The sequence below is a fragment of the Phalacrocorax aristotelis genome, chromosome 4 (assembly GCF_949628215.1).
Source record: "Phalacrocorax aristotelis chromosome 4, bGulAri2.1, whole genome shotgun sequence".
NCBI classification, from domain to species: domain Eukaryota; kingdom Metazoa; phylum Chordata; class Aves; order Suliformes; family Phalacrocoracidae; genus Phalacrocorax; species Phalacrocorax aristotelis.
The window spans coordinates 4060038-4132126 of record NC_134279.1 but is presented as its reverse complement, the minus strand read 5'-3'; the positions used below and the strand labels follow the sequence as shown (position 1 = coordinate 4132126).

General features: G+C 41.9%; 1 protein-coding gene and 1 long non-coding RNA gene across 2 annotated transcripts; one reads left to right on the top strand and one right to left on the bottom strand.

Annotated features, from left to right (window-relative positions):
* Positions 1 to 17433: 17433 nt before the first annotated feature.
* Positions 17434 to 28156, bottom strand: LOC142055998 (uncharacterized). The gene is made up of 3 exons (XR_012660159.1): positions 26413 to 28156; positions 24211 to 24302; positions 17434 to 18408 (listed from the first exon to the last, which is right to left on the bottom strand). It is a non-coding gene; the product is annotated as an uncharacterized LOC142055998 (long non-coding RNA).
* ARSJ (arylsulfatase family member J) lies at positions 24865 to 71514 on the top strand. Its single transcript, XM_075090118.1, has 3 exons — positions 24865 to 25082; positions 26002 to 26387; positions 68919 to 71514. The coding sequence occupies exons 2-3, from the start codon at positions 26011 to 26013 to the stop codon at positions 70318 to 70320; spliced, it is 1779 nt and encodes a 592-aa protein (XP_074946219.1). The 5' UTR covers positions 24865 to 25082; positions 26002 to 26010; the 3' UTR covers positions 70321 to 71514.
* The last annotated feature ends 575 nt before the right edge of the window (positions 71515 to 72089 follow it).

Genomic DNA, 72089 nt, shown 5'->3' with positions numbered 1-72089 from the left:
CACCTTTTCCCCTCAAATGTGAGCTAATGTGCATTTCAGTAGAAGATTTCATGAGCTAAAAAGATAAGGTGGATTTGAGTAATAATTCCTTCGGTTGCTAATCACTTGTTTTTTGTTTTTTTTTTTAAGAGTAATAATAACTAAGTTAAATGTTTGCGGGTCTTTTGCCTGCATTGACTATTCACTTTTGTTTACAGAAATGTAAAAACAGGATCTCTTCTAATGAGAGAAAAGAAATCATTTAAGGTATGTTGTTAGTGGATTAGTCTACTATCCTTTTACCCTTTTCTTAATCAGAATAACTTCATCTTTGTTGATAGTCTCTTTTTGCTTGCCAGTTCTAGTTCCAATCCAATCTTTGTAAGTAGTGCTTGCACGAAAACCTGTTTCTTATGGTTCTTTGTTCCCTGTACGCAATGCCTGGTGGTTTTGGTACAGCTGGGATTCGTCACAAAGCATATGCCAGTACAATCACTGTTAATACGCAATTCCATCATCAGTAGATCATATAGGCCAACCTATGTTCTTATTTGAGAATAGCCTATCCAAAGCAAGGCTTACATGATGTATGGCTGAGAAACCTGTGCTGGTGTTTTTTTTTTTTTTATTGTTGGGGGATGCACTTAATTTTTAAACTGAATTCCTGCAATACTACCTTAATACTTCCTTCCAGAAAGAGCTGCCTGAATTTTCTCAACACTAGGAATAACTGGACTATAGTAAGTCGTCTTATACTCTTATAAAAATGACTCCTGAAAACACCCACAAAACTCCAAATATGTTGGCAGCTCAAGGGGTGAAATGAATCCAAAACATAGCAAAAAGCAGTTACAAAACAGCATTTTGGCTAGAATCCAATAAATCTGTTAGCTATTCTGCAGTGACATGGCTATCCTCCCAGCGCTGACCTAAAAAAGAAAAATGAGAAGATATGAAGGACTGGGAAAGTGATAATTTTACCTGGAATGTCACAGCCAAATTCTGAGGACAGCATGTAAATATCTGTAGAGGGAGAAAAAAGACCTCGCTTCAGAATGACCTCATCCAGAAGAAATCTGACTGCCATATGTTGGGTTGGCCTGCATGTGATACCAGCAAGATTGTAAGATACATGCAAGGAGGCAAGGGGGGTGGTTTCTCTTTTTGAGAGGAAGAAACATATAATGAAGTAGCTGTAAAACCTGCATCTTGATTTGTTCACGCTAATTTTTAATCTGCTCCGGAGGCTTGCTGAGATGCAAAACACAACAATTTCAACCAGAAAAAATGGCCCTATCCTATAGCAACAGTTTACTGTTCTCCCTCTGCCAACCGGAGACCATCCAGTATGTAGTGAGCAAAGACCAAGGCACATTTGCCCTTCTATAAACTTGGAAAGCAGAGGCAAAACAAATTAATGATCCCACAATATTGGGAGGTTTGGTAATAGTTTTTCCACCAATTTTGCGGTCACCCTATATGAGTTATAGGGATATAATTTGCGATGTGATTTGAGTTTAAATCCAACTACTATGAAAACAATGATAAGTGGAATGCAAATTCAGTTCCAAAATATTTCTCTATATGGGAGAGGCCTCTGTTCCCGTACCCTTTTTAAAATGAAATGGCTTATTCAGAAGCAGTGCTGCTGAGGGCCTTCCACACAAAACACATCAACACTTAATTAAATTACAGTGCTATCTGAGAAAAGAGGTGCAGCAATTTCAGTGGCTGACAGTGGAATCTACACGCATTGATTTCTGTTAGCTGAGGCCCTGGTTTCACGATGCCCAGAGTTCGGCGGCAACTGGATTTGGTGGCACTGTGCCCTCGGCACTGTAGCCCGCTGCTCCTAACTTGTGCCGACACAGTCTCATTGGTCTGCAGGGCTGATGTGACTTAGAAATCTGTATTTTCTTTCCTCAAAAACTTCTTTAAGACAATTCACAGCGCAACTTCTCGACCGGTCACAGGAAAGGTGCCCTGGAACCTGAAGTCAAGAACAAGTGCCAGGAGGAAAGCTGGGGATTGTAGCCAAACCCTTTCTAAAGTGAAAATGCAGCCTAGGGCCGCATATACTGGTTTGCCCTGTAAATGGGATTGTCCCCGAAGCTGCCTTGCCCGTTCATCAGGGGAGTTTTTATACCATGTTCTATCATTGAACTTAGTTGTCATTGTTCCTTTAAAACAAACAAACAAAACAACAGAACAACCCAAAATAAAAACACCAATCTTATCTTAGATTGTGCCAAGGCTTGTCTTAGTGTACTACCTAAATATTTTCTTTGAATTTACTGTTTCACTTCCAGGGCTCCTTGTTGGTAGATACTAGAATGATGATAAAATATTGGGCTTTTCCCCCAAAGGTTTTAAGTTTGGGTGGAGGGGGCTGTAAGTGGAGATTTAATAATCCAAGGTTTTCAACTTCATGTGATCAAAGGTAACTCACAAACAAAATCCACAGATATGTCCAGTTTAGACTTCTGGGCAGCTGGTGTTGGACGTTATCATCTCACACCATACTTCCAGCACTGAAGCTAGTTTGGACGTCAGGAAAATATAGAGCAGTAACAGATCCCAGCAGAATTCCTCATGACTGAAACAGCCTCCTCAGGGTGCTCCAACAGCCAGGGGTTTATAAAATGGCAATGAGCTACTGTCCTACGAAATGAAGGACAATAAGGAGAGACAGTAGTTCTGTTGTACCACGTTTATGCCGTCCTAGTTGGGGGGAGCTTCAGAGTCTGTTAATAAATCATATTTTCATATTTTACCTTTTTTTAAAGCAGAACAGAAGCAGTAAGAGGACAAATTACCTCTTCATGTCCACACTGATCATTTCAAAAAAAGGATTACACAAGTGTTTGGGAAGTTACTAAAAGGTTTTCCTATAAAGTGAAAGAAATGTCAGTGTATTTGCTACACAGACTGCCAAGGACTGGTGGAGAAAAGGACATAGGCACCTCTGTTGTGGTAGTCTTGGAATAGGTTGTCACAACAATGCTGCAAAGTAAATCCAGTAGGTTAGGCGTAATGGCAGCTGCGATGCACCTGGAAGAAGAGAGGTGTTTATCCTATCCAGGAGCTATGGGCCTGGAACAAGACTTGGGCTGCCCAGATCACATTCCCTCCTCTGCATGAGTAGTGAAGCCCCTGTGTAATCTAAAGGCAAGTGACAGAGGAAAGTGAGCACAGGAAGAGGGAAGGGTCTCTTGCCCTCGCCACAAAGCCAGCTGTCTTCTGCAGATCCTTTCTACGTGCCTGAGTCTGGCCGCTTTGCAAAGGAATCATAGGCATCTCGGCGACCTGAACTTAAATAAGGTCTGAGAGCTGCAAAGCTAAGTAACTGTACTTGAGCTTAAAGCTTCTTTAACTTTCTTATCCCTCCCCCCTCCATGTTAATGTCTCATTTGGGGAATTAATTTGTTAATTAGTTTGATAATATTCTCATTTGGGGAAGAGGTTGGTCTTTTTTTTTTTCATGGCTGTGCTATTGCATTGAAAAAAATTCATAACATACAGAGTTTTCTGTATCCTATTTTGAATATTGTTTTGGAATAGGAGAGATGCAATGAAAACCTAATTCATTCATTTTAAAAATAATAGTGTCTGATTTTTTTTTAAATAGGATTTCTACATTCATTTTCTCCTTATAGAGTAAAAAATATTCAAAACTCTTGTCATTTGTTGTATTTGTTGCATAAGAGATTTCTCTAAAACACTGAATCAAGTTGGATAAGCAACCAGATACGCCCTTTGGGTTCTCTTCTTGCTGTCGATTCTCTTCTCAGTCTTAGTAAAAAATACCACCATATTTCCTTAGCAATTGCAAATCACATTAATTGCAGATCGTGTTAAAGCAGTGTAGTAATACGGTATCTGCACATGTGTTCTCACCCCTGCACTGTCTCACCCACATTAACCGGGTGGTCTGGAATGAAAAAAGTCCAGGGAGGAGCTCCTCAAATGCTGCTTTGCAAAGTGAGTAAGACCCTTCACATATTCAATTTTCATCTGTTTATGCATTCACTTTCTTTTTAAATTAAGAGAACAGGTGGAGGCCCCAAATTCCTCATTGTTCACAGGGAAATTAAATGCACTGATATTAAGTGACGGCTTTAAAGAGAAAAATGATCAAAGAGTCGGTTCTTGTGGTTTTCTGCTCACACAGTTAATTGCCAGAAAACCAGAAGACCCTTTTTTACCCAGCCTTACTTTCAGGGCAATGTGAGACTGAGAATAGGTACCCCAGTAAGCAAGGAGCTCTCAGGAGCAAGGGGAGACTTGTGATTTATCTCCTACAGAGAAATACGGCTTGCTAAAGTTACATAGAAGCAGAGAGGCTTTTGACAGCTTGGTGATGGAGTTGTTACGTATGAGGGCCTGTGCGCAGTGAGGTAAGTAAGAAGGAAATTTGAAGTCTATGGGAAGAAATTATGTCAGGAGGCCTAGCCCCACAAACTACATGGGAGTTATTGCAGTTGAAAGGAGAATTTGCTGTTTCTGGATGGTGCCCAATGAACCTTTCAGTTCCTCTCTCTGCATGTTTCTGGAGATCTCATCGTTCCTGTTCTGAGACTCCCTTTCCAGCAGTTACCTCGGCCTCCATCCTTACACATCCTTTGAAACTTTAATTTGAGCCCAGTTGTAGTTTTAAATGTACGGAATGCGACTGGCAGAACCACCTCATCTTTTTTCTGTTGTTTTTTTCCCCTCAAAAAAAAAAAAAAAAAAAAAGGCAATCACTAGTAAGCTCGTTAAGGAAAGGGCAATTGGGTCCTAAGTGCCCGAGACCCCTCTTCCCAGATGGAAGAGAGGGTTCAGGAAACGCTGCTGAGGAAGTAGCTGTACATTCAGCATGATGCCACGATTCTGTGGTTGTTCCAGAGTACTACGGCAACTCTAATAAAACAAGGAATGAGCCGCCTTGGAAAAATCTGCTCTAAGCCAGTGATCCCCATGCTGTAGCCCACCCATGGCAAATCACGAGTTTGTGAGGCTCATCGTAACCTGCTGGGTCTCACACAGCATATTAAATGTACATTAGAAGTGTCATACGGTGGAGGTAATGCTCGACATCCGTGAATTCAGTCTATTCTGCTGTCTTTTGCTTACCCTTGAAAATGGAAAGCAATTACTTGTGTTTCTAGCAGACTCCCCAAACAGTTTTTAACAAATGGCAGTACCAACCAGTACCACTAATTTTTCTCTAGAGGCCCGGAAAACTCTGCAACTCTATATTCATTTACTAAGTCATTTGGCAAGCTACAAAACCCTGATTGTTGCCAGAAATTGAACTGTATCAACTCAAAACTTCCTTTCCTTTATAATTTATCTGCTTTTTCTCCTTACGTAGTCGTTAAGCTTGCGGGTTTTTTTATCGTTGCCATAAACCTTTCTTAGCATCTGAACATTCTCTTTTTCTCTCGTTAGGCACATATTTTCCATAAATTTTGTCTGGTTCCCAAGTTGTTCTTTTAGGCCACGAATACAACACCTGACTAGAAAAGCTCCGCGGTTTTTTTCCCTGCTTTTGGTTTGCGCACCTGTTCGCCTTGCATTCCGTTTGAGCACCAGAATGTGTGGCAAATTTGCTCTTTCTGCTTACGTGATGCTCCTAATTACTTGCAATCATTATTTCATTCTTAACATATTTTAAAGCTAGGAAATACCTAAGATTTCTTCCACATATTTGTTTGTGATTTGTTTTTTTTATACAGTGTCTGTGTGAACAAAATTATTCACGTGGTGACACTTACTAGCTTGTACCGTTGAAATATCTAATGGCTCACCATCATATATGAAATCTGTGCCAGAGCTCAGAAGCGAACCCCTAAAACCCCAGCCCAGTTTTTCAGCCACATCCTTTCTTTCAGTAGCATGGGCCGGAAAACTGTAAAAGGAAAAAAGAAAGGGGGAGAAACATGCCTGCTATGTAAAGTAAACGACTCCCTTTGCACTGTTTTTTACATTCCTTCCTTTCTCACCTTTGCCAAATATGGTCTCCAAACCCATGGTTGTGTTTGGAAAAGCAGAAAGAGGTCGTGCTGAAGTGATTTGGGTCTGCCAGAAGAGAGAATTAAGAACAAGGCCAATGATTATCCAGTATTTACTTCTGCCTGTGTTATGCAGCTTAGCATCCATAAAGAAGCAGAGGAAAGCGTGACCTGATCTGTTTTAATTAGGCAGTACTAGTGGGACTTTTCTCCCATTACTTGCTTTCCTTTTTATTAAACCTTTTTCTGAGAGATCCTTATAGCTTAGTGAGGGCTTTGTGGCTGGTATTAATTGTCGTGATTCAGATATAGATTCTGCAGTTTGTTTTTACCTCATATTCTTCTGCATAGCACAACGTCAAAGGACCTGACCCGTTTCGAACCCATCAGCAATTAGGTGGTAACCCTAAAGAGGCACGATTTCCACTTCTGCCAAAAACCGCGTGCGTGTTTTGCTTGCCTCACACGAGTAGTGGGACTGTTTACGGTAGAAGTTTTGAGCATGTATGTAAACATTTGCAGGACCAGGGTCACAGTCAGCGTACGGCAAAGGAGATCGTGCAGGACACGGGTTCTGTTTCATTACCCTCCCAGGTACTGTTAGCAACTAGCAGGGAGGTGTTTCCAAACGCCTCGAGGCAGTGCTCCTGCATTGTGAAAATCCTTATTATGCTGAAAAACTCACCCTCGGGTTACATATGTACCGAATTACATGGACTTGCTACAGTTCTGCAAACCAGAAACGTGTTTTCTGATTGCATCTGTGTTTGTGCATTTCTGCTGCCCTCTTTGTAAACGGTACACTGAAGAGGTTGCATTTGTGTATTGTATTCCACCTATGCTCTAACGGGTTTTCTTCCATGCTGGTAAGAATTTCTACAGAAACGCATGTACGGCACTTACAGCCTATGTAAATGATGACTATAAAGTTGTTTGTCTTCACAGAATTAGACATAATACATTTGCCAGCTCAAATATGCTAAGGCAATAAAGCAAAACCTGCTCACATTACTCACTGCAGTAATTCCCAGATAATTAGTTTGTCATACTAGGTAATAGATCTGTGATGTGTCTCAATCATAAACCACATAATGTGTGGTACGGCCATAAAACACTGCTGCTGCTTGAGGAATGCAAAAACAGAAATCACTTAAGTTCAAGAAGAAGCCAGCTTCAAACTTGCCTGTTTTCATGTCCTGTGGTGGAGGTTTTCTCCCACTTCTAGTGTAAGGAAAATCTAGGTCTTTTCGTAAAACTTCCGCTGGGCGTGCTAGAACGACCCTCTCTCGTGCCTCCCCAGCATTTGACATTGCACAGGTCAGTCAAAAAAACATATTAGCAAAATCGCGCCTTTTTTGTGTACAATTTTACTTATCATACGGTCTAGTCACTCTAGGGAGAGCGTCAGAAACTACATGACTGTTGTTAGCTGTGCTGTTCTGCAAGCAGAGTTCTCTTAGATCTTGCTTAAGTGGATTTCCTAGTTTTTCACTTCGCAATGCTTATTTGTTACCAATAAGCAGTTATCTATAGGTATGCTTGATTTATTTTCCCCTGTCTACAAAGAGGAGTATCAATGCTTAAAAGCAGGAATGTGGGTAGGGTTTTTTCACCCAATTTTATCTTTTGGCTGACTTTCTTCTATCCTGACTTTAAAAACTTCCCAGGGTATAGTTCAGCCTGTAAAGCATTGTACATCATGCTCACAGTGTTTAGCGAATGTTACACGCGTAGGAAATTTACTGTTGGAAAATAAATCACCCTGAATTGATTCCAAAAGCATTCAGCAAGTGCGTCTGCGTATGTGTATATGTTTGTGCTTGGGTTTTGCCGATGTGAATTTAAGTTTTCATCTCCAGAAACCGGTGCTCAGTCACCATAGAAACAGCAACGTTCATACGTACACTAAAATCAGTTCAGTACATGATATTACAGCAATTTGCATCAGTGTTCAGTTACAGTTTCTTCCCAAAGAATGTCTAAAGCAAATAAATATGCCCTTAAGCAAGTCTCCACGATCGCTGCAATAACAAAAAAGGAGACATGGCTTGAAGCACAATGTGTCATGCAGTAATTTCCAAAGGGCTAATCATATTAACAGAGAAAATACTGGTGCCGGTTTTTCTTTAACTAGTTAAGTTTTATTGAGTGCTACTGTCCCTAGCTGCTGCCCTTAGCTTTGTATGATTACAAAACCATCCACGGTTTGAAACTGGTTTTATAGTTCACCCTTCTTACAGGCAAGCAGATGGCAAAAAGAAATCATTAAATAACAACAGTTAAAATGCAAAATGTGGAAAAAAGATCATAAATATAAAACATATTTGGTTTTCTTAAATCTGTGGTAATGACATCACTGGGTTCTCCAAAACGCAAAATAACCTGGATCTGTGAGACTATCCAGAGCTTTATGAAAGTCAGTGGAATAATCTCCGTCTCGGTAAAGTCCCACTGGGAAAGTCATCTTTCTAGTTGATACTGTTCTAGAGCCAATGATAAATTGGCTTAAGGGGGTGTCCCCCAAAATAGGCATTTTCTGCTTTTCCTGTGCATTGGGACAGAAACATTCACAAGGCGTAGGTCGCCGGGACCCAGATGGACACTGTGAGAAAACACTTTGGAACCTCAGTTTTACGCTATTGTCGGACAAAACCTTTAGAGGGCCCTTCCAGCCCAGAGCGTTTGTCAAAAGCAAGCACTCCGTGCCCCTACTACACAGCTTTCTGTATCGTAGCGAGTTTGGATTTGCATTTCTTAATTGAGTTAGGCAAATTACAGGGTTCCAGGAGCCTAATTGGTGACTAAATGCCCTTTACAAGGTATAGAAATGACTCAAAGAGAATTTGTGGCAGAAAATGTTTGGGGTCCCGTCACTTCTAATTACAAAATACAAACCCCAACACCTACCCTACCTATAATTGTTTTCTTGCTAAACTAGTCCAACTTGCCAAGTCAGCATAATCTACTTGAATGATGTTAACTGACTACACAGGAGAAAAAGCAGAGACTGGCCCTCTAGTACAATTACAAGTGAGTTACACCAGGGTATCTTGGCAGTTCTCAGATGTCAGTGAACATCTAAACAGTCTTGGAGCAATCTAAATCAAATTAAGGTCATTTTAATTTGACTGCAAGTGACCTCACGGGGAGTTTAATCCATTCTAACATTCCCAGCTGCAGCTAACCGGGATGGAATTTTCTTGCGTATCCCTAAGCAGACGGCTCTCCCTGTGTGCTGTGTCGGAATTGTGTGGTTCAACAGTCTGTGGCAACCAACAGGTGAAGGGAAAGTCTCGGAGTTCGGAAATCATCCAGTTACACATGCAAACCTTTGCAACTATCTGTTAAGTGACATAAGAATTTCCACTGACAGTATATTACTTGTTACTATGAGTTTAGGTGCAACTTTTCACACTTAAATCTTTTTACCCCCAAAATTTTGACCAAGGGACTCTGGTCAAAAGGGACACGCTGTACATTGGAAACAGTAGGCTTGGATCAAGGCTCCGGATCAAAGTCTGATCAGCGCAATGCCTTCCACTTGAGAGTTAATACGTCCGCAGTATTAGTCATAAAATATGGAAAGTAACCAAGTTTCCTCTTTCACGCCACCAAGCAAATCCAAGTTACTGTATCCGTGGAATTAGGGCCTGCAACCATGGGAAATTTGTTTGGTGTGTTTGAAATGAGCCATCTAAGAACAGAACTGAGGATTTGATATTTATTGTTAATAATTGTGAGAAGTCTGCTCTAACCAAGAGATTAGTCTGGTTTACTGTAAACCAAGAAAGTGAAATGAATGTCTTCATCAGCATGGTTAAAACGAGACAAGAGAGAAACGGGAGTTGGTTGCAAGCAAGGCCATTCTGGAAAAGACCTCCTAGGTTTTTGGCTCCAGGTTTCTGACATAACAGGCAACTGCATTTTCAAGTCACGTTTATACGGTTGCCAAGTCAATCTTTAATCAGCGGCAGTCTGTACATTAAGCAAACACAGGCCCCTCTGCTTCTCAGTAAGCAACTTGTGTGGTTTGCCTATATACAGACCATAACTTTTACAGATGAGTTTGAGCATCCAAAGAATAATTTTAAGAACTAATTTTAATCTCTGCATTCCGCTAGTACAGTCAAAACATATTCTGGGGCAAGTATGCATTCAATTAATCAATATTTATGATTTACCTTGTTTAAGCTCAGTCACAGGGCACCTAGAGAATTACACAGCATTTCTTCTACTTAGTCCTTCATTGTTCCAAACCTAATAGTTTGCTTCCATGTAAAATAGGTGCCTCTTTTTATCATTAATGCTGGCTATCAAATTTGGATTTTGCCTCTGATAAGTATTTCTATTAACAAAACTCCACAGAGCAGAATGCAAACAGAAGGTGAAATACAGCTAAATGCTGGGCTACTGGCTTTTACAATTTTATCACCATCTGAGAATTTACATATGGACTTAAACCTGAGTGTAAGCGAAGAAAGAAACATGGCTTGAGACTATTCATGGTAAAAATGTGAGTGGGGGGTGGGGAATTAGTGTTCCAGGTTTTTTTTCTTAAAAAATAAAAAGTTGAAAATACAATGTATTAAAAAAAAAAAATCTAAGTTCAGAAGACATATAGGATCCAAAACATATTTTAAAAAATATATGGGTTTTTTTAAATCTCATGAAAATTAGATGCTCAGCCCATGATCTGAAGACATAAAGCTTTGGCAATATTATAAATGTCCATGAATACTTCTATAATTGTTTACCTTAGAGACAATATTATAAGGAATTCTCCGTAGTGATAGAAAGAGAGCTTGTCTCTCAATATCTCTTTTCCCAAATCCAAAAGAGGGATACAGCTTTTGGACTTATAAAAATACATTTCTACCTGTCAGAAAAACAGACTTAGACATTCCTTCTCAATTGTTATATTTCACACAATTCTATTGCACAAAACACAAGTTATGTTTTTAATTTATGATAATTGTAGTAGTGGAAGTTTAGAGCATACGTGCTATTACTGTGTCCAAAATGCTGAGGTTTTATGGTAGCATGAGTTATTGCTCTTATAGCGTGGATGAAAGAGCCTGTGGAATAAAGAGCATCAAAAATCAACAGAAGCAACTTTTTTTTTTTAACACATTGGTAATACAGATGTATAAAAATGTGTGTGTATGTATAGATATGTATATATAGAGAGGGAGAGTGTGCGTACATACCTATACGTACACACAAACGTTGACTACCAGCCGCTGCAAATTATTTAAGGACAGAGTTTACCAAACACATACGGTTGAAGTCTATTCCCAAGGAAGAAACGTAACTTGTCGATCAATTAACCCAAGTCTTTTGTAGGTCGACACCGAAATGGCTGACACTCGGCTGAGGAAATGATGGTTTCTCAGGGTTTTTCCCTCTTCTTTCTCCTCTGTTACATGTGGTGATAGTTTCTATTTCACAGCATTTATAAGGCCTATCACTGGGGAACGGAGAAAACAGAAGTAGTAAAATCCCCTCAAAGCCGTGACAATTGTTTTAACAACTGCAGATCCGTGACGCTACAGCGGCTTCTGGCATTCAAGGGCGTCATCCACAGCTCACCAGAGAGAGGGCCGTTGCCACAGACTCCACTGCGTTTCACTTCAGGCTTTTTTGGGACTAGACTAATCAACCATTCCTTAGTCAAAATACATTCCTCGTATCTGTAGGCACTGTGCAATAACGTGTCTTCAGTTGCACGCTGCAAAGTAAATGATTTTTCTTCCGAGACTGCATTTAGGAAGCCCTGTGAAGCTGTTAGTATGCCTGCATCTGCTCACTAGGATATTCACGCCAACTTTCAGCTCATCTGCAGCCTGCAGCAAAACTCGGATAGTTATCATGAACCCTAAGGAAACTGCAAAGAAACGAGAGATGCCTCTTCTATCTTGCGAGCGCTTCTAAAAGAAAAAGAAACGGTTGCTCTATAGAAACACATACAGAATTTGGACAACGTATGCTTTGAACGCTCTGCCCGTTGCTTTTTCTGCACAGGGATAGGTATTTGCTTCCCTACGTTAACATGCAACACCGCAAAACTCATTAGGTAGCATAAAAGTATTACTGTTCAGTGTCGAAAAAGATTTGTCCCTGGTGGAGCTAAGCTTAATGATACTGTCAGTAGTACAGAGCTGGCAATGAAGTATCTGCATGGGTAATTCATCCCAAATGGCAAAGCAAGGAGACATGAGGTTTTCATTTCAATTACTCCCTACCTGTGGTGGAGGAAATGCTAACCCCACCTGGGAGAGCAACTTGATTTTATTGCAGGACTGTGTCTGTCTCAAGTCCTCTCCCAGGAGCCGGCCAGTGTATAAATGAGTCTTATACAACGCTGCTTGCTTGGAAGGAGGATGAAGGAGTCAGCAGTTAATGAGAATAGATAAGAACTGATCTGTCCCGAGGTCAGAGGGCAAGATAACAGACCTTGTTGACGAATCTCAAGTTTGTTTTTGTAGTGAAGGAAAGCTTTCTTTCGGTGATCTTCCTGAAACAGGATTCAAGTTTTCTCTTTCCCCACAGTGTTAGGTTACTGGTGGAGATGTTTCAGAAGGCTTGCATGTAATTGAAAAGACAGCCTGATGCGAGTCATTAAACATGCTTGACAGGAATTTGGGGGGGGGGGGTGGTGGTGCTGTTTGAAAGAGACAATCAGTGGGGCTTCATCTATGAGCATGGGATGATGCTGGGGTTGTAGCTAATTAATCCAAGCAGCGATATGTGTGATATTACCAAAGCAGAATGCTATAAAGGGTTCTCAGAAAATTCTTAATTTATTACGTTTTCTGTTTGGGAAAGTAGGGGATGGTATGCGTTCATAAATTCTGGCACCCGTCCAGGCCCAGCTGAAATCCTGTTTAATGTACGGAGCTATTGCTAACTTTCAGAATGCTCGCGAATTCCCAGAGGAGGTGATAGAAACCCCCTACCTGCAAAATTTAAGCTCATTGTTATTACTTACACTGCAATAGCGCCTTGAGGCTCTAATTTGCATGACACGCTCTTATACAGCATTTCGGCTGGAACTTATTGCCCTCTCTAGGATGCAAGAGGTCGCATTTTATGCTTTTTAATTACTAAATGAACTTCATCAGCAATTTTTGATTGTCCTGGTGTTCAGAACACGGGGCTGCCTACAGATTTTACGTTCCTGCATGACACAGTGTTGCACTGAATTTCATTCTGGCTAGCTTTTGCGGTATAATTTGATGAATTCATTCTTTTTCTTCGTTACCTTTTGGTTCCTAAGCAACACTTATTTCCTGCCAAATTAGTTATCCCTTTACTTGATGCTCTATGACATGAAATATACACTAGTTCTGCTGAATACTCAACGTAATTTTAGTGTTGCAAGGGTTTTGTTTTTTAAGAAGGTTGCCAGGCTTGGATCTGAATCAATGTAAAAATGGTTAAATGTCAGTTGTATGCGTAGCTGCTGTATTAATTTTGGAGAATTTGTGATTTAATCCTAGAGAAAAAAGTGCCTGCATCAAAAAAGGTACATGCAGCCATTAATCACAGCAAGCGACAGACTTGGCAACATAAGGCAAGATAAGAGCACATATCTCTAGTCATATCGTGTATCTGTGCCCTGTATCGGCACGTATACTTATAAGGATAGGTTGCAGTGTTTCAGCCTCATGGAACAATGGGCCAAAAACCCCAAACAAGCACTATATGTACACCAGTCCGAATGCTGCGAGGGGCAACCAGGCCAGGCAAGTGTGCCAGGAAGAGGTTACAAGAGACAGTTGTGCATTTGGTGCAGACAGGATCGTGAAGGCGTTCCTTCCAGCTCAGCTCTGAAACACATTGCTTCAACAATTTTACAGAAAAGGCTTGTGGTGGCCTTGCCGCTACCCCAGCTACAGCATTTCTGCGGGTAGATGAAGAGGTCATTTCTACTACGGAGCTTTCTAAGGAGCGACAGAGCCTAATCATAAAAATGGGAATAATAAACCGAGGAAATTCACACCACAAAGCAACATACCTTTTCATATTCATAATAAGCAACATTTCTTTTGAAATATACTGTGTTCACCTATGCTTAGATAATTTACCAAACTTTCATGAAGTGCTATTTTATTTAAATATCAAGAAGAGATTTCTAGCACACTTCTCCTTAAAAGCCTTGTGGGTTTTTTTTTCCTCTTCTCTCATGTCCTGTCTCCTAATGTGTGTTTTTGTTGTGCGTGTGTGTGAGAGCAGGGAGTTTACGAATGGGTGAGGAATACAAGTAGTTGCGTCACGGACTGGACAGTATAAAATTCAGACTAGAAAAAAAATACAGAAATTTATGAGTGATGCTGATTAACAACTGGAATAGTGTATCAAGCCCATGATGGATCCTCTGGAACTTTTAAATTAAGTCTGGGTTCATTTCTAAAATATTTGCTCAGATGCTCATAAGAGCATAAATTCAGGGAAGTTCTGCAGTCTCTGTTACATGAGCCGCTGTGTAGGAGATCATGGTGGGCTCTTCCAGCTTTAAAATCTACAGATAAATCTAATACCATCTTTGCTAAATGCAGCTGTGACTGCTTTGAAAACCTCACTGTTAAACTCCTCACAGCAATCAAAGCAAATGAAAGTTCTCAGAATATGTACTTGCACAAAGCAAACCAGTATCGCTAGAATGTACTCGTTCTCCCATGCTACCAAATAAATGGTAATTAATAATATATGTTCATATTAGAAATATAACGAGGGGATATGGGTCCTGAAATGTTTTTTCATAACAACTCAATGAGAAGATGGAAGAATTTCTGGATGAGGAGAGATAAACAGACTTGAACTTTTTACTAGTCTTCTCTTAAAGACTGGAAGAGTATCATGGTCATTCACAAAGTCCTGAATCTCGTGGGGAAGCTGTAGAGTGAACTGTCATGCACTGTCATGCAATACAAGACAAAGGGATGCAGAGCAACCCAGCAGGTGGTGGCTGTAAAATAAATAGAAGGCAGTATTTCTCGCAGTGCGTGAGCCAAATGATGACACTTATATCAAAGGTGGCTGTAAGATCAAAAATATGAACAGGTTTAATATAAAACTGTATAATTTCCATTTTGGTTATTGTTTGTGACACAACTGCTAACTCGGGAAATCCAAAAACTGCTGGTTGCTGGAAGGAACCCGTTTCTTCAACAAGAAAGAGGCGTTTGTTACCGGGTCTAGGTAGATAAGAATACACCAGATCAAGCTTTATTGCTTTTCCCAGGGCCTACAGAAGGAATGCAGTTAGCGTTTTTCTGATTTGACTAGTTAGTTCTGCTTTCCAGTTTAGTCCTATTGTTTGGTTTGTGAATAGCTCCAATTACTGAAATGCACAGGTGACATTTATGATCTATTCCCTAACACTTTTCTACAGTAATGACATTCTAGCGGTTAATAACTCTGAACTAGAAACCAGCTGAACTAAGTGGCCTAGTCAACGTCAAAGGAGTGAGGAGGTGGGGTGGGTTTGGGGATCTTTCTTGGCAGGGAGGAAAGACTGTGTGTCGGGGGGGTTTTGTTGTTGGGTTGTTGTTTGTTGTTTGTTTTTTAGCTGAAAAAGGTAAAGAAAAGGAAGAAAGGCTATTAGCAACCAAAGAGCACTTTCCTGTAAAACCGATGATCTCTCTGTGTCTTCTTTGTTGACTTTTCTCCCTAAATTTATAGTTAGTGATGTCAACAGATGTTGTAATAAGCAAACACAATCTCAGAAAAACGACAGCAATTGTCTCGTTCAATACATCTATCTTAATTTCATTCAGCGGCTTAACGTAGTCCTTCCCAGCCCCGCTGAGAGACTTCTCTTTGGCAGGAGAGTGGCGAGGTGGTTGTTCCACCTACCCTTGAAGAAAAAGGATGAGATGAGAAGTGGCAAGAAATTTAAGCATTTCACGCAACTCCACTGCACCATTTGCTCTCAGTTTGGAGAAAAATCAGGAAAACCTCAATGAGGAATTTACTCTTGGTTTTAACTTCCTACCTTTGTGCAGTTTGTTGATGGTCAAAATGCAGAATAGATGTTTTTGGTGCACAAATCATTGTGGCCCATAATCAGTCTTGCGTATTCAAAAGATAATACGCTCAGGGACTGCAAGATTTTAATGAGTTTGAATAATACTGCCCTGCTCATCCATGTGAATCCTAACCTGAGAGCAAAAAAGGGTTGTTGGTTTCTTCCCTCCATTTGCACCAACTTTATTAAAAGAATTGAGAAGTGGATGAAAGGAAGCATTTGAAGTATTGTTCATGTGAGTAATACATCTTAGGAGCAAGAGCTCAGTAACTTTTCTGTCACGGTTTTTTTGCATGGTCTCTGGGATTTATTTTTTTTTTTTCTTAATCGTCTATGTAGAGAAAATAAAAATTCATCTATACCGTTGTTCAGAAGACACTTGCCCATATATGCTCACTTAATCATCAGTGTGGAAGCAGGCATGCTAATTTAAAAAGATAAATTCTTTCTTACATCAAATTAACTCAGAACTTTTTAGAGATTTGCCTATGAAGCAAAGAACCAGCCTCATGTTCCGCAGAGAGACTTGCCAGACCAAAAAAAAAAACCCCCATGAGAGACCATATGATCAGTATTATGAAATAGGAAGGCAGGTGATTTCAGGCTGGTCTGAAGAATGACGGCTGGGAGAGTACAAGTCTAAAGAAAAGAAGAGTTATTATTGCTTTAAGCTTTTGAAAATGGCACACACTAAGTTCTGTGCAGGTATTACTGGCTGGCGGTATATTCTTTTAGCACAAAGTGAATGTGAACATGGGCAACTGCTTATGCTTTGGTCTGCTCTTTAGTATTTTTTGTCAGTCAATAGGTTTTCCAGTATTAGCTTAGAATCAAGGAACTCAACGCAAATCAACCCAACTCCTGTGTTTTAAGCAGCCTATATAGTACAAACTGAGGCCCAGCGCAGCTCTGATAGTTCCAACTGGATCTTTAAAATGTCATTTTCCACATTGTTTTTTTCGCAGCCAGAGAAACCAATAGCAAAAAAACACCAAACAAACAAACAAAAACACACAAAACACCACCATCACCCCTGAAACTGATGAAGTAAGGACTTTCAAGTAGATCTATATTTAATAACCATCTTTTGAGTTCCTTGTGCTGTTATACAGACCTTCAGGGTCTCCTAAGACGTCTGCATACCTGCTGTCAGACCTTGTCAGGCCACTAGATATGGATTTGCCGTGTACTAGAGCTCAGCCGTCTCTGTCAATGACCGCTGTCTTTTTACATACCTGTGACCACTTAGTGCATGTTACCTTTCTTATGGCATTTTTCTTCGTATAAATCTGTATTCTCCAACCACTGTCACATAAGCAGCGAATATTTAATGAAATATTTATTTGCGAATCTTGAATCTCCCCAATCATGCATAGTTTTTTTGTTTACTGTATGACTAGTTTTTAAGCATCCATGACAGTGAAATAATTTTCTGGCAGCATATATTTCAGTCTGGCCACAATTTATTTTTAATTTTTCACCAAAGAGAATATCAACACTGGCACCGGGGCTTTTGTGTGATACAGCACTATTATATTCAATCAAATCTTTATTAGAAATGCTCTTTGGGGGGCAGTAGGGCATAAGAAGGATAATAATTTATGGGTGGTGGTAGTGGTAAAGGTAAAAGGAAAATAAAACTTAAACATGTTCATCTTTAGCTCTAAGTCTACTTGTCCCATAGGCAATCTGTAACAGATGTCCAAGAGTTTTCTATTTATAAACTTGTTCTAAAGCTTTACTTGAATATCAGGATTCAGCTGAGCAATCATGTCACACTGCATCGTGTATGGAACTCGAAAAGCTACGTCTGTGAAACATCGTTTCCACTGCCATTGCGCGGCTCTAGTTGTGCTAAAACATCGCAGCCGCTGATTTCTCACATTCTGGGCATGGTTCTCCCTCCCAGGCAGCAGCAACACAAACCAAGTTACGTTCCTCCTCTTTACAAGCGTACCGGGAACTGGTATCATTCCGTTTGTGCATGGCTCTCCTGGAACCTTTTTGACTGGTCGTTTATTTTGAATTAAATGTGAAAGAGGGAAGGAATGTTGTCAGTTCTGTCGATTAATATTGGCAGCCAGGTAGAGGAAGGAAGGAAAGTGGGTAGAGCAGTTCGCACGGCAGCAGCGGGTGGCACAAGCAATACTCGCACGCCGGGGTGTCGGTCAGCATGCACGTGATCCAGGCTCACCACCATAAATGCTATCCACTGCTCAGTGGGTACTTTGAAGATGTAGACGTGGCACTTGGGGACATGGTTTAGGAGACATGGTAGTGTTGGGCTGACAGTTGGACTTGATCATCCCAGAGGTCTTTTCCAACGTTAATAATTCCATGATTCTATGATTCTCATAGTTCATATGATTCATTATGATTCTATGAAAGACCTTTGAGATGAAGCTGGAGAAGGAAAGAAGAGCCCTCTAAGGCACAAATGACACAAGGTTATGCTAGCACTGTGCAAATAAAATCATTCAGTTAGTTCAACATGCAACAGCCTACCTAGTATAAAACATCATCAGAAGAAGACACGTTGCACTAGCGTGCACTTAGAATGTCAGAAATTGCAGCGAATATAAGCTCATCACAGTTCATGGCCGCTCCTCACAGAAAAGGGAAATTTCCCAGAGGCTCTGCAGCCAGGATCTTCTTTAACAGGAGTTCCAGCAGTTGCATAGCCTGAAAATTTTGTAGATTCCTAAGAGGCCAGTAACGTAATTTTGGGGCAGGACCAAACTATAAATATCGAAGTAGATGTGAGTTGTGCCAGAATATTTGTCACCATTTTTAAATATATCTGAAAGGATGAAAGCATGATTGGCTATATTTCCAAAAAAACCAAGGAGGATGGCTGACAGGAGTGTAACGTTAGGCTATGGAAATGAAGAATGAAGACTGTGATGGACATATCTGTGAAAAATGCACTCCAGGTGAGCGCAGGACAGTAACTATAGGAAGCACTTATAAGCGTACGTGAACATATTTCTACATGCTTGTTATAACTATGTCGTAACCTCCCTTTTGGTCGGGCACAGCTGGTTGAACTATGGGACCGTCTGAAAATGTATTTAGATTTGTTTTAATTGCCAGCCTTGATAAGGTATAATTAAAACCTATTACCAAAGTAATCTCGGACATCACAATGTGTAAAGTTCTATATCCGTGACCTGAAGCTTGTATTTGGTATAGCAGTGAGTCATCCAAATTCCATTTGTAGTATTTAACAACTATTTAAAACATCCTGACCCTTACAAGCACTTCGTTAGCATTCTTCCCTCTGAAGATCATGCACCATTCCAAGTTAAAATCATCCCTCCCCCTTAAAGCTCGCATTAGAAAGGGAGACCTTTGCTGCAGCTGTGCAGCCGTAACCTTGAAATCAAATACTTCACGAGGCCAAGAGCAATACTTAGAATTATATTTTGCTACAGTTGTACCCTTTTGACCAATCTGTATTTTCAGCTTTGCTGTTGTGTGGGAAAAAAATGTACTGTTTTGTGAATGACAGGCAGCTGGTAAAACACTTGCAGCAGGCTGTGGTATTATCCCTCATAAACTAGAGAAGTTTTTTTCTTTACAAAGAGAGAGATTTCTCCTCCACCGTTAAACTTAAGTTATTCTGAAAAGATCCATCCAGTTTAAATTTTCTAGATTTATGTTGCATTATAAGGTCATGCCTTGCCCCGGTTCTCTTGCTCCGGCCTTTTTAACTGCAGTAATATTGAGACAAGTTTTAAACGAGACAGGTGACCTTGTATGTAAAAACCCGTGATCTAGGAACAAATGACACTGTTCCTTCTGTAGTTTTTGTTGCGAGGAAACCATGCTGGAGATTACAGCGGCTCTCTGAGAAAGAGATTTTAACAATAGCGTGCCAAAGCTTCAAAGCAGTAATATGCTGGTGGCTATGGCAGCCTCGAAATGTGCACTGTAGCCTACTCAGATTATTTGGCTCTTCAGAAACTCAGTAAAAACGTCCACACCCCGTACTCGCTGACATCCAGACTGTAGAATTCAAAGGAGATTCTGTGTCTACATTTTAAAAGACGTGTAGACGTGGCACTTCAGGGCATGGTGTAGGAGACATGGTAGTGTTGGGTTGATGGTTGGACCTGATGATCCTAGAGGTCTTTTCCAACCCTAATGATTCTGTGATTCTGTCTGAGGTTAAGGGTGACCTTAACTGAGAACTGGCGTTGTTGCAGCAGAAACCCGCCCACGGTGCTTGTGTTAGCGGTAAGCCGGAGAGGCGCTCTGTCCAAGGACACTTCCTGAGGACTTACGAGTGTTGATGAAAGTGTCAGAGATGTGGGTCCGTGGCCAAGCATAGGCACGGCCGTGACAGACCACTGAATGGGGTCTGCAAAGCTCGCTCACTTCTCAGTCCTGAGAGGTGCCTGTGATGGTCTCCAGAAACACGCGTAAGGGAGCTGCTCCATTGCCCGTGAGAAATAAATGATTTTGTCCTCATCCTTGGGGCAGCAAAATTCTATTTTGCCATTATGACTGAGAAGCCCTAGCTGCAAACAGGTGGTGTAAATGCCTAAATGCAGCTCCTTTGCTTCATTATTCTTAAATAAATCTACCATGTAGTGTCAGAGCCACGTCGTGTCGAGAGGGGTTATATCACCTCTAATGCCACTGAGCACTGCGTGACCCTATTTTCAGTAAGGACTTTCCCTGGCCTCTGCTATAAAAATGTCCCCTTTTCGTCAGGAAGCACACTGGGCAGCAAATTACCCAGCTGTTCTTTCCAGAAGCAGTTGTTTCAGTAGGACTATACAGATTTAAAGACTTGGTTCCGTTTCATTTGGGATCATGAACCTTGCGTAACTGGGAAATGGGAGGGTCCTCCAGGAAGGCAACCGCCCGCTCTGCAGTGGTGGTGTTTCAGTCGTTACAGGGACTGACACAAGAGGTATATCTAAGGTCAAGTCCTAAATTTCCAGAGTGACTTTATCAGCGTCAGTTGAGCGACTGCACATTTACATCGCTGCAGGAAGCTGAGATCAGAATCTGGGCCTTTGCCTATGAAATACGGCAGGAAATTGAGGAAAATCTGCATTAAATATAGAGTAAGTTAACAGTTCTGGTTATGCCGTCATAAACCAGGGAGTAAGCCACGGGTGGAATCTGATAATTCACAAGTAGCACATCTGTGAGTTAATTACCAGGGTCCACCAGTGAAGGTGAAGGGAATGATGTAAGTCCTGTGACTCACCAGGTTTAGAAACTCATGTTTCTAATGCGCTGTTTCCAGCGATGAGTGCCTGGCAAAAGCACAGCATGCACCTGGGAAGCAGAATGCAGCGAAGTCCTGCTTTTTTCCCTTCCCCGCTAGGAAGGTACGCTAAGGACAGGGGCGGGCAAAAATTAACCGGGATGAAAGGAAATGCCTAGTTACATTTCCTGCTCTTGGAAATATGAAGAACATTGGCTGTGTGCATAGGCCAAAGCCTGCTCTGCTCTTACTGTAGTTGTAGCTATTAAGCTAAAAATAACAGTTCAAAAAGCTGTTCTTTAGGCAGACGAGGCTCTCTGGCCTCAGGCATAACCAGGAAGAGCCCTGGAATGCACATCCTGAATTGCAACCTTTCTTGTTACTGACAGCTTTGCCTGCTAGCTAAGGAGAAACGCGTAGTCTCCAACTAGTAAGAATTACCCTTCTGAGATTGTACCAAGTGTTAGAAGAACAGTTATAATGTTATCGTAGGAGCGTTAGCACTTAAATCGATTTTCTCTGACAAACTGTCTTCCCAAGACCTCGTTTACTGTTATTATTCCTGCTTCTCTTGAGCTCAGAGCCGTGTGCCAGTCTCCTGCACCACAGGAGTGTCTCGTTTCTGCAGCAGCTGGCAGGCAGGGCTAGGGAGGGCAGAGAAGGAAAATATAACATGTCTTATTTTCCTTTTTGGAAAACAGTTTTATCTGCATCCTCCAAGGTGTGTCTCGTCTTAAAACAGCTTTTCCTTCCCCAAGAAAGACCAGTTGAGATTCCCTGCTCCCTGAAGCCGTCCCAGCCCAGCAGCAAGCAGCTCGGTGGCGTGGAGGGAATAGGAGCGGAGCTGCGACTCGGAGACATCCCTCTGAGTCGCACCTCCCGGGGCCATTCCTCAGAAGCCAGGCTTCGGACAGAAACTCCCGCAGCCAGCCTAATTCTTTGCTGTCCGTGCTAGTACCGACTCTGCTCGCTGCCGTGATTGGCTTTGAAGGAACGGTCTCCTTTAATTTTTCAGCTGCGCTTAACTTTAGAGAGCTGCTATCTTCCTGGGCTTAGGTTTGTGTGTCAGATAGGTATGTCTCGGAAACAGAAAGGTTAGATGCCGGCCTGCTCTGAAACAACTAGAAAAGGGCGTGTTCAACAGCCCCTACCTTGACTGAAGATAACTGCAGGTGAGCCTTCAACTGAAGTCATCCTCTCTCAACACGCTTAACCGGGTTAATTTTATGGTCTCGACACACACAAAGACCGCATAACAAGTACTAAAAATATAGCATTTCCTAATGGTATAATAAATTCAATTTTAACTGCTGTATATTTGAATTAATGTATTCACTGCACTCAAGCTTAAATACCTATGAAGGTTCTTTTTTTTTTCCCCCTAAGGGAAAAACACTTCCTCCGGCTCTCACAACCCTTCTGCTCCTTTCACTGAGCATCCCGCATGGGCTGCGTAAACCATGCTGGCAACGCCTGAATGCCTACAAATATTTTCTTAAGTGGAATATTAATAGCACGTTATCTTCCAAGGCCTCTTCACTCGAAGGTCAGCAGAGTATTTTGCTGACATAAGCCTACTTGTGTCTTTACAAAAAGCGGAGGGGAAAAAAACAACAAAAGAAAAAGGGAAGTTTTGTCAGGCCCATAAGGAAAGAAGGCCGAGTCTACAGATGTCTGACGAAGATTGCCCTCGAGTGTTTCCATTTGCAGTTGGGTGGTGACTAACCGCGTTTGGTGTGGCTAACGGGGCACTGCCGGAAGGCAGCACTGGAAAATCCAAGGCTGTGTTGTCCCGCTGCCTGCTAATAGCTGTGCTCTTCAGGGAGGCACACTCTGTTGCATCTGCCTAATGATAATTATATATTTTTTTTTCTACTATTCAAACAATCTTAATTCCAAACCTTCTTTTAGATGATTCTGTAGTTCTGACGTTGGTCACCTGCTCGGGAATGGTCCCCTTTAGCCACCCTCCTGCCACTCTGAATATTTTGGGTGTGTTGGAAATATTTTGATTAGATAAGCAAAAATCATATTATGGCTACAGATAAATGTACGTGGATATCGTAATGCGTGGATGATATAATAAGCTGGCGTTTGGTATTTTTAAAAAAGAAAGAATTAATGAAAAAACATGTAACTGCTAGAAAATATGCATACATTTGAACAGATATTTAGTGTGATGCTTCTAATGTTTGTCTGGGTCCGTGGTGCTGTTACAGCTTACATTAAAAGGACATCATATTCTGTTTGCCATTTTGCTGTGGATGGGTTAAAGGCAAACTAGCGTTACTAGCCCATTTTGCGTTTTACCGTTTATAGTCTTAGGTTTCTAGACACATTCTTTTGGTCTCGTAAACATGGGGGGAAAGCAGGAGTACAAAATATTTGAATAGAGAACTCTCTTAAAGGGAATGTCGTTTCAGTATATGAAAATTTAAGGGTTTCTTCTAAGGTTTGGGAGGGTTTGGAGTTGTTTTTTTCTTTAAAGAACTTGATTTAACGTGCTGTAAAGTTCCTTTGATTTCAGAAAAAGGCGTTCTACCTCAGGAGTTAAACTTTATAGGTTTTACAATGCAGATGTAATTTTATCAATATCCCTTTCCAGTGTGGACAAGCCTTTCGGTGGTAGCTCGTTAAAATCACTAAATCCACTTTTACTTCCACGTTCGCCCAGCTGCGGCATTGCAAACTGCAGCACAACCCTTAGTTATTTCTGAATAGCTTTTTTTTTTTTAGTGGAAATTTTAGAGTGGGGGCATTTCTGTTCATATCAGGTTGTACAGAATCAGTTACATTCGACCCAAATTAAAGTTCCCCCAAGACAGCGTTATTTTTTTTTCCTCTCCAGAGCAAGGACAGCAAGTGCTGTTGTGAACTGAATGACATTTGTGCAGGCATCTAGGCGGGCAAAATCCAGCCACTTGCATTAGACAGTGTTATTGAAGGTAATCAAGGCGTGTAAACAAAAACCTTATACACACTCTATGGATATCAGTGAAGAAGCCGCTTCTTGTGTCTGCTCTATCCATTTAGTGCACAGAAACTTCTCCGAAGCGTCCGTCGGAAGGTGTACCTGGGAGAAAAATATTAACTCTGGGAACCCTTGACTGTCACACCGCCCCTTCTGTTCCGACACGATAATGCTGACGTTGGGAACTTTTCATGAGAGAGGCTGCTCCAGCTGATTTGATTTTTCATGCGGTGCGCAAGTGAACACCCCGCCGTGCAAGAGGGAAGTTGTGCTCCGTGAGAAAAGAGGGCCCCTTGCTCCCTCCCCATCCAAAAATACTCCTGTGTCGTACAGGAGGCTCTTGGAGGTGGGATTACTCAGAGCCGCGGGGAGCAGGGCAAACTTTTAAGGGTAATCTGAACTTTCAGAACTAGAATCCATCAGCTCTTAAGAAACGAGAGGCAGAAGCGTTCCTGCGGGAGGGACACCAGCCAGCCCGTCTGCTAGCGGGGACCAGCCGGAGCTGCTGAGGGCTGCCGGCGCAGGGGTGCCGGAGCTGCAGGATTTCATCCGAGCGGCTGTTTAAGAGTTAACGCTTTATGAAATCTAGTTTGAGTAAAAGTTGTTCCTGTCGTGATGACTCACGTTAGACAGGTCAAACCTGCACATTTACTTCCCTTTAGCCTAGTCGTGCATGAACTGAAGTTTCTGCTTGCTTCGGTGTCTTTCAGGACTGGGGTGAAGTTGTATTTTGCAACTACAGCACATTCATACTTTAATCCGAATTTTTTTTTTTAAAAAATGATAGCACTTCGAAAAGGCACATTCCTCCCATTTGCCACAGCCTTACCAGAATTGGAGGGGTTGGGATTTGGGACTGTTTTGTGGCTGAAAACAAATCCGGTACGTTCATACCTTCCAGATGTTTGTGGCCATTTCAGAAACACTTAATCAATATTTTTTTTTTGGGGGGGGGGGGGGGGGGGGGGGGCAGGAGGGCAAAGCTCGCTTTGGGAAGGAGAATCGGGACTCACTGGTGGAAAGAGCTGCCTTTTGGGGGGGGGGGGGGCTTCGCCTCCGAAACGGGGGGAGCAGCATCCAAGAGGGGGGCGCTGCCCGGTGGGGGGGGAAGGCGAGGAAGAGGAGGAGAGGCCGGGAGGGAAGAAAGCGCGAAAGAAGTTGCCGAGGGGAAGGAGGTGGGTTTGCAGGGGAGGGGGGAGCAGGGTTGCGGCTGCCCCCCGGGGCCGGGGTCCCCCTGCCCGGGCGGCGGGGAGGGGAGCGGAGAGGCGGGACGGGACGGGAGGGGGGGGGGGAGGGAGCGGCCCGGCCCGGCAGCGCCGGAGGGGGCGGGCGGAGGGGCCGGTGTGCGCGGAGGGGCGCGGGGGAGGCGGCCCGGCCCTCCCCTCCCCTCCGTCCCGTCCCGCCGGCCGCGGCGCCCCGACTCCCCCCGCCATGGGCACCGGCCCCGGGCCGGGCGGGCAGAGGCGCCCCGGTGCCGGGCCGGAGGCGGGCCGAGGATGCTGTGACCCCCGGCGGGGCCCTGCCCACCCGCCCGGCACCGGCCCCGGCTCCGGCTGCGGCACCGGCCCCGGCCCCGGGCAGGGCGGCCTCCGCGCCGGCTCGACTTGCTGAAGTCGGTGGTGGCTGCGATGAGGGGGGCTCCCCTCCGGCCCCCCGCCCGCCGGGACCTCTGACGGTCCCTGCCCCCGCCCCGGAGGCTCCTTCGGTCTGTTGGGTTTGGGGTTTGTTGGTTTGTTGGGTTTTGGGTTTTTTTTTTTGTTTCTTTTTATTATTTTTTTTCCCCGTCTCACCCTTGCTCCAGCCAAGGTGAATGGCCCGCGGTGGGTGCAACTGGCCTCACCGCCTCTGCAAGGGGAAAATGCTGGCAGTAGGGGTGCTGGCCGGCCTCTCGGTGCTCAGCCTCCTCGCTTACGGCTACCTGTCCTGGGACAGCCTCGGACTCGGCCCCGGAGAGACGGAGGTGACGAGGACCGAGCTGGGAGAGGAGCTGGGGGCCGGTGCCCCGAGCTCGCAGCCTCACATCATCTTCATCCTGGCCGACGATCAGGGATTCAGAGACGTAGGGTACCACGGATCGGAGATCAGGACGCCCACTCTGGACAAGCTAGCTGCCGAAGGGGTTAAACTGGAGAACTATTACGTTCAGCCTATGTGCACGCCATCCAGAAGCCAATTTATCACTGGAAAGTAAGTTTACTACTTCGGCACTCACCTCGCTGGCTTAAACGCTGTCCCGGTTGAAAAGAGCAGGGGTCGAAGCTGGCTCGGTACACCCTCGTCTTACCCCGCTGGCAGAGGGGTGCCTTTCTGATTCACTTAAAAACCCTGAACAAAACAGACTTTTTAATGCGTTTGAAATAGCGATATAAAAACTCACGCTCTGTGAGCCAATAAGGGTTCAGCACTGCGAGCTACCCCTGCAGAGTGCTACAGCACGCTTACATTTACTGCCTTACAAACATACGTGCTAGTTGTCAAGTAACGGCGCTATTCCCGGGAAGCGATCGGCTTAGGTTTCCCGTGCCATTTCCAAGCGACTTACGGGAGGAGTCCGCGTTAGGGAGCTGAAAGCATTACTTTTTCCCCGGTACATTCATTTCAACCGGCACGTTGGATCATGGGTCTGGCTGAGCCGTGACTTAATGCGAGTTCTCTCAATTATATTGAATTTATGAGATGACTTCCCAGCGTGTCACATGTGGGTGAGCGCAGGGAACCCAGAGTCTCTTTCAGGATCCTGTGAGCCACGGTATCGCTCTTGTCACAATGCGATTGCTGCTTTGCAAACGATTAGAAAGTTTTCTCTTTAGCTGCTAAAATAGGTGCCTCACCGAAGCGGTAAAAGCGGTGAGTTGGTGTTGTGGTTTGCCATCTCTGGGAAATTGTGTTTTACTGGGGTTTATTAAGTAAATAACCAATTACCCAGCCTAAGGCTCTTCTTACATGGGAAGGTTAATAAGGATCCGGGGGGTGGGGGTCTGTGAATGTGCGTGTGTGCATTTGAACAGTTCCCAAATAACTCAAGTGTGGACACATTTACTCTGGAACAAAACCGCCTTGTTTCTGTTTAGCTTAACTCACTTTGACAGGAACAGGGAACTCTTAAAAGAGCAAAACAAAATGAGAGGAAAAAAATTACATAGTTTATTTTCTCCTTTCCTTAAGTATAAACAGGAACAAGGCAATGTTAATATTGCTGGTAAAAGAAACACATGTTTAAATCAAACAAGCGACAGGCCTGGTGTCTTGCATCTCCGTATGGTAGAGCTGGAGACAATTCCTGGTCTCGGTCTAGCTCCCAGACTTGCTGCACCAGGGAGATTTGCACGGAGAGCTGATATTATCTAGAGCAAGACTTCCCCACACGGTTTTTTGTTTGTTTGTTTGGGTTTTTTCCTTTTTCTTTACGTGGACAGAGTCTTAGAAGAGAAGTTATTCTGAGACACGTACTAACTCATTCACAAGAACATAGTCACCCTGCGGCAACTAAAGCCACAGCTTACCAGGGAAACGTGTGTCAGGATAGTGTTTAAAGCCTCTTGGTTGTCTTTAAAGCCGTGCCGCAGTTGGAAGCAAGGACCTGCGCCAGCAGCGCGCAGCCAGCCAGCTTTCTGAGGACGGTGGTTTGGGAAGCAGTGCTTTACAAAGGGAATGCCGTGCTGCACAACAATGACTCACACGGCGGCTGGAGGGACGGGGCGGCTGGGTTCCAGGGGAACCAGGGTGCTGCGTTGGCTCATGGAGACCGCAGAAGTTGTCTAAATGCGAAAAAGAATAGGAGGAATAACAGTAACTCGGTTTAACTGTTTTAATCCTTTTTAACAAAGGAAGCAGTTTGTGTGTAAATATATACTGGTAGGAAAAGGTAGGCATGTCCCGAGGAACCATGCTCTTTTCATCAGCTCGTCAGGCGGAAATGGCTCTACAAATCTGCCTACTTTGGTTTTGGAACCTTTTATAGGAAAAAAAAAAAAGGGAAATTTGCTTATACGTCGTTTTTATTTTCTTAGTCTGCTGGTCTAAAACCCTTAGAATATTTTTTTTCATGTTGTTCTGCTTTGGGAAAAAGGAGTAGCAGAGAGAAAGCACTGCCTTGCGTGACTGAGAAATAAGCGAGGTAATGGTGAGGGGTTAATAGGTTTGGGTAGAGCATTAACAAGGCGGATTCAGAGGATACTATTATCCCTGCTGGCTGAAGAGAAATGCTAGTGATAACTACTTTTAATTAAAATGCCAGGACTGAGAAACCTCTAATCCACGAGAAGTGCTATTCTTTCTTGAACTCCAAAATGTGTTAGTTCAAGGCGAAAAGCCTGCTCGTCCACTGAAGGATCGCCTGGATGCTCCGTGCCTCCCAACACACGTACCACGCTTAACGTGTTCCAGACGTTACCTGACTGATCTATGAAAAACAGAGGGATTTGTGTAAACCGGCCTCATTAGGGAGCACTCAGGTTGCCAAGTGGAAGTTAGACTTCAGGCAAAGAGACTTCAAATGCTCCAAATTATTCCTAGGTCTCCAGGCCTCTAAGGCTTGTCTTAGCAAAGAGACCCTTCTTTTGGTAGCTGTCCTGTGCTGGTGAACGAGCACAGGGAAGGAGGTTGGAGGTGGCACGTCAAAAGGAAGAGGTAGAAGTAACTTGTTTTTCCTCTTTGTGCCATACCACAGCATAACAGCTGGTGAGCCTGTCTTCCTGACCGCTTCTGCTTCCCTCTGTTTGCTTTCTCATGTCCTGTGCTTGAGGCTTTGGCCTGCTTTGATTTCTCGCTTTCCGCCAGTATTACCTCTTTCCCCATTCACTCCATTGAAAACAATTGCTTTTAGGCACATAGTAAGGCTGGCTTCCACAGCTTTTTTTATTTTGGGCTTTATTTATGGGTGTGGGGAGGGGGTTGCAGCTGAGCTGAATCTCGGGAACAGAGGAGAAAAGCGTGAGCCAGTGGGCTGAGTGCCACATGTGATGTGCTCTCCTGGCCAGCCGGGCTGGGGCCAAGGCAGGGAGGTGAGGGAAGCGGCTCTCGGGAAGCAGCTCAGCCCGTGCTCCGCAGCTGCACCGCTGCGATCCCAGCAGAGATCTGGGCCGGAGAGTTTGCTCTGGCTCGTGCTGCTCCTGGGACTGCAGCAGTTCCTGCCTGAGATCCTACAGCTGGATTGAAAATTCGGTCATCGGTGGTTTTTGGAGACTCATCCCTGTCATCGCTTTGTGCTGGTTTGAGCAAGGCAGTGGACTGTGCATACTCAAGAGGTTATTGACCTGCTGATAAACTGTAGAAAGACTGTAAGCATGTATGGCTTTTCGGGTGGGTTTTTTTCGTCCTCTCCCAAAAGATGTGAGTGAACTGAAGTTGTTCTCCAGACCAATTGTATTGCGTGATACAGTATTTTTTTGTTGTTTTTTTCTCCTTGAAAGTATCACAGAATCATTAGGGTTGGAAAAGACCTCTAGGATCATCAAGTCCAACCACCAACCCAACACCCCTCGGCGTCCTAAACCATGTCCCCAAGTGCCACATCTAGACGTTTTTGAACACCCCAGGGACGGTGACTCCCCCACCTCTCTGGGCAGCCTGTGCCAGGGCCTGACCACTTTTGCAGTGAAGGCATTTTTCCTAGTCTCCAATCTAAGCCTCCCCTGACGCAGCTTGAGGCCGTTTCCTCTCATTCTATTGCTGAGTAATAGGCCTGCCTCAATAAACTAAATAATTTAAGCAGAATAGCTCAGGATAGACAGCTTTAAACTAGTGCTGAGGTGAAAACTATCTTGCCCAGGCATGGAGTTAGGTGAGAAGGTGTTTGCACGTGTGTGTACATCAGCCGTGCTGGAGTATCCGTAAGATACTGAGACACATGAACGTGGCACAGCATGCGGCTAAACTAAAAGACTACTTTTTAACTTATCCATGAAAGAAACGAGAAATAAACACATTTCTGTTGTTTATGCTATTGTGATTTACATAGAAGAACATAAAAAACAGTGGCTCAGAGTTCAAGTCTTCAGGTTCTCCCCCACCTAGGAAGAGGGGTTCAGAACACCCAAGGATACTCAGCCTGTGCCCAGCAGCCGGCTGGCCAAGCAGTCGGTGAGTTAGCCGTTGCATCTCTGTGCTTAACAGCCTTGATGATTTTTCACTGCATCAATAATCTTGCAGAATGATTTGGTAGTACAGTTGAAGAAGATCTTGGTTTATGGACAACGTGGGTCACGTAATGTACTAAGAAAAGTTTTCTGGACGTGTGTGTGTGAGAGTGGATTGAGGTAGGGAGCGTGAGATTGATTTGTTATGGTCACATGTGGTATTGCTTATTTAGATAATTTGTTCGGTTACATTATTGTGAGGAGTCATCTCCTTTTTCAGTGGTGAATGACTGAAGCATAGTCAATGTGTGGACAGCTTCCCAGAGTTTTTTAAGGAATTTTGAAAGATTATGACTAAAAGGAGGAGTATTCCTTTGGGCTGGTGAGACTAAAAGGCTACAAGCTTAGATGAACATCTGTTGGTAGCTGACTCAATTCTGTAGAAGGTATTATGCAGTGTAGTTGCATTTGCTGTAGCAACACTTAATTTAGCAAAGGATTTTGAGAAATCAGACTGACTGATAAGAAGAGAAGGAATCTAGACATAAGCGCCATAAATGTTTTTGGCATTACGTAGGCAGCAGACAACTACTACTTCTTGTAGGCTCCCAGTTCTCTGATGACCATCGGACTTGAAACCTTAGGACCATTATGTGCACTTTGGGCCACAGGCAGGTTCCTGACCTACACAGGAGATCTGTTTGTACAAACCGACGCACCCCTAGGGTTACAGATCACTGAGGGATCTGAACTCGCGTTTACAGTGAATGCTCATGATCATGGAAGCCCTATGCTCATCTCAGGAGTGAGCTTTGCATGATGGATGGAATGTGGAGATGGAAGGTGCTGAGAAACGCTGAAGGGCTGGGGAAATAAATCCTTCTCTTTTTTTCCCCCCGGGATAAAATGAAATATTGAGAATTCGCTTATCCAAAGCAGACAGAAAGAGATTGTACAATCAGTAAGCATAATCAAAGTCTTATTTTAATACAAATAATGTCTGTTATCTAATTATAGAAATATTACACATACATAAAATATATATAGCTAGTTAGTATGTATTCTCTTGTAGGCATCCCTGTGTAGCAATACATCGTTCACCACTAAAAATGACAACGTCTCAGCAAACTTAAGAGTTATCTTGACAGACAGAAATAGACTGGAGGAAAGTTGAAATACTTTGAATTGGAAGCAGTGCAGCTGACTTGCAAGCAAACAGAAATATTGTATTCCGGGGTTTCAGAGTCATTGGCAAGACTTCTCTTTCCCCGCCTCCTGGGCGCGTAATGGTCCAAAGTCCAGTTTGAGCAGTTTGGTTGCTCTGAGAAGGATCCGCTACAACGGTGCGTGACTGGGAAGTTACCTTCTGTGCTCTGAGTTGAAAGGAAGGGTCTCAAAGGCTTGATGGGAATACTGGGAAATGTATGTAACACTCCATTATATATATTCCCTACTTTGTTGTTAACAAAATATGAAGGACTGCAGAATATCAGCCCCAAGTATGAAGAGATGGTCTGACACTTTATCTGCTCTGAAGTAAAGAGACTTGGCAGTCATCGGTCCCGAGTTTAATGCTGATCAGTGTTTCCATTAAGAACCTGGGTGATGACATAAAATGTTCTGATTAAATATGCCACTAAGCTAGGAGGGACTGCCAGCATTAATGGACTGTAGTGATATTGAAAATCTTCTTGACAAATTAGAGGAATAATCTGAAAAAAACCTGAATTAAAGTCAGCAGTGATAAATAGAAGATGCTATGCTGGAGCAAGAATGATTTTACAGCAGAGGACGGTGAACAACACTTAGACAGCATTTCTTTAGGAAAGTAGCTTTAGAAAAGTGAATCATGCACCGATTATAAAGTCAGCAATATCATGCTGTTACAAAAAAAGGCAAACATCATACCAGTTTGTATAAACAGGGGAGCCTAGTAGATATGTGAAGGAGTCGTTCTGCTCTGCAGCTGGAGCACTCGTGCCCAAACTTGGGCATCGCTCTCCAAGAGCAATGTGCATAACTGGATGGTGTCCAGATAAGGGTGATCAGATATCTCAGAAAGATAACTGTGGAGAAGAGATCAGAAGAAATTGAGTTGTTTAGTCTAAAGAAGAGAAAAATGAGATGGGACCTGATAAGTCTTCAGTGTTTCAAGAGCTGTGCAAAGAGAAAGGGCATAATGTGTTTTCAGCATCATGATGGATGGTACAAGAAATGAGGGACTTTCTTGCGTAGAGAAAAAACTTTGGGTTAAGTAACAGGGAAAACTTTCAAATGCTAAAGACTGTGAAACACGGGAATAGCTGGCTTTGGGAAATTGCTGAGTTTCTTCATTGGCAGTCATTAAGAACAGACAAGACAAATATGTCAGGAATGACATAATGTAGCTGAATCTGTCTTGGGGAAAAGGGTTGAACTGGATGGCTTCTCTTCCAGCTCGTATTCATCTGTGGCTCATTTGAAGTACATATTAACTACAGCAGGCGTTCTGAAGGAGAGCGTTCATAAAATATTTTCAAATGCTAGGAATGATTTCAGCGTTCATTCTGAGAGAAAGTAGTCTGTGTGAAAGGTTCATTTCAGTTTTCTCCTAGAAAAGCCTGTTTTCCATAACCTCATTTTCTCTGAAAATTTTCACGATTTTTTCCCCCCCTAGGCCTTCGTAACTCTTGCGGAATGTATTATTTACTTCTGCTGACTTCTTTCAGGCTAGTTTGTGGGACGGCTGCCAAAGATGTTGAGGTATCTTCTTCCATGTTCTTGTTATGTCTCTCACTTAGGATGACATTATCCATAGATAGATATATATATCTCTCGGCAGCATATGCAGAGACCGAATAAATAATTAAACGCAAGGGCTTCCTTTTCTTGGTTTGTTCTGCCTCTGTGCTCTCCTCTGTTCGTTCTGCAGAAAATTAGATCCAGGTACTGAACTGCTCTATGGTCTTAGGCTATAAGAAGTCTGTTCATATCGCCATAATCACTAACACACTGTATAAAGGAGCATTTGGAGGAAAGAGTTGGAAAGGAAACTACACGCAAACAATACAGATTTAAAAAAAAAACAACACGGAGGAAGTAGCGAAGTGCAGTACAGGTTGCGATAGCTTTTTCTTGCATCGCTTTCTGGTAACATTTAAGAATATTGTTTGATAGTTTAGGTCTGCTGCTTACAAGACAAACATAGCGTTACCTGACACACATAACTAGGTGGGTAGTGGAAATGGATTAACTTTTTTTTCTCCTCATTGTCCAGTTCATACAAAGTGCAGTAAGTTAAAGACGGTTGGAAATGACTTTATAAAATCTGTGATTGTAAATTATCAGTACTCTGAAAAGTTTAAGTTATGGATTTTTAGCCCATGGGGATTTTTTTTGTTGTTGTTGTTTTGTTTTTTTTTTTTTAACTGGAAAAGAGAAATCAGATTCCATGGAAAAGTTAGGCTTAAAATAATTAAGCAGTTTTGCTCATTCAGCATTGTTCCTGATATGTTTGCTTTGTAATTGACGCTGCATATTGCTGCCTGTAACAATAACTTGAATGAGTGCTGGTGGAGGACTGCTCTTATAACACCTCTCACTTTTCAGTGTTATCCTTCCCTTGTGAGGCCCTTTAAGCGAATCAAGATGGGAAACTGAGGTGGGTGTCTGGAAATAAAACTGTGTAGTGAAAAGATGGGGTTTACTTTCATGTCAAAGGATTTAGACCAAGGCGATCAAGTTAGACGGGACTTAAAATTTAGACAAATTAAACTCGTTTTCATTAAAATACTTTATGTTTCCTAGAAAGATTTGCCAGCCTTATGAGCTAAAGGTCAGAAGGGAAAGATCCGTCTGCTTTCTTTTTGTGTTTGTGACACTTACGTTGGCGATAACGTCAGGTTTGTTTTCATAATTTTGTGTGTCTTAGTTCTGGTTTTGAGTTTTTCTGCACTTCTGGCTTTAAATCAATTTTGTATTTGTTTTGTCGAATCAGGGCCTCTGCACATGTTAATAAAATATTGTTTTACGGTAACGGAGATCTTTAAACTTATAAAATGTTTGCTCATTCTGAAATCCATTTAAAATGTGCCTCTGTTGTATTGTTTGCATGCTGTGTGCCTAGCAAAGCAGTCCTCACAGAACTGAGGATATTCTTATTGTAACATTTCATATCCTTAGAGTAATAATTCGTTAATATGTGCACAGGCAAATAAAAATCATAATAAAATATGATGAATGAAAAGCATAAGCATTTGTTTTGTATTACCATGTGTCAAGAAATATGAGTGGATGAAAATTAAGCCATGAGATTTATGGAACCTGTGGTTATCTTTTGATTTCTTCCCCCCTCCCCCGCCCCTTTGACAAACTAATAGAATAATCTGTTTCAAATTTTGGGGAGTTAGCTTTCCTTTTTTTTCTTCTTCTTGTGTTGCAGTAATTGCCGTGAATTGATTTTTATATGAAAAGTTTAGAATTTGTTGTGGAATCTGGTCATTCCCATTAAAAATCTAACATGGTAATGTTTAGTAATGGGTACCGTTTGACACAGGTGAGCAATTGCCTCGTCAGCGCGTGACACTTTGCAATGCTGTTTTCCTAGCTGTAAATCTCCGAGATTTCCTACTCCCCCTGTATTTTTTGCCTTGTTTTGTCTTGATTCATAGTCCAATTTTCTATCCTGAGGTGAGTTTTTCTTAGTTTTAGAATCTATGCCCCAGAATGAATGAGGTAATTCCACCAGCCTTAATGGGTTAGATTAATAGTACAAGGTAAACGAAGATTGCACCTGTGTGAGTGATCGTGTAGGATGCGTTTGCTTTCTCTGTATCAGCAGTCTAATATAATAGCTGTCCAATATATTCGTTTTCTTTCTTATAAGCCAGTAGATCTGGCTGGTGACCTCAGCTTGTCTCTGTAGATGTAAATTGGTAGGCTAAAATGCAGCACGAAGAGTTCAGAAAGAAATTAAGAGAACAGGAATGGGTAACAAATTTAAAATATTGATATAGAAGATGTTTTAATCATTGACATTTGACTAAAATAGCTTTTGACGTTTTGTGGCCTGTGATGAAGTTGAAAAATTTTAAATAGGGAACTTTATTGTACCTGCTGGCTCATAATAAGAAATAAATTAAACATGTTTCATCATTCTAGTTCAACTGCAGTTGTAATATGTTGATTAACTGTGTCAGCTATCACCTGCTTACTAATTCAGGCTGTTGCCACCAGATTATCAAGCTGTAGCTTGGGGGTGGGGGGAAACATTACTAGAGTTTGAACACAAATCTGGGATAATGAAATATGAAATATGTTTTTAATATGCTTCAAATATGAAATTATCTTCCCAAATGCATATATGAAGACACTGTGTTAGATAATAAGCATTAAGGTAAATATTATTAGTATCATAAGTATGCTGTGGCCTCAGGGCCTTTCTTTTCAACCTAGGGGCAGAAAATCAATGTATAGGAACCAAACCTATGCGTTATTTTTCTTACACTTAAACACCTGATGAATAAAGACATTTGTGCCCTGGCAGCTTTCGCACTGTCGTGGCATGTAGTCTTTGTAGGCGGTTGGTCGTGATCCGCAGGTGAACTGCATCTTGCACGTGGGCAGGGATGGAACAAGAAGGGGGAAGGCTGCTGAACTAGCGGCACCCGCAAGTGTGTGACCCCGGGGGTCCTCGCGCGCCGGGGAGGGAGGAACGTGAGAAAGAGCATGGAGCTAATCATGGTTTACATCTGAGGCACCAAATGCGCATTCCCATCCCATGTGCTGGAGGAAAAAGCAGTCTAGTGCCTCCTTTAAAAGGCATATAATAAGTCATAGAAATGTATTTGGTTATTAAGATTTACAGGCATAAGTATGCAAGTGTGTTTTCCAATATTTGGAAGCTTTAAGCGATATTAAAACCAGTACAAAAGAAAGTCCCAAGAGTTTTTATCTTCCTTAAAGTCGCAGGCCTCAGCAGATACGTAGAATCAGGCCTAACTCCTCAGCTTTTTGGAGCACATTTTAATTCCAATACATCCTTTTATCAGCATATTAGCTGTTTTCTAGATAAACCTCTTGTGTCCATTTCCAGATTCAGTCCATCTTTCTCTGAATTTATACAATTTCTTCCCTGATAGAGAGTATTATACCCATATGAGGTAACGTTATGTCCTTTTTCTTTACATTTATAGACCATAAGTTGGTACCAAGGTACTACTGCAGAGGCAAGCTCTGTGATAATAAGATCTCATAAGAAATTAGTTCCCTTCTGTTTTGAAGAAAGAGAAAATTACAAATTTGAAGAAACATTACAATTTGAGGAGAATGTGAAGCTGGAGGGAGTAGAGAAAATGACTCGCGGGGTAGGGGGAAGCAATGTAGTATCTTTAGACTAAATATACTCTGATAGGCATACTGTTACCTCACAAATCGTGCCTTTCTGAATTTAATAAGCTTTGTCAAAACCATACTTACCATCACATTTTATATACACTTAAGTTTTACTTGTCATGTATTATAGTTCCTAGAATCATAGAAAACTGGGCTTGAGGGATCTCTGGCGGTTGTCTAATTAGGCCTTCTGCCATCTTATATTACATAGCAGGGACACACCGACTTTATAAACTCTCTTTTATTGTTTCCTCCTGGACATAAGAAAATATTGCAAAGTATTCAAGGAATTGGAACCTAGACTGTTGCTAGGAAATTCCCTAGCTGTAGCAAGTTATTAATTTTAGCGAACTGAAGAGAACAGTTTAATGAATTTTTTCATATTTCCATTCATCTCTTAAAAATAGAGGGTTGTTGTATTTTTCTTTTTAAGGGCCAACTGATGAAATTAGTTTGGTGAATTTGTTGATGACCACAGCATTATGGCAGCTCCTTCCTTAACTGTTCCAAGGTCTTATTTTCGAGAGACTTCAGAGAAAGCTGTTCCAGTGTGTTGCTGATTTCTCTTAAAGCAGAGTTTTTTGACTTCTCTACTTACCTTACTACCATCACTGCAAATTAATTCTGATTTGCAGTCTGCTTCTAGAATTTACCTTCCTGGAGGATGCTTTTCTTCAGTTTTCTCACTGCCTGATACGCAAGGTGAAGCTTTGAGAGCTAGATTCATTACTGTGCAAAAGGCAAGGCTGAGGGGAATCTCAGACCTGTCTTTAACTCCCTCCTGGCTGGAAGAGAGGAGGCAGAAGCAGGTTCTTTCAGAGGTGCCCGGGGAAAAGAAGAAAGGCAGTGGTCACGTCAAGGCTAGATCAGGCTGCTCAGAGAGGTTGTGCCATTTTAATTCTTGGAGAAATTTAAAGTCAACTGGAGAGTGCCCTGAGCAACCTGGTTTAGCTTGGAATTAACCCAGCTCTTGTAGGGGCTTGTACCAAACAACCTCCACAAGTCGCTTCCGACTTAAATTATTTCATGGCTCTAATTTGTCACAGTAAAATTCCTGGTGAAGGGGAGGAAGGAGCAACTTATTTCTGTGTTGCTTCTCCCCCTGTAGAAGTACTCTAGGGAAATAATGAAGTATTTGGAGTGATTGTCTGCTTGATTTATGGCTGTCTTAACCAGTCTGAACGCTCGCTCTTCGGAGTCATCATTATCACAGCCCTATTAAAGTCTTGTTTCTTTAAGAACACAGCATACTGGTAAGAATATAACACCACTAAATTTAGCATTGTATCTCAGTTTCTGCACCGTCGCCTGTACTTTTACCAGATCTCTGCAGGAAGTATGTATGTTACTGAAGATAGACAGACTTGCATGTGTCAGGTGTGTACCTCACTGAAGCGGTTATACAATTTGTGAGATTGATTTATGTCTTCTTTCTTCTTAACTTAGTTGTTGCTGCTGTTAACAGTGTGGGATTCATTTTAATAGGAAGATGAGAGTTCGATCCCATGTAGAGTGCAGAAGGAAGATAACGTTTCCTTGGTTCTTAATTTTGTGACTCTACAGTTTTGACCCAATGTAAAAATTGCAAAACCTTTAAGGCTTCATTTTAAGATTAAAACGAATGAGCCTCTGTGATGAACTGAGGAACATTTGGCCATCGTGGTAATACTAGGTGTATATGCTCTAAGTGATGCGGGTTTATGTCATGATTAAGAGCTTAGGTAATACCGCTGGCACTATCACAGCCCTGTTGAGTATTTACTCTGTCACAGATTTCATTTTATAACGTTTATAACATGTGCTTCCCACGGTGAAAGCGCACGTAGCGTCTCTCAGAGCTTTAAGGCTCCCTGTTGATTTCCATGTTTTGTATGTTTTTGCCACCTGAGGCAATTACATGCTTTATGTATTGGGTTTCCGTTGTTACCAGCTTCTATCTTCATGTTCCCTGTATCAATCTGAAATTTTGGGACTGCTTTATCTGGTTGCGATGAGGCTTTGCAGGATGAATCTTGCCGGGGTTGAGCTGATTGCAGACCGGAGCCCCGCAGCAGTAGGCTTTTTAGCCTCCATTTGGAGGAGTCAAATATTTTTCATAGACATTTTCAGTAGAGATGCTTTTGCTCGCTTTGAGCTCAGAGCTTTCTGTACGGTACATTCTATTTCTGCCATGCAAAACGTTGGCTATTTTCCACTGGGGAAATGTAGCCCAAGTAGCGTGTTAATGTCTTCTGTACTAACCTCAAGGCTCTTCCATGTGTTGTTGCTAGAAGCCAAGTGGCTTTCTTCAGCATCCTTTTGATACTCTACCTGCTGCTACTAAATGTGACCTTGAAGCGTGCTGGAGTTTAGTAGTCTGAATTTTAGCTGTCATCTCCTACACTGGATTTATTAACTAGGCACAAGCCTTACCAGTAAGCTGATTTAGCGGTTTTGTTTGTGTAGGTATAGCTTTTCTGTGGAAGTCCTTATAGTGCTTTTGAATCTGAAAAACTGTCATGTCAAGATGATGCTTTATTATTCAACATGCGTTTTCTGTGTAACTCAGTCATACCTGCTCACTTCAGTAACAAAACATAAATTTTGCTACCACGAACCATGGTGAGTCAGCTCAGGTAAGGCAAAATTAAGTTTGGGGAGTATTTGGCTTTGGTTTTCTTCATAAATAAGTCAATCTGAGACATCCTAAAAGGAAAAAATCAGAGTAATACATTTCTGTGTGAAATGATTTCATGTCATAGTTGGGGTTTGGGGGGTACTTGGGGGGGGGTTCTGCTCCTTGGAAAACTATTGATCTTCATCATAGATGTATTTAGGATCAGAAGCAGAAACAGGAGGAAAAAAAATGTAAGCAGTCAGTCAGATGACAAAGATTTTACTTTCTGACCTTGGGATCATTTGCCCAGGTTCATGTGTTTGGAAGCCCTCCCTGTAGGGTGACGCACCCACCACGTCAGAGGTAAAATGGTGAACAGTCCCTCGTCCTTCCCTGTGAACTGGGAGAAATCAGTCTCTGCTTTGTGTTTCCCTTGTGGTGTACGTGTGTTTTAGTCAATAAGGCGAAAGTAGCATAGGCGTGATGGTAGGGATGCTTGTGTGAGAGTGGGTATTTTTTCTAATTAATGCTGAATGCAGTTAGGTTGATAGTAATTTTAAATTAAGAATAAATTCCTGTGTTAGAATCATTGATTGAAATTATTATAAGGAACGTATTAATGGAAAACAAAAGAACAAATATTCTGAATGCTTTAAAATTCAGGCATTCATGCCCAACATTAATTTTGGTATTTGTAATGCAAAGTGTAAGAAAAACAGTGGTAGTTGAAAATAATATGGCTGGCACCATGAAAAGTGGCTCTTTTGTGCTTTACTCCTTTAGGAAGTAATGCAGCCATTACCCATACCCTACTCCTGGCATCTAACTTACATGTAAATGAAAGCACTGAAGCTGGGACCCTGTACATATATATAGGGTCAGTGGAGACAAATGGACACCTCTGAAGAGATGACTCAAAATACCTTAGTTGCATACTTAAAGTATATGTAGGACTGCTCCCCCTGTGTGTAAAATGTGCTGAATAAAATTCTTTGAGCCTTAGCACGCATGCTTTCTGACAGCTAGAGAAATAAATAACAAGTGAAGGGCCGTATCCAGCAGAGTTCTGCTGGATCAAGTTCTTTGAAGAAGGACAATGGCAGGTTTATTTACTGGGTCTGGGGAGAAGTGGGAGAGTAGCTAGAGCGTACTGCAGGGGTCACCACATCTGTGCTGGTCTAAATCTGTTCTGGGATTGACTTTATGGCCGCAGCAGGCAGCATAACTTGTCCAAGCTTCAGTTTGCACATCTGCACCGGTGAACCTTCTTAGGATGTTGCTGTTACAGGTTTGGAGCAGGGGAGGTTTCTGAATTTTAAACAACATTTATTAACTTGACCCAGTTGCCAGTTCCTTCTGCAATCTCCTGTCGTTCTAGGGGGAAAGCACAGGAAATTATAATGTCCATGGTAATACCGGTTCTCTGTGCAACGCCTCCCTCCCATGCTTCAGGATGCCTCTTTGACATTTTTTCACTCTATCCCAAAAAAACACTTGAGCCTTTCAGGTTGCTCCAGAATCAGTTTTAAAACTTTGCAGCCTCCCAAATATCTTCCAGGCTTTCCTGGACACCAGCCCACCAGGTTCTCCTTCTTGGAGCCTTCTCTCTGCTTCCAGGGCTGATCAATTCAGCTGCCCAGACTTAAATCAGTTTTCTTCATTTCCCTCCTTATCCTGTCTCTGGCACCAGGTGAAGAAGGAGCCAAACCAAGTCTTCTCTACAAGCAAGAATCATATCATCCAGTCCTTTAGTTCTCTCTCTAATTCTTCAGGTATTTTTTTGGCTGAATACCAAGCTTGATGTATCTTTCAGACACAATTAGAGTTTATGTTTGTGTTAATCAGTTACCAGCACGCTTGCAGCTTTTTAATCTCTAAGGTAAGAACAGTTATACTTGCCTTATCAGAGTATTTTAAGGCTGGATTAATTAGAGCTGATCACAGTAGTAAGTAAACTTTAAGGAGTATAATAATAATAATAATAATGATAATAACAATCCTTGCACGGTCTGAAAATATTTTTAAACAGTTTAAAAGCCTGCTGTCAAAGGAGATTTTTGTAATAAATATTTTATTTTTACCCCGCAGCTTGCTATCAGCGTAGTATTTTAAAACTGGAAGAGAAAAGGTGAGACTAACAGGGAGAAGAAGGAACTTTACGAAGGTTGGGGTAATCCTAAGAATGTTTGAAAAGAAAACAAACCTAAGGCACTTGGAAACAGTTCAGGGGTTTCTAATTAGATATGACATGATATGATACGTGATGTGATATGATATATAGGCAAGATTATTCACCTTTTAAGTTCACCCTTCTTTATTCAAACCAAACTGTGCTTCGCTGATTTACTGCAAGTCCTGGAATTTAGTTCTCTGCTACTGCCAGCTTGTCTAGCAGTGTAGGGAAATTTGTTACACTTTGGTTTGCAATCTGATATGAGAACAAGGTGTTTTCAGAAAAGCAGATGTTCTTTTTACAACTGCAGCGTCCTGGGTCCAGCCCCTCTTCGCGATGGCTGGCTTTGCTGGGCCCGGCTCCCGCAGGCGCTGCCAGCGTTCCAGTAGCGGGGAGGAACTTGCCGTCTTTGTGCTAAAGGAACAAATCAAACGCTGTGCTGCTCAGACTGGTTTTTCTCAGCTATTCTCTGTGGATCTCGTTGCTTTTGCCGTGCGGCAAAGTGGGCTGTCTAACAGAATCTCAGCTGGACTGACTGGCTTAGGCACAGCTAGTGCTCTCTGGATGGCTTTTTTATGGCTCCTGAACTGAAGCTGGCTTGCTTCTGGCCAGTTAGGAATGGAGAGAACAAACCGGCATTTGCTGCTTTGTATCCAGACAGATACCTCCAGAAAACAGGGATTTAAGAAATCTTAATAAATTGCCTAGCCCATCCTACTTTAAGACATTCTAACAAAAATATTATTAAATTATGCGGGAATAACTTGTTCCTAAAAACCTTCAGCAAAGATTTCCACACTTTCCCCGGGCAGTCTTAGCTATGATTTCGGTTATATAGCTTTTAAATTGTCTAACTTCCATCTTCCTTTCTGCAGTTTAAGCCTATGATCTCTTGACAGTTCCCTAGTGAAGAATGAACTTTGCTGTGCAAAGGCAATAAATCTCCTATATGTCTGAAATCTGTTATCATGTCTCTGCCCTTCCCTTCTCTAGCCTGAGTAAAATCAGTTCTTTCCATCTTTCCACATAGATCCTGGTTTATATACCTCTGATGACTCTTAATGTCCTCCTCTGGACTTCTTATATTTGGGCCTATTTTTCATGAAAAGTGACGCCCAGAAGAGGACTCAATGTTCCAGCTTAAGTTTGACCAACACTGCCTCGATATTTTGTTCGAAATCCCAAAGTTTCTGAACTATTTTCACTGTTGAGTAACTGGAAGGCAGTACATCAGCTCCTTTACTGGCATGAATTTACCTCAGCAGAAAATCCGGCCAAAACATCTGTGGATCAAAATGCGTATGACTCTTTTTTCCACTGCTGATGGGTAGGAAACGTCACAAGAACAACAGATCTTGTACTATTTTTACCAATGAAGCTGTGATCTGCAAATTAAAACAAGATGATTGTCCTTACGGGTTTGTTCCTGCCGGAACACCCCCGTTCTGGTGCAGTGCAGGTCAAAGTATGCTCAAGCCACCCCAAACCATGAGAAGATAACAGCCAGGTTTGCGGTATGTCCCCTCTTTGGTCTGAATGTTTGGTTATGAAGCAAATGCATTTCTTTTTCCTCTAACAGACCTGAAAAACCTTTGTCAGCTGTTTTATTGCTTTACTTTAAGCAAATGTCATGTGTTTTATTTAACCAGCCACTTTTATACATCCCAATAAGATGATGCTTTTTTTCACAACATCAAGTCATTGCTGCCTCATCTTCAGACTGGGTTATGACTAAGCCCCAGACAATTTTTCCTGTGAGAAAATAAGCTTGTGCAGTTGATTATTCCTCCCTAAAAGCACTACTTTGCAGTTGTCGTAAGTGAATTGCCTTCTGTTTAGTTCAGGCTGTTCCTCTAATTCAAGTTCAATTTGAATTTCAACTCTCCTCTCCAAAAGGCAAGGCAGCAAGGTCACAGCCTCCACAGGTAATGAAATGTACTGTGTATAAATTTCACCTAAAAAATGTGTTCATAACCCATATGAAAATAATCACTATAAATATAGTCAAGCCAATTGCTTTTACTTACTCCTCACGGAAGTATTGTAAGAATGAAAAAGACTGTAGCTTAAATATATTTATTCCAAATTCTTCATCTTCGAACTTGAGACTGAATTTGCCAAATACATTGTCAGGGTTAGTTAAGGAAATCGTATGGACGTTTCATGATGTCTTTTTCAGCCTGAGGCTTTTGGAGTCTTGGGTGTTTGTTTTGGTTTTGAGGTGTTTCTGGTTCATCAAACAAAACAATTATCTCGGGTTTTGGCATTACAATGCCAAATGAACCATGCCATTGTCAATGTATCCTGCTATGCTGGAGTATCGCTGGATGTCATCTGCAGGTATTAAATGAAGATAGGAATAGGTTGATTGTCCAATCTTAACTTGTTCCTATATTTCTCTGGAGAAATGAGGCGAACGAGTACCAAAATGAGTGGCCAGAACCTTCTCTGTAGCCACGTTGATGTGCTGAAGCTGGCAGAACAGGGCTGGTACAAGCCGGGAAACCAGGCTCTCCAGGTTTGAACCACAGCTGTGTACTGCCGATAGCGGGCAAGGAAGGATTTGCCATTTAACAGCTGTAATTTCTCCATAGGTGGGGTTGAGCCTTGTGGCTCATGAACCTTCAAGATAAAGTTGCCTGAATATATTTCTTCACAAAAAATCATCTGTATTGCAGACCAAGGTGATCATAAACCACATGCAGGGCTGGAAGGCTAACGTGCAGGTACAGCTCCTGAGGTCAGCAACGCGAGTACGCTTGTACTCTTCAATATACTCATTACTTTGTTTCTCTGCTGAGGAAAGACCAATTTCATAAATTAATGGACATGGGCATTTGAAGGCGTTTTCTTAAAAGACTGTTTGAAGCTATCGGGTCTTTTGAGGTAGACATACGGTGTTTAACAGCAAGGACATTTTCTACAAAATTACTGTTGGGGCCTCGTTAGGTTTCAAAGATTAGAGATGACCAACCAGGCACGCTCCAGGTGTTTCCTCTACTGTAGCTAATACCTGGTTTTATTAGAAATATGACCTTTATTTCCTTTTGACTCTGGTCCAACAAAATGGAATTGTCACTTACCAGCGAATCGGATTTTGTTTTTAGGAATAGAGCGTGCCTGTTCTTAGTTGCACATAAGAGTTGCTTCTCTCCCTCTCCAAAGGACATGGATCTTGATGAAGGAGGTAGGAAAAATAATCCCTCACTAGACTGAAACCATCAACTTTATATCACAAAACCTTGAAATCGTCAGTTTCTTCATTTAAACTAGCATTAGCGGAGAGGGCAAGACCTGTCACTCAGCCAGGGATTCCTGTTTTTTCTATATCAGCATTTTTTGTTGTCTTTTTTTCTTTAACATTAATAAAACATTCTTGGGAATTGGTCAGATTCTGTGATTAGTGCTGTAATTCAGTAAAATTCAGTGTTACTCATAATCTTCAGAAGAGTGCTGCAGATTTTAAACCTTCACTATTCAAAATAATAAGCGCTAAAGAAGTACCCAGGTGTTAAAAAAGGCTTCCTAGAAGAAGAAACTCCGTGCTCAAAAATACATTACTCCTAAAGAGAAACACTGTCTTTTCCTTGCAGTGATGATAGAACAGTCTGTAGAATAGATGTCTGTTGGCCTTCTTAATGTATCGTCTGACCTAATTTTTGTTAAGTGCAACTACTGTATTAGGGATCATCATCCAAATGAAACTTATGGCAGAAGAGCTCTAGTCTTAAAATGATTTATACCAAATGACCGTGTACATAACTGGAAGTAGTTTTTAAAAGAACTGTCTTCTGTCCAATTTAAAAGGGAAAATAACTGCATACCGAATGCCAAGTAAAGGTTTGGTATCTAGAAGAAGATTAGCAAGGGAGACATAAAAGTTTTCACTTTCTCTACCACCATTCTTCTACGGAAAACAAATTTGCTGTCTCACTTGAACTTTCAATCTTCTGGCAGCAAATGTACATGGCTGTAGTAGTTGGCTTTAAAGAAAAAAAAAACAAAAAGAGCGTACAAAAAAACCCGCCCCTGTCTAGCCTAATTCCCTTGGCTTGCACGTGGGAAATTTTGAATTTAGCAAATGGAACAAGCGTGGTCTGAATCTGCTGTTTGGTAGCAGTTGACAAGTTGTGTCAAAACAGTCCTGCGTACTTGGAATTAAATTCTGCACATTTTTGAAGGAAACACTTGCAAATATTACCACGCTGCAAAAGTGTCTGAAACAGTTGGTGCTGGTACAACACTGGCCAGGCAGGAATGGAATTAAAATATTTCCCCTCTGCCGTCTGTTCTAGGCTTATCAGCTGCTAATGCCATGCAGAAACGGTGTCTCTCTATAGTCGGCTGATCCACACTAAGAATATTTTCCGGCATAAATGGTTTTCTTTTCAAAGAAATCTTTCAGCAGTTGGGCTTTAGCAACCGTGCTTTAACTGCAGTCAGTTTGTCTCGCCCCAAAACGTCCAGTGCATCAAAATCTCCTGCCTTTCACAACTAATAACTGAACTTGAGTTGCATTGACATGAACGGAAATACTCCAGTGCAGGCTAGTTAGTGACTTCATATTGGAACGTATTCAAATTCTGATGAACTTGGTGAACTAGGCACAGAGCATAAATTTAACCTCACGTCCTTAAAAAATATATGAAAACATTTTATGCAAATGGCCCAAACACCGCAGACTTCATATAATAAATTTCAACCCTTTCTTTTAGGAAACGTTAGCAAAGAGAAGAGGTTACCTGGAAATGAACTCTAGAAAAGTTTACTGTAAATATAAATCAGTACAAACAAGGACTTACTTTAGTGGTTCTTGCAGTTCAAAAATGTAATTTTAAATATTCATTTTGTGTTTTTTATTTTACTCTCTTTTTCCAAAGTCAACCAGTGACTGTACTTCGTCTCCCACCCCTGTGCTGGGCGTACGGGTCACGCTGAGTCAACGTACGTAACTCACATGGGAAAGCGTGCTTCATGTTCTCCCCTGTGTTCCCATTCTATCGAGCAAGTGATGTTCAGTCAGGGTCCAGGACTGGGAGTGCAGCGTGCTCAGCCCATGCCCGCTCCTGTCGTGGTGATGCCCTCTCCGTGCCTGCGGAAAGGAGGGGGGAAGAGGTGATATGCAACAATATACGAGGCGTTTACATTTTCTACGCTCATCGTGACTCTTCAGATGCTCAGGACAGCCTTAGAAAGCTGGTAAGGTGCCGGAGGTGCAGCGCAGTGTGCTGATAACGTCGAGTACACGGGTCCACCTCTTGCGTGGCACACGCAGGAAACAAAGCCGGCAAATGACCTTGGCCAGAGAAAACTTCATCCACATCCAGAGACAAAATCCTGATTAGATGATTTACTCATTTTCTTAACTGTTAATGATTGCGCTCTTCCTAGTGCTCAGCATACGTTTCAGAAACATCCTTTTTCCGTTACTGTATTTTTACATTAATATATCTTTGTTTTGTTAGATGAACCTACATTTTAGAGCCAGTGAAGCTGTTATTTACAAGATTTTATTTAATATGCACACATGGTTTTGCCATGGTTAATGAAAAGATATGACTTACTAAAATAGAAATAATTAGTTAAACATAAAATGTCATTCCCTTATAATTTGATATACCGTTTAGAAATAACAATGTGGATTTTCTTAAATTAGTTGTTTAGTTAAATAAATCTAAATAAAGCCAAGACAGTCTGTTTAAGTAAGTGGTAGGCACTGGAAGACAGGTAATTAAAAAACCAGAGAAATGCACACACGCAAACACGCAAAAAACTGAGCGCAGCTTAGCTGTATGTCCCCTCCCGCTTTCTGTCCCCTGCTGGGACTGAGGATCCTGGCGAAAAAACCGGGTGTTCCGAGTTCACGTGGTGCAACTGGAGATAGTCATGGCAGAAAACACGGCAGGGAGGGCACAGATTGCTTCCCTTCGTTGAAGGAGATGATTTAACCTATTTACTATGTATGGTACACAGTCGTTAGTCTTTAAGGAGAAAGGGCTCACAGGCTGCGTGTGTTTGCTGATACCACTTGCTTCTAAATTTGCACCTCATCAATTTGTTATTTAAGGAAGTAAGGAAGGAAAGAAGCCATGTCTTAATTTGCGTAGGTGGATGATAATGCAGGAGCCAGCGAAGCAAGAGGACAACCTGAGGTTGAGCCAAGAGCAAAACATTTTCTAGGAGGGAGAACGTGCTGCCGTCCTTGCGCTGCCTGTGCTTATGCGGGGCAAAGGAGCCCCAGTCGCGCCGGCGCGCTGGTTGGTGATGCGGGTAAACGGCAAAAGGGAAGAAATAGGAAAGATGGGCCTGGCTTACCCCTCTTTCTGTCCTTCTTCGCTGTAACCTACCCTCCCACCCTGGACTCGCTCTAGGAATTTTTGAAATCCATTTTCAGAGGGATAAAGGACGAGAAATCCCGTATCTGTAATTGTCATCACAGACGTTTGAGAAAGTCACTGAGCCATGGAAACCACAGCTACGTCGGCCTTAAAGCTCTAGCCTTTCATAGCTGCTTCTGTCAAAGGATTTCACGCAGCTTTAGAGACACTGATAAGGTTGGCTTCACAGTGCTCTGTGAGAGGAGAATTATTATGCTGGTTTGCTAAAATGAAGAGCTGCGATGGGCAAATTCACTTTAGCTTAGCTATATAGCTTAAGATACTTTCTGCCTTGCTCAAATCTGTCACCTTTCTGAAGTCAGAGGTTACTGCCCAGGTACCCGTGGGAGCAAAAGGGAACGTAATTTTGTCTTGGCCAGCTCGGACCACGGGCTGGAGTGTTAGCTTAAACAGTCATGGACGCTAGGTTTCTGCTAGGACCAAGGCAAACTTTCTCTGTGGTGGGCAACCTCTAAGGGAGGGTAGAGAGAAGAAGCTCTCAAGAGGATGTCACTAGTTACTGAAGAGTCAGTTCTATGTACTTCAGCCTACGTCTCAAGTTTGAGACAAATCAATAGAGATTCCACCTTCCCTGAATCCGTATTTTGCTTCATTAGCTGCCAGTTCACGTTAGGATGGCAAAGTGCAACGTGCAGGCGTGGTGTTTCGTGTTTTGGGTTTCTGTTCGAGAAAAATAGACTATCTGCAGGTAATAAAAGGCCATCAAATGCTTTTTAAACCAGCAGCTGAAAACATGGCCATAATTGGGAAGAATTTTGAAGTAGGAATTATTGAGTCAGGAGAAGTGGAATTTTGTAAGCTCATTCCCGAGGGAGTGAATGGAAGAAATCATTCCTTCTGGTGAGAGCGTGAAATAGCGTGTATGCATTCGGGGGGTTTATTAAAAGGTATAGGGTGCTTCGCATGATTCCACTTGTTCAGCAAGCTAATTTAAATCTATCTTTTCCATCTATAGGCTAATCAAGAGTTCCATAATAGTCATGCACTTGAAATTTTTAACATTGTGAGGTTGTTGTTTTGTTTCATTTTTCCTGTCTCGGTAGCACGCTTCGGAAATTGCAGATTCAAAGGGAAAATGAAATTTTTTTTTCCACCTCACAAGAAGATAGGAGAAAAGAAAAATACTTTTTCAGCTAGAAAAGCAAAAGAAAAACAGGTGGATGAGCAAAATACAGTGCTTTTTAATTTGTTGGCTCCAGGATTCTGTTTCTTGCCACCAAAATATCTGCACCTGTATTAGAGGTTGTGTAAAACAAGAGTTTCAGGTGGTGGTAGGCTTTCTGTCTTTTTCTTCCTAAAAGACGTAGCAGACTCTTAACTTCTAATGTTAAAGAACCTGGTTTTGAGACTGTGATGCAGGAACTTGACCCCGTCTGTCCAGTATCGCTTGTGAGTCCTGTAGCTGTAAGTAAAATGAGTCTCTCCATTTCGCCATTAGAGCTGCTGCACTAGTCTTTGACTTGGAGGCTGAGTCTGCAGAGCAATAATTCGAGTTCTCACCTGCAGCGTAGCTCGAGCCGCTGTTCAGTGGACATGTTAAAAAGAGCAACGGCTAGAGATGTGGGCTTCCTCAGATTTCAGGCCACGGCGCTGACGATAAGGCTGACACATCTGTCTCTTCTAAGACTTTTTTCCAGTTTAAACTTTTGGTAGTATTGTTCCCACTACAAGGTTGAGTTTCACTGGATCTTCTAATGAATTTGTTTTGATGGAAATATTATTTCACCAGAAAGCTGACCAGATTTAATTACTCTGACTTTTCAGAAGTGCTTTTAGCGTGCTGGAGAAGGCTAAATCCTGAAATATGGCTGATGCAAAGGACATTTATATGCTCAGAAGGAATGCTGATGAGAGATTTTTCTGGAGCAAATGAAATAAAAAGGAGGTTTTTTCACAAGCAAGGGCTCTAAATCATAGTGAAGCAAAGTCTTAATTTTGAGTTCAATTGGGAAAGTTGGAACAGCTATTTCAGATCGTGTACGGGGAATGCAGGTAATCCCGGAAGAAAAGTAGATATTTCGTTGTCAAACCAATCGTACTAGCTTAGATTCTAGAATTGCAGTTGACTGTGATTTCAAGCGTGGGGTTTCTTCCTTCATCCCACAGGAATGAGATTGAAGACAGATGGGAAAAAGAGGAGGGAGATGGGGAAAGACACTTTTTCTGAGCTTGAAAAGTTTGGAGGGTTCTAGAGCGTTTAGAGTGTAGTTAATGCAAACCTGTTTAGCTATGTTGGACTGAGGTACTTCGATAGGCTACATATAATGCCTGGCATTAGGTACTTATTTTTCAATAATACTACAAAACCTTCTGCGCTTTATGAAGCACTGCCTGTTAGCCCGGAATAGTGGCAGAGCAGCCTGGGTACCGCTGTCATCTGTAGTTCCAGATATGCAATAAGATACATAGACGTATACAGCCATGTTTTTATTTTTCTGGTGGAAATCAGGATTTACATTAATTGATACTGAAAGAGAAGATATTCTTCCCTTATTACTCTTTTAATTGTATCTTTGGGAGTGACTAACTTAAGGTATAGAAGGAATGAATTAAAAGCTGTTTGAGCCGTAGTGCTTCTAATGTATCAGAATGCAATTGTCCCCACACAGCCTTGATATTAACATTAAGTGGAAGTTTATCGTCCTTTCGAGTTGACCTGTTGCGTTGGCAACAGACAGAACTACTGTTGTGGGTTTTTTCCTGGTTTTTTTTTTTCACAGACAAGGATGATGAATTTCTCGTAGCATATAAGGTACAACTTCAAAGAGACAAATGCGAATCAGTCAACGGGTCAGAGAAACACAGTTCAAAGACCCATAGTTCATAAAATATTTATGCACTGTTATGAAAATAAAGGGGAAAGGGAGCTTATGTAACATACCAGAGAACTGAAGAGCCAGCATAAAACTTCCTTTCACATCCCACAACCAAACCTAACTTATATGTTTTAAGAAAAAGTGTGTCCAGCCACGGCTTTTCTGCAGCTGTCCCAGGGTGTGTGCCATTTCCAAATATAATAATTCAGTTCTTTGCTATCCTGTTGTTCCTAGGCTGATGCATCACTTCCAAGCTATGCTCGTTGTGACTAAGTGCAGAAAGCCAGTTTGCCACAAGATAATTTTTTTTTTTCAGTAAAGTAGTGAAATCTGCAAATGAAAAAGGGGCCGGAGGGAAGCAACGTCAGAAAATTTACTGGACTGTTTAAATTTGAATGACATTCTAAAAATAAAACCCCCCAAAACCCACCACCACCCCACGAAGCTGAAAAAATCATAACTTCCAGGCAATAAAAGCCTGAGAAGTAATTATGTTGTCTGTTAGATAGCTTGTGGGGTCCTTTACACTGTTGTTACGTGTCATCCTGTCTAGATTAGATGCTTTCCAAATTTCTTTCGCTTTTAGATAAGCAGCTATTTGTTTTTAAAACGCTGCACTTACATATAACAATACCTACTGCTGACTTTATGTCTAAAATATTATTTACTGACTGTTTTAGAGAAAAGTGTCTGAAAAGTAATGAAAGACTTCATTTAAAGTTTTGAGTAACATTAACAACTGGATCAAACCCTAATGAAATCACTAAGTTCCACTCTGATTCTAATGTGGTTTCCATGGATTTTTCATCTTTCCCTTCTTTCTTTCATCTCCTTTCTTCCTAATATGGTGCAGCAGTCACTCTTCTTACCAGGGGAGATTGATGCGGTTTCCCGAAATGATCGTCAGTACCGCTTCCCTGTTGGTTAAATAGATTATATCAGCAAGATAAAAGAAATTTCATTTTCCCAAGTCAGAGCCAAAATGCATGTTTAGCCCAGACTTAGCTTGCCAAGAAATGTGCGCTAAGGCTTTACAGATCTTTCGCTGCTATCCCGTTTGTTGCTGCTGACTCTTTAGCCACCTCTCTTTGTGTTTTGGTTCTGAACAGGCATATGTGAGCCTGGTTTTGAAAAGCAGATTTTTGATTTGAACACAAATAAAAGCTAAGAAGTTGGTCCTGCAATTTATAGAGCGCTGGGAATGAAAAGCTGGGCATAAAAGGAACTGTTGAGGAATTTTACAGTCGGATTTTGCAGCCAGATTACTAGCATTCAAAATATATTACGTGCAGAATATTGAACAAGTCAGCTGGGACAGCTAGTGAAGAACCGGTGCATTTAGGCAGCGTGGTCAAGTTGCAGGGACGCGTTCGCAGAACAAGTTGAAAATGTGTTTTATAGTGTGCACCCACTCTTGTGAGAAACCTGGTTAATTGATCCTCGATAAGCCCTTTGCTCTCAGTATTTGCAAAGTTGGCAATGACTTATTAACTCAGGCTGTACCTAGTAAGGAAACGCAGTACAGGAAGTTTCAGGTTTGGTTAATGTAGATGGATAAAATTCTGTAGAGAAAGTTGTCAAGACACAAACTTGATCCAGTTTGTAACTGAAAATGGGTTAGTGTCATGCATGCAGCTAGGTTCTTGCTTTTCTAACCTGTCCTTGTGTGAGGCTGCCTTTTTCAGAGCTCTTTTTTTTTTTCCGTCTCTGGGGCACTGAACCTGATCGCGGACTTTTCTTATGCCACTGTGGAGCCCCAGGCTGAGACTGGGAAGACCAGGGCTCTTTCTACAGTTATGCCTGTGGTGCTGGGTTACTTCTGTTAGATGCTTCATTTTTCCCTATCTCGGAGTGCCTATATTTAAAATAGGGATGTTGATCTACCTGTTCTGTGGGACGCTTTGAGACTGGAAAGGAAAAGCTGTGTAAATGAGTTCTATATTGTTATTACTAATGGGAGAATATAAGTAAGAATTTTGTTACTGAGTTAGCTGACAGCTCCCTGAAGGGTTTACAGCATCTTCTGGGCTGCTTCCCTCCTACGTGACCCACTGGAGCTACAGAGAAGACAGATTTGTTCAGTGAATGGAAAAGTCTTGTACAAACAAAACTGAACAGATGTGTTATTCTGATATTTGGCGGTTTTATTAACATCTTCACGTTCTTTCCAGTGAAGATAGCTCTGTGGTATTGTCACAACTCATCAGCTCTGTGTGGTATTGTACAGTCATAATGCAGACAATACTATACGATGTCAGCAAATTACTGTGCGTGCGTTCAGTTGTGCTGATTTTCTCTTCCTTGAACTCTCTTGGCTCCTGAAGAGGAAAGAAAGATTTTTGTCGTCTCATTCATGACAGATACGAAGCACGCCTGATTATTCTTTCTTCTCCTTACCTCTTTTCCTTTTACAATCCCCACAATTCCCGTGTTGCTCTCCCCGTGCGGAGGTGAATGTTGAAAATATCAAGAACAACCTCTAAATGATGATGCTTTGTTTGTTTGGCATTGCAGCATTCTGTTATTTTTGACATTTTTTGCCATGATTATAAACCACTGAAATCCATAATTTCACAACCTTGAAAGGACACAAGTGATTTGGGAGCCACAAGTTCTTTGCCACTGATTGAGTAATGTTCCTTGTAGTTAATTGTGCTTGAAAAGGAGCGACGGGTTATGGTCCTTCTGTCATCTTTTTCAACAAATTCTTGGCTCTCGCAAGAAACCCTGAGGTTGAAGGTCAAATGTGTAGGAGCTGCTTTTTCTGTGATGATGGTAATTTTGGTTTGGAACCTCTGAGAAAACAGAGCATGCCCTTTTAATTTCCCTTTTGCAAAAGAAAAACGGGGGGGATGCCGACGTCATTCATGTATTTACTTATATGATATACAGTTCTCCTGGGGCAAGATTACAAGTCAAAACAGAGAACAATTTACTGGTCTCCTTTGTCAAAATAAGCATTTTGGACACTGTACTTATTTTCTCGTAATAAAAAAGCTGCCACGCTACTCTAAGGGCGTAGATGTCATATTAGACCTCCCCATGCACACACAGGTTAACACAAGTTTATAGCCACCTTAACAAATTCAGTTGCCCTGGCAAGAGTGCACGGGTTACCAAAAGATCTTGAAGGACCAGGTTTTTTTTTAAAGGAAGCTTGTCCTGTTTTCGGCTGGGACAGAGTTAATTTTCCTCCCAGTAGCTGGGGCAGTGCTGTGTTTTCGGATTTAGTATGAGAATAATGTTGGTAACACACTGATGTTTTAGTTGTTGCTAAGTAGTGCTGACACTAGCCAAGGACTTTGCAGCTTCTCATGCTCTGCCAGCTGAGAGGGTTGGAGATGCACAAGAAGCCGGGAGGGGACACAGCCGGGACAGCTGACCCCAACTGGCCAGAGGGATATTCCATGCCATACAACTTCATGCTCAGTGTATAAACTAGGGGAAAGCTGGCTGGGGGGGCCGCTGCTTGGGAACTGGTGGGGCATTGGTTCGTGGACGTGAGCAATTGCATCATGCATCACTTGCTTTCTATATTCTTTCCTAATAATTATTATTGTTTTCCCTTTCTTTTCTGCCTATTAAAATGTCTTTATCTCAACCCATGAATCCTACTTTTTCCCCCCAGTTCTCTCCCCCGTCGCCCTGAGAGGAGGCAGTGAGTGGACAGCTATGTGGTGTTTAGCTGCCTGCCTTGTTAAACCACGACAGAGCTTAATAACGCAGAGCAGGAATCAGTGGTCTTTTTTTAGTTGCAGTAACTTGTATTGATGTCATGGAGATTTAGGGAGATGTTTCTGAGAATCCCATTAGGCACCTATTTGTGTCTTAGCTGTAAAAACATTTATAGAGTGGTTTCTACAATTCTTGTGATGTTGCAAAGGCTGGAAGTGCGTTAAAGCATCAGCTCAAGAACAGGCGGTTGTTTAAATCCATCCCGTTCGAGAAAGCTCTTCTACCTCTAAGGAATTTAAACAGGTGTGGAAGGTCTGTCCATACAAAGGGATCTTCCCAAGTCAGAGCTCTATGGCTATTTAATAAAACAAACACTCTGATAAATGTGTTTCCCTTTCTCCTTAACAAGTAATATTTCTCAAAGAATCTTTACGTCTTATTTTTATTTTTAGTTTTTAAAAGAGTGTTTTATTTCTCACAGCTCCAAAAGAAATCTTTGAAAAACTAAATCCCTCACATTCTAAACGATCACAATTTAAATTATTTCAGTTTTTCTTAATTTTTTTTTTAATTTACAATATTATGTTGATTTTGTCTTTCAACTGTTGAAGGTAGTGATGGAAATTCACAGGCTAAGGCAATATATGCAGTGAGTAACGCGACACCATAATTTATGCTCATTCTTTCTGTATAATATACAGGGATGTAGTGAACCCAATAAGAACAGCATACAGCTGAACGAGAGAAATATGAATGTATGAGCATCCTTCGGTTTGACTGTAGAACAAAACGGGTTACTATCAAGTGTCCATCTGGTAGTGACCCATTTGAGTGCCTTAGAGTGTGGAAAGGGCAGCTAGGTCCAAAGGACCAAAATAAGAGGTCTGAACAAGGGCCCTGTGAAGCCAGCGGGAACTTCATCCTTAGTTTTGGTGTCTGAATCAGGGTGATAAATCCCATCCACCCCTGCCAAGTTACTCTCTGTCTTGAAGTTCTTCTATAGCGTAGTATAGACTATTACAGATACAGAATAATATACCTCCTACCTCAATGTGAGCGATCGACGTTTTCAGGAGGGTATCTGTCCTTAAATAACTTACCACAGGGTATGTGATGCTAATATCACTCTACTAAACAAATGTTTTCGGGTAGTGGGGTAAAAGCCCCACAGAAGGCAGGTGTACAACGTTGATGGCATGGATGCTTAGGTTTCATGAATATACTTAGATTTAATTGTTTAATATATTGAATGCACACTGCCAAAACTTTGTGTCTGTCTGATTTACACCTCACTTATGCTTATCCAACTCACTCCGTTACATGAGTCATTCTTGGGGTATTTTGTCTGGGATCAAAATCACTTACTAACATCTTAAACAAGGCACGGTTTCATTAATATATTAACATTTTATAGCAAATATTTTATGTATGCTTTGTCTGGTTTTAGACATAATTGCTATATGCGTAGGAGACGTGGTTTCTAGATTTCTGTGGGACTAACAACGACTAGGCACCTGTTTCCATTCACCCCCTGTCCTATACTCCATTTTATTTCCAGGCCTGTTGCTCTGCGGCCTCAGTTTCCGTCAGGCTTTTGGACGCTCCCACAGTGCAAACAGTAAAGCAAGATGTGACTGAGGAGCGGCATAAATGAGAAATTACCGATCGCTAGAAAGGATTAGAGTGCAGTGCTGACATCCAAGATAGCACTACTTGTTTTGCTAAGCCGGTTTTAGGAGGGAAATAAAGAAGCGTTTCTCCAAATCACTTCATTACTCAATTGCATGGAGGCCTAGAAACAGGCGTGCTGTTAACCTCCATCCCTTATTATAACTCTAGTTTGTTCTCTTCCATGGTGTAGGAGACTGAAGGGAAGGGAAAAGTGTAGCAGGATGGTAGGGGGGAGTTTCATAGTGCCCCATGCCCTGGCATCTTGCAACCATCAAGCATGTGGGCTGCCATTAATCACCAAAACAGAGAGCTTTCTGATTTCAATGCCCTCCTGCTCAGCATAGCAGCCGTATATTTTTCCTAGCCTTTGCCTAATTTGGACAGAGTGCCAAGATAGCAACTCGAACGTGTTTGGCACAGAAGCAGAGAACAGCCCTATGAAGTACCAGGCTCCGGGTGTTACGCTGCCTCGTCACGATCGGAGGCAGCTGTGGGAGCTGAATCTCAGGGGCGTTTTAGTATTTCCTCCTGTTACAAGGGATGGGCAGCAGTCCAGCAGTGAGCTGGACATGGTACCTGCTGAAGTTGTTTAGTTCCGTTTCAGTTCCAACATATGGAGCTTTTAAGGGAGAAAGAAACCGATGACCATGACGGTTGAGAGTACGTGGGAGAAGAGTTCAATTTGTCTTCACACTTTTATTGCTTTCCAGAAATTTGAAAATCCCCGAAGTAAGAAAGGCATCGTGCTTTGAATACAGACGTTTTACTTTCCTTTTTATGCCTATTATGTATGTCATATCTCTGATGTGTTCGTTAAAAATTGTCACATAAACGACTGACAGCCCTGAAACACTGCTCCCCGCTCCTTCCTTCCTTCCTTCGCTACAAAAGCACACCTGCGTCGACATCCACTCAGATCGCACCAGCAAAAGCTTTTCATTTCCATGTTGAATCTCCCCTGTGACTAAACAAAGATGTTTCATTTCCCCATGCGTCAATCAGGAACCTTTCATCTGGGACCCAGGTTAATAAAATACTTCATCATCTTAATACATTATTTCTTTGGGAACGGCACACAGTGCCGGCAACACCAGCCATTGTCTTAATCAAAAATGGACTCGCATGCTGTGGTCTGAAAAATGGATTTTAATCCAATATTTCTCAAGTGAATCGGGAAGTAGGAAAGAAAATCCAGTAGCATTGACAACAGCCTGAATTTAATGAGGAAGCAGGATCTAGTTCGGTAGCCAGCAATATGTGACAGAACTACCTGTAATCTCTGTAAATAAGTAGGTGCTTGTAAATGCTGTGTTTTAACAAAGTTACAAACTGGTTTTAGCATCAGACTGAGGCTCCTTTGCATCCTGCCAATGTTTTTTATCAGAAGAGTAAAAAAGCCTGGTTTGAGAGTTAGCTGCGTTGTGCAAGGGGCATAGTGCCATCCCTGCTAAAGGGAGGAGAAACACAGAAGTCTAAGAAACTGAGATGAAAGCGTCAGAAGGACAAAAGAATTAGAGGTCATTTGCAATGCTCAGGGTAAAAACTATGCAGAACCCAGAAGAAAGCGTGCCTCTTGGCTCCCTGCCCTCTGTTTCAAGCCAAGGTTATTCCTTTTACTAATGATCCAGTGCCACTGCTGTTGCCAGTAAATGTCAGCCCAGGAAACTGTGTTGTTGAAAAGTCAAAATGCATATTTTTCTTCAAGCCAGATAAAGCTGTTCTTCATATTATCAGGGCTGTAGCTTTTCTCAGAAAATTAACTTCAGTTCTGGCAGACGTCCTGGAGTGGCGTGAGGCGATTTCTGGCATGTGTCTCTCCCAGGTGACCTGTAGGGACAAGAGCGTAAGGCATCATTATCTTGCTGACAAGAATGCTGGTGTTAAAGGTCTTAAACAGAGGTGTCTGGGTGGGCATCGCGGTCTGTGTCAAACTTAAAGTTGTGTTGCTTAAGTGGATTAAGTGGATTGCATGCTCTCACTCTTTCAGTTTTCAGTAGCAGTTCATCATTTAATATGCAACTGATGTGTCAGCAGTATCAATGACGGGTGTCTAGAAATGTGCGATTAAGCTTTAAACATAAACGCTCAGCTATATCACGTTGCTCTAGGTGGATATCCTGCTACGTTGAATTGCTGTGCAGTACATAGGAGATGAAGGAAGAGATGATAACTTCCTTTTGATGCAAATGTACATGTTTTGCAGTAGCGTTATATGATAGACTGCACTAAGCAGAACAAACAGAATAGCAAAGTTGAGATGAAACAGAAATAATCGTCCAAGAATATTTCTTAATTAATCAGCATTCACAATGAATCTCTATGCTGGAAAAGGGGTTTCGCGTGTTAATTCAGGGACTTATTTTGACATTTTGATGACACTAAGCAAAAATTTATCTAAAAGAGTATTCAATTGAAATTGATGGAATTGATCCTCCTATTTAAGTAGCTACATATTGATTAAGGGGGCTAGAATCTGTTCTCTTTTTCCTGTAATAGGTTCTTTGAGACACTTGAGCTTGAGACATATCATAGAGCGGGGTAATAGGAACATTATAAATACTAAGGAGAGATTGTGGCCATTACCACTTGATTAACGTACCCTCAATAATAATTTATCTCTAGTTTTAAATTGGAGTCTCAAAGACTAATCTAAGGTTTCAAAAGAAATTTAATGGCCTACGATACAGTTCAGCTCAATAAAGCGATTAAACCTCAACATTCTTCAATGTCACGCTCAGAAATGGTAGTTTATGCAGTTGTTCAATGGTTAATAGAAAATTATAGCTCTCACGAAGTTTGGATGTTGTGTGAAGGTATCTAAAACGCGTGAGATGTCTCTGAAGCTCCGAATAATCCTGACTTTTTTTCAATGTCATAATGTTCTTTAATTATAAAGCAATTAGCTCTCTCAAATGATATCATATAAAACCATGATATGGTAGTTGTCAACCTATATGTCGTTCTGTCCTCAGTCATCCTTGCTGTCAATTCAAGGTCATTTTAGAGTGTTTAGATGGATATAGATTCTAAGTACTGGACATATGAATAATACATAAGGGCAATATTAATTCAGAAATAGCAATAAATGGTCAAAATGGGTACTTTAATTAAAGTGTAAGGTAAGAAAATAACTGTTTGGCTGCTACCTTAAGGACTGCTATCAAGCATGTCATTTTTATGAAAGATGTCTTCTTATGAAAGGCAACCATATAATGAATATCTTTCACATCCCTTAAGTACATTCACTGAAAAAATTCTTATATAAAGATGAACTGATTTTCCAAAACAGTCACAGAATTATGAGTTTCCACCTTGAGATTTTTAGCTGAAAAATATTTGACACGTGCATATGGCAGGTGGGTTTTTTTTCTGGTCATGTAAAAATGCCTGTGTTGTTCCCAGTTCATGCGTTCTTTTAGGCGAAACCCTTCAATGAAACATGCTGAAATCTACCCTATGTGTAAGAACGACTAAGCCAGGATATTAATAGTATCTGAGATGGTATTCTCTCCAGCACCGCAGTGAACACACAGGTTAAGATGAAGGCCACTTGGACACACTTTCAGTGCTCAGGAGTTACGTGCCGTAGCACAGAGAAAAACCTTTACAAACCGGTATGTGCCGTGTCCCCGTTCGGAGACGCTGGTCTTGCTCCAGCCTCACGCAGTGCTTGCAACAGGGTCTGCAGAGCAGGTTTTGAAGGACCCAAGGGGAGCAGAATTCTTCTGCATGCCAGTTTATGGCCTTCAGACTCCATTTATCTCATTTTCTCTGTTTTTCCTCCTGTAAAAACGATGGAAGAGGGACTAAAAAATTCGTCTTTTACTAATGAATTGGTTTTCCTGTGCCATTTGCTTGCCTTGACTTCAGAGAAATATGCAGGGAGAGTCTGTTTATGTGAGCTTCCCTTCTTGCCAGGGTAGCTCCAGTATGCTCCTGAACTCACAGCAGTGCACTTCTGTTCCTCGTAACGTGTTGATTAGGTGGAATTTCCAATGGGATCTATTTTTGCTGAGAGCCCAGAATCTGGTGGCAATGTCTGGATTTGTGGTTGGCATGCAAAGCATTCAGTCAAATGGTTCGCTTTTCATGTCGCTCACATGTAGACATGAAACCGAGAGCGCCGATTATGCAATCGCACATATTTCCCCCTTTTTTCTAAATGAATAACATTCAGTGATAAAGTTGGGAACGCTGTGCTCTGTTTCCACAGCTGCGGCAAACTCGGAGCGAAGAAAACAATAGCTGCATATACGCATATGCACTCCAGCTGCTGCCGACTCCCACATTCTCCTTTATCCTTTTTGTCCTCCCCTTTGAGCAGAGAAATTGTCTCAGTGACAGGAAGGGTTAGTGGCAGATACGTGGCCAGTTTAATACTGTTTTGTAAAAAATTGGAATTAATCTATGAAAATACTAATTGCAGCTTAATCTGTGGGATGATTTGAAGTTGAAGCTTCTGCTTGAGTTTCATGATATGACTTTTACGTTTCCCTGTGCTAACCGCCCCATGCAACCAGGGAGAGCAACCCCGAGGAAACACAGATAACGGTTTCTGTTTCTTTTCTCTCCCAGCTTGGTTCCACAGTCAGCTTTTTTCCCTTTAAAGCCAGCAACTCCAGAGACAAACCGTTTCTTTCCCGCTGTTCACCCAGCTCTGCCTCGCTGCTGGGGTGCCAGTTGCGTCAGCAGGGATTGGGAAGTTAAAAGCGAGTGGAGCTGGTGCCTGTCCTTGGGATGCAAAATTGGTGAGAATATAGAGCCGCAAAGAACAATATTTTCTGGTGTGGTCCTCCAGCTTTGGAGCAGCAGGGTCCGTCACTGCACCGGGGCTTCTGAACCAGCACAAGGAGTTCACTGGAAGTCCCTCTGGTTCTTGCTATTGATAAATGTTTAATCTTGTTAATGTGATGGCATTTCTAGGCGCCGGCAGGTAAAAATACACTCGCGGTATAAGCGATATAATGGTGTAAGGACATTACTCAAGTGACCAAATGTCAGGGCTTGTGCATGAGATCAGAATTTCCACGTGATTTTGAGGTTGAGTGCATCGAAATCCAAATGGCGTTTGGTTAAACAAGGATACTTCGACTCACTGTAGGTCCTTGGAAAAACGTAATTGGAACAAAACTGTAACAGTCCACAAATAAATCGCTCCTTTTTAAAATTTATTTTCCTGTATTTGATGGAAGAGCCTTAGCTGTTTTAAAAACACACAGAAAAACCCACCACCACCCCCACCCCCAAAATCTTGGAAGTAGGGCAAGATTCAGAATCTTTCAAGTGAAATGTTTGCAGTAGCACTGCCAGAATTATAAAACAGTAAATAATTTGAGTTAGACTTTTTGTGTAAATACTTGGTTTAGAAATGGATATTTTACTGCTCTGATTTATAAGCACATAAAAATTCAAGGAATACATATGAAGATGAAATGAATGTGCGTATGTCTGCATGTGAAAAAATCAGTTCCTTTTATGTGGGCTGACGCAGTGAAAGTCTGTAAAGGTTTAGATCACATTTAGTCTTTAAAGTTGCATTTGCTTCTCTGATCCATCTACATTCATAAGATGCTCCTCCCCCTGCCCAAAATCTGGAAGTTATAAGCTAGAAGATAAAAATGGTTAAATGGAAGATTCATAGAGTTATCTTCTGGCATTTATTTAACGTTGACAGAAGACTTGAGCAGAGAAAATGTTCCGAGGGGCCTGTTCAGATTCACTCGGGCTTCCCTTCCCGTATGCCTCTGTTTCTTTCCCAAGGAAAGCAGGAAACCTGAGGCAACGACATGCCCCCAGGTCTCAGCCCAGTGTGCGTTCGGTCCATTGAATAGTTGGGGACCAGGACTGTGGGGACCAAAGGGGTCATGCCTACTTCAGAAAAAGGACAGTCTCTGCCTCCCTCAGATTCCTGAAAAAAATTCAGCAGCGTGGGTCTGGCTGTGTGGCACAGTATTCTGCATGTCATTTGCTGCAGCAGAGCTCATTTGAACCCTCCAGCCATAACTCATCTCCCAGTGAAGTACTGCCTCCATACTCTGGTAATAAATCTTTGCTCCTCTCTTTCCTAGAAAGGAGATTTTCTTCTGTAAGTCAGGCACCCACCACCTCAGAGAAGTAACTCCCTAGCTAGAGTACCATTTGCACCTATCAATAAAAATATTTCCTGTCTAATTCAAACCACTGCGACAATATTGTAGATGCGCGGAATATCTTCCCCGCAATCTTAAGCAGGTAGAAAAATAGGGAGCGTAAGCCAATACGTCCTTTCTACCCTTAATTTATATAGTTCAGGAAAAAGGGTATGTTTTGTGGCAGATCATGATCTAATGTAGAAGGCGTTTCCTTCACTCCTTAGTGTTGTTCAGAATTTAAACCAGGACAAGACACTGCACAGCTGACTTGAGAGTTATTTCCATACCTATACTATCACTCGTGTTCATGGCACAAACTTTGACTGCTTACTTTGGTCCTGTTTCAGCCAACTACCTGGCTGAAATCACATTCTTATTTAAACTCTATGTTGAACTGAAGACTTAGCTGTAACTTTACTTTGGAACCAAGTATCTGGAACTTAGGGCAGAAAAATCCACTTTCTCCCATGCTGCTGCATGGCTGCTGTTTTTGGAAGAGTAACTCACATAGTATAGGCTCAAGGCTCCTTAGGATGGTTTCTTTGAAGCCTATACTACATGCAAACCCAAACTTTTATGCTAGCATTTAGAACACGTATCACGTGCACTAGTACAGGGTTGCCATAGACCATCAATACTGAAGAAACATGATTGACAGAGTTTAGCTAACCTGGTCTTGCCTAGAAGAGATATTCAAACTTGCTGTGGTAACAAATGGTGAGATGCCTACTGCCTGCTTTTGCTCTCCTCTGAGCATGGTACGTGGAAATTAGCAAAGGCAAGACTTGTCGTCCGCGTCTAAGTTAGGAAAAGACTGGAAATAAAAAAAGACGTGAAAATTCAGAAAACGTTTTGCTTATCAGTAAATGTTCTTAATACAGAATGAGAAAGCAGCACTGTGGCTACAGGCTACGGCTTTCGTTGCCATCAGTCTGAAGGGACTGCGAATTGATACTCGCTGACTGCTTTGCACCAATTCATGTCAGGCTGTGATAGGTTTATTTGCATCTCATTTAAATCAGCTTAGCTCTATCTCTCTGCCCCAGTGTCTCCTGTATCAACCTGCCCCCTTTCCAGCTTTACTCTCTGATTTTAGTTTTAAAACCTTAGCAGATTCAGCATAAAACATTTAGTTTTTATGGCAAGTATTTCTGATGCGAAATCACTTTTGTGTGATTCTTTCATGTTGGCTCATGCCTGATCAGGAACTTTGCATCTCTCTGCCACGCTCTTCACCAGCCTGTTTGGAGGGCTGAAAGCAGAAGAGCTTCCAGACAGCTTCCGCTTCCCTCGCAAGCATCTTACAGAGCTCAAAACAACTTCGAGGTAAATAAGACTAAACATACCTGCCCAAAGCAACAGCTTTTTCAAATTATTAGAGTGCTTGGACTCCACGTTAAAGCCTCAGTCTGCTCTAAAGAAGTCTGTTGTATCTATTTTCTCTTACTGGTCATTGAGTCCAGCTTCTAATGATTTGCTGGAGGTAAGTGGGGATGTTGTGGGGTTTTTTTTCCCCACTAACTCAGACCCCTGAGGACTGGGAACCTCCAAGCAAAAATTGTCACCCATTTTTATATTCTTTACTTACCTGGAATAGCTATATTTCTAGCTGTTGTGTTATACAAACAGTTCCAGGTAAGATGTCAAAGGCTGTTCCTTAGCAGTCCCTAAGCCTACTTTATAGACTGCTATCTACTTGCTGTATTTCATTGTTTTTAACAAGGAAATGCACACTCATCGATAATGATCCCTTTAATCAATGCAGCATGCATACCTCAGTGCTGTCGATCTGTTTGGTACTCCTTCTGGCAGATTATGGGGGGTTTTATTTAAAATATTCTTTTCTAAATCCTAGGCTAGGGTGTATTATTTTAAAAATTGAGAAAAAATTTTTGATATGTCCTGAGCTATGCAAGCATGATAAAAATACATTTTCCACTCATACTAACTAGAACTGTGCTAGCAGAAGTTCCTGAAATTAGAAACATCAAACTGTGCTTCTTTGTTAATCTTCAGTGAGCGTTAAAAGAATCTCCGTTTGAAGACAATTACTGCAGTATTTGAAAATTATGAAAGCTTAAAATCAATAGTTTTGTACATGCACATTACAAAATTAGAAACATCCCAGCTTCCTTCTCAGTGGAGAACCCACCCTGAAGTTAAGGGGGAAAACACTTCATAGGAAACTCCTTAGGGAAATCTTTTCTTAAGGAAAACTGGTTTGGCCTACTTAAGGTTAAGACTGCATAAGCACCATGGGACGTGAGGCGTGCCAGGAGAATCTCTTCTACTACACAGACCTTAAGTCTTGCTCTCTGCTCCAGGGGAGCAGTAGTGAAAATGTGCAGAGATTACTGTCATTGATCCACTTCTCTACTTTGGTTTGCTCTCCAGATGAGAGCTGGGAAACGAATTTGGCTTTACTAAGGACATAAGAAGGGGGAAATTAAGCCTCCAAATGTTAATGCGTTCCTCAAGCTCAGGTCAAACTGACTCTAGTGTTCCCGTGGTGACTGACATCCACACAGACCCTGGCGCTTGAGTGTACAGTTGACCTTTAACAACTGAATGGTCTCTGCATCTTGAGACTGAAGTTAGGAGTAATGCGAAAGCCACTGGCTTAGCTTTGTGTCTTTCTAGATTAAAACAGGAGGGGGAATCATGTCGGAAAGCAGTTTCACGAGCTCAAAGTCAGGATGGAGGATTTCTGTGTCGATTTATTTATTTATTTATTTATGTTAAGAAACCTCTGAAATATTTCTCTCAGCATCCAAGAAGCAAAGGACCCTGAGGCCATTAAGATACTCCCACTGGGAGTCCATTGCTTTAAAGTTTCCACTACAAACAAGTAAACAAAGCGGTGTAACAGTCAACCAGCATTAAACAGCTGCCTTAGCTGGAACACGTATCACAGTGTTTTTACTGAAAACATCGGAACGACTTCCTCTCTAGGAAAATAGAAACAAGAGTACAAAATGCACAAAGAAGAGCCATACCCATGTAGCGCGGGTAAATTAATTTTCGGTACGCATATGATTAGCTGAACATTGCACATAAACTTTACTTAGTTCCTTGTCCTGCAAATTTCAAATATCAGGTATCTGATAGAGACATCCATGATCTAGAAACTTGGAGGGGCAGGGAGAGAGCGTAGTACATAGGAAGTATTCACTAGTTTGGAACCCTTATACTTTATACTGAATATTATCAGTCTATTACCTTTATGTAAACACTGTCCACAAAGGTCAAAGCCTAAAAAACTAAGAAGTTAGCTTCTGTGGCCTGTCTGCGTTTGCTTCCATTTAACTGGTTACTAGTGTTGTAATTATCATAATGAATTCCAGACTATTCATGATCATAACTTGCTTCCTGCGTTTGGGATTAAATTCAACCAATTTATTCTAAAGAATTAGCTAATCTTGTGGGAGAAGGCGAAGAAATCTATAGAATGTATTTCACAGGCATTTCACGGCAGTTAGTGAGCTCGTGCGTTTATCTTCTAGCGAACGCCCCCAAAATCAGCATCTGCCTCTTGTTTCCTTTCTGTTTTGCCTTGTTCGTTTTTTTCTTCTCTTGCACTAAATACAGTTTCAAAACTTCAATGTTGAGACACTTTTCCTATTGTTAGTAATGCCATTTACTTCCATATAATCACTGTCTTTTGCTCCAATTACTTTGTTCTCCCACAAATGGTCTGCAAGTCCTTTGAAAACAAAATACTTTCACTGAATAAGTAATATTGGCACATAATAGATCAATTAGGAAGGCATGTGGCACAGGAAAGTGAGCAAATCCTGACCATTTTCATAACAGTGAAGAATATCCTGGTAACTAGAAGTTGATATTTGTTGGAAACGCTTCTACAGTTGACATATTTTAAGTAAAAATTGATTATTTTGCAGATCCCTTTTTACATATTTGACTATAAAACCGACTATCTACTTGTCGGTGTGCTTATATATATATTCAGAAGCATAGCTATGCCATAAATAGCATACACGTACATATGGGAAACACAGCAAAATCTCATGAAAAAGGACAGCAGCAGAGAACTGCAGCAGGGCTGCTCTATGTGCGTTGCAGCCAGCGTATTGAATAACTTACTGAGGGGGCTGCTGAAATCGGATGCATTGCCGTGTGCCAGATATTTTCCTGAGAAGAATTAAGTATAACTGAGGCTAAATCTTGATATTTTTTGGTTCGGTATGTGTCAGGTTAACAGTGTAGGTATTTCATGCTTGGCTGAAAAGCCCTAGCTGGGGAATCTGCGTGTTGTTTATGACTTCTTTATGAGAACTAACTTCGTACGAATACCATACTTTCTGTGTAGGCTCTCTCAAGAGGCAGACTGGTTTGCAACATGTCGCAGATTATGTTGCCCGTTCCCCCCCAGGCTCAGCTTCTGTGTCGAGGAGAAGGGTGGAAGGATCTCTGTTACAACAACGCCGCTTTAGAGAAAATTCTGACTTCCAGCAAAATTAGCTTATGGGGAGAAACTGTGCAGCTGGGATTGGGGGTTGATCTCAAGATAGAGGCTGTCAAGGCTTAAGAAAGCAGAGGCTATTTACTGAAACAGCAGGGTGGGGGCAAGGACTTTTTCGGTTGGATCCAATAAGGGGAATTTACTGAAAGAGTTTAACAAGGCGGAGGAAAGACAAGGGGAAGGAAATGAAATGTCTTGTGAACATAGTTCCCTGAGGACCCTGAGATGGAGCGAACTGAGGCACGGGGCGCTGCCATTGCTCAGCGTGGTTTCCTCATTGAACTTTACCTGGTTTGAAAGGAGAACAATACTGCACTTGAGCCACGGGAGGGATGTGGGTGTTTGTGTGTGCATGACGTTCTTTTAAAAAAAGCAAAGTGTAGATCCCAGAAACCCGTAAATTTGAGAGTCTTCTTTGACTGCTGCAGTACCTCCTGTGCCAGCACCAGCTTAAGAGTTTGGGGACAATTGGATGGCAGGGCTCCAGCTCCACAAACTGGTAACAGAAACAGTGCTCCAAAAAAGGGCCAGAGAGACAAAGAAAAGCAGCAGCGCTGCAGTGTACTGAGTACAGGCTAGCTTAGAGCAGAGGAGCGCAACACCCAAAGCTTCTGCAATAAATTAGTTAGACGAGAGCTTCTGGTTCTGTGGAAATAAGTTCAAGACTAAAATGGGAGTTACACAATTATTACGGATTGGCAGGCATTAAAGACATCCATGGTGCCTTCTAAGATCTTGGCCAGGAAGACATCATATAAAAGCAGAGTTTAAGTTATTTATGGACAGGCAAAGCCTAATGTTTTTAATTTTCTAGATCGCTCAGGAGGCCCATCAGATTGGCAATACCAGCAGAATGTGTCAGGAAGTCCCAACTCCTACTACACAAAATAATAAAAAAGTGTTTTGGGGGAAGATTCCCAGTACTGGTGGACCTAGCGGTCCTATTCATGACTGAGAATTTAACCTATTCCCACACTTAGGGAGCAGTCGTCTTTGGTTTACAATGTGCCATTAAGTTTTATTTCTTAGTGTCAAACTGATATAAACGGATTTGTCCTTGATTTTTGATACTTACTACTGCCCATGCTGAATTCATTTTCTAATCACATGGAGGCCATATGTATTTTTTACACATAGCCTGTGCTGCACTGCAGAATTTATTACCCTATCCTTTAAATATACTGCTGTTACATGCTCAAAGTCCAGCATATTTATATGCTGCAGATATGTTTACCACTAGCAAATTACGAGGGATTGTAAAAATTGTGTTTATCCACGTAATTTTCTATAATCATTGTTAAAACAGGGACACGCGAAAGCTTTCTGTGGAGGAAAAATAAAGTACCTCAAAATATCTGTGCTCCTCTATAGATAGGTATCTTGTCTAGCTGAGTTCACGGAGCGAAACGTTTCATGGAACGGTTAGGCAAGGACAGAAAATGACTGCTGAACAAGAGATCCAGTGATGAAATTATCGCTTCCTTTTGGGTGCTGGCTCATAAACCTCTTTCACTGTAACTGCATACGCATCCTTGGGTTTTGGCCAGGGTACTTACTGTCCATGCCTACTTATGCCTCTTACTCAGGAGATAAATGCCGGAGTATGGGACTGTAGGTGTTCCAGGAGAGAGCAGAGCCAGGCCCCGTCATGTGTGTGCTGACGACTGACTCAGTTGTTATAATGTTAGCAATACCTCCGCTAAGTCATAGCCCACATGCATATCGCCTGATGGATGACCAGAAATCAGCCCGTCGGGCTTTCAGTATTGCTCACGCCGTGAGATCTGGTCCCGAGTCAGTGCTGTGGTAATTGTTCATGCTCAGAAAACACAATGCAATCGTCCTGCTTTCTAGGGTTTGTCTTACACATGAGGGATACCACAAAGGTCTGCGAGCTTTGCTGCTAGCTTTAAAATAGTAATGCCCAAATAATGGTTCGCAGGCAGCACGTTGCCTCTGAGACCCTTTGACATTGCTCACAGCTACAAGGAAATGAAAACATTAAAAACGAGGCCGGCCGGGAGAGAAGCGTGTGATGCTGCTGTGTCACGTTTCCTGTTCAGTATCGTTACCCACCGGCCAAAGGAGGTGGGGGAACCGCTCTTAAACACTAGTGAAATGAAACAGATGCCGTTCTCCTGTTTCAGCGGATTTAGTAGTATGACCTCATTAGTTTTTGACATATGCACTTCAAAATATTTCCAGACAAAATTGCTGCACGCACAGGAATATTTTCTGTTAGTTATGCGCATGGGTGTCCACGCGTAAGGGCCTGAGCGTTTCTTTCCCCTCCACCGCCTGATGCCTGTCTCCTCCCTGCCTCCAGGTACCAGATACACACCGGCCTTCAGCACTCCATCATACGGCCAACCCAGCCCAACTGCTTACCTCTGGATAACGTCACGCTACCTCAGAAGCTGAAGGAGGTTGGTTATTCAACGCACATGGTTGGCAAATGGCACTTGGGGTTTTATCGCAGAGAATGCATGCCCACGCAGAGAGGATTCGACACTTTCTTCGGCTCGCTCTTAGGCAGCGGCGACTATTACACTCACTTCAAGTGTGACAGCCCTGGGATATGCGGCTATGACCTGTACGAGAACGACAACGCAGCTTGGGATCACGACAATGGCATCTACTCGACGCAGATGTACACGCAAAAAGTGCAACAAATCTTAGCTTCTCATAACCCCGGGAAACCTATATTCTTATATATTGCTTACCAAGCCGTTCACTCGCCTCTTCAGGCACCAGGCAGGTATTTTGAACATTATCGATCGATAAATAACATTAACAGGCGAAGATACGCTGCGATGCTAGCTTGTTTGGATGAAGCCATAAACAACGTAACCCTTGCTTTAAAGAAGTACGGTTACTATGAGAATAGCATTATCATATATTCTTCAGATAACGGTGGGCAGCCAATGGCCGGAGGAAGTAACTGGCCTCTCCGAGGAAGCAAAGGGACCTATTGGGAAGGAGGTATCCGTGCTGTTGGGTTTGTCCATAGCCCCCTCCTGAAAAACAAAGGGTCTGTGTGTAAGGAGCTTGTGCACATCACAGACTGGTTCCCCACTTTGATCACGCTGGCAGAAGGGCAGATCGACGAAGATATCCAGCTGGATGGCTATGATATATGGGAAACCATTAGCGAAGGCAGACGTTCTCCACGGGTAGACATCTTACACAACATCGACCCCATTTACACCAAAGCCAAAAATGGGTCCTGGGCAGCTGGCTATGGCATCTGGAACACTGCGATTCAATCTGCCATCAGAGTGAATCACTGGAAACTACTGACGGGCAATCCGGGATATAGCGACTGGGTACCTCCACAGGCCTTCAGTAACGCGGGCCCCAACCGCTGGCACAACGAACGCGTTTCCTGGTCGGCTGGCAAAACGGTGTGGCTTTTCAACATAACCGCTGACCCGTATGAACGAGTGGACCTCTCTGCCAGGCACCCAGATGTAGTGAAGCAGTTGTTGCGGCGGCTTTCACAGTTCAATAAGACTGCGGTTCCTGTTCGATACCCGCCTAAGGACCCTCGGAGTAACCCGAAGCTGAATGGCGGGGTCTGGGGTCCGTGGTTTAAGGAGGACGAAAAGAAAAAGAAATCAGATAAAAGTAAAGGGGCGAATAAGCAAAAGAAGAACAAGAACAAGAAAAAGGCAAATCGGAAAAAAGCGCAGTCGTTACATTGCCGTTCACGTCTTGCTGGCGGATAGACTCCGAGCACGCTCTTTTGCCAGGTCTAAGTCAGCTTGGCCCAACTTTTTTGAACTTCTGACAGAATAGACTAGAAATGCTAGCTCTGCACTATGGATGAAAGTTGTCATCTTTTCATTTTTTCTCTGATTCCACCAGCACAAGGTATCTCAACACTCTGCCTTGAGCGTACGTAAACATCCACGTGACAACCTTTCCCCGCTACGGGATGAACGGTGCTCACCTATCACAGCTACATTCCAGATGACAACGGCGATACCGCCTAATTTCAGTCAGCTCGTTTTTGCTGGACAAATGGCGGTCCCTTGCCTAAATTATTGGGAATATTTGGAGAGTATGGAGATGTTAATGGCAGGTGTTCTCAAACCGACAGGTGATTCATAGAGAGAAAGGAAAAACAAAACCTGAGAACCTCTGTGGGTCAGAAAGCATTAGTCACCGACCTATGACATTCTTTGATACGACAGAGCAAAAAGACGAAACCATCAGAGTAACCCTTTTAGAGGTGCCGGGGAGGGAGGCATGAGAGGAGGAAAGCTGCTTTGAATTAGACTTCGTCTGTTTCTCATAAATCAGAAATACTTTTAAAATTTTCTAGATGTGCTAAGCTCCCCCCATTTGTAGAGAAACCAGAAGGCTGTTATTCAACACACGTGAACAGCTAGCACACGCCGTGTATAATTTATTATAGGCATAGACAAAAACACATCACCAAAGTGAATGTAATAAGTAAACACTTTAAGATAACTATACAACAATATGTAAAAGGCGTAATTTATTTTACAGCACAATCCTTCTTCCTCATCCATTAAAACTTTAATTACTGGGTGATGCAAGGTACCCCTTTGGGTGCAAGGGTTGTTTGGGGTTTTTTTTTCCCTTTGATTTTTAATTTTATTTCCACTCTATCACTCAGAGTTTTATTTAACAGATCCATATCCTCAGAGTACTGTAAAACAAGAAAATACTGTATACACTGCTAGGATGAGAAAGAAGAATGATTCAGGTGCTTCATGTCATTATGTATTTGCCTCCAATTACTTTGAATGTAACAAAGTGATTATTTAATTTAGTAGTCACGTGAATATTGTTCAGTTTCTGTACAGAAGCTAGGCCATCTTTATGTTTGGGGGGAAAATTCTACTTTAAACCTTTTATTTATGTATCTATTAAAATAGTTTATTTTTATGGCATTCATAAAAGTAGTCTGCCTCTTTTTTGCATCGAAGGTAGCAACTCTGTCCTTGTTTATTTTAAATGAACCCAGTAAGCTTTTTTTTTTTATTGCTATTATTTTTGGTGCAGGGATGATTTTATGACATTTTGCTTCTGAAACAGAATTTCTTCTCTGCCCTTTTCCAAGGTGTCTGCATGGATGACTAATGGGTGTAGTGACTGCATATTCTTGGTGATCTGTGATAACTGATACAATACATATGCACATATAATTTTCAAGATGAATTATATTAAGTAAAATTTATGAGTCATTTGTTAAATAGCGGTAACATATTTTGGTAAAATGGAAAATAAGCACGCTTTTCAACTACGTCTCACTTGACTCAGAAATCATATTTATATAAATGGATTAGAGGTGAAAAATTAAACTTTTGTAAAATCAGTGCACACTAAAATCTGAATCGTGTCCAATGCTCCAACGCCCCCTGACCTTTTTTGAAAAGAAACTAATTGCAGACATATACTGCCAAAACCTAGTAAATGGCATATTTTCAGCTATAATGCAGAATAAAGCTGTCATTAACGAAAACTT

Bases quoted from the DNA above. Each gene is read 5' to 3' on its own strand.
- ARSJ (XM_075090118.1), top strand. From the start codon at position 26,011: ATGGCCCGCGGTGGGTGCAACTGGCCTCACCGCCTCTGCAAGGGGAAA. The intron at 26,388-68,918 runs GTAAGTTTACTA...CCCTGCCTCCAG, and splicing joins AGCCAATTTATCACTGGAAA to GTACCAGATACACACCGGCC.